At 42.4% G+C, this 72,089-nt stretch overlaps 1 protein-coding gene and 2 long non-coding RNA genes across 4 annotated transcripts; 2 read left to right on the top strand and 1 right to left on the bottom strand.

Annotated features, from left to right (window-relative positions):
* Nucleotides 1–2,720: 2,720 nt before the first annotated feature.
* Nucleotides 2,721–6,918, top strand: LOC136712386 (uncharacterized). Its single transcript, XR_010804828.1, has 2 exons — nt 2,721–3,200; nt 6,334–6,918. It is a non-coding gene; the product is annotated as an uncharacterized LOC136712386 (long non-coding RNA).
* A 3,152-nt stretch (nt 6,919–10,070) lies between these two features.
* LOC136761214 (epidermal differentiation-specific protein) lies at nt 10,071–12,906 on the top strand. Its single transcript, XM_066716147.1, has one exon. The coding sequence runs from the start codon at nt 10,113–10,115 to the stop codon at nt 11,115–11,117; it is 1,005 nt and encodes a 334-aa protein (XP_066572244.1). The 5' UTR covers nt 10,071–10,112; the 3' UTR covers nt 11,118–12,906.
* A 35,806-nt stretch (nt 12,907–48,712) lies between these two features.
* On the bottom strand, nt 48,713–51,883 carry LOC136761198 (uncharacterized). 2 transcript variants are annotated; one of them, XR_010820333.1, is made up of 2 exons: nt 51,722–51,883; nt 48,713–50,749 (listed from the first exon to the last, which is right to left on the bottom strand). It is a non-coding gene; the product is annotated as an uncharacterized LOC136761198 (long non-coding RNA). The 2 variants fall into 2 exon arrangements; XR_010820331.1 differs by having other exon boundaries at nt 48,713–50,736.
* Between the last annotated feature and the right edge of the window lie 20,206 nt (nt 51,884–72,089).

Here is a 72,089-nt window from a genome sequence, read left to right as displayed (position 1 = left end):
GACGTGAAATAAAAAGGGTAAGTTTATCTCGTACAGAATATTAAAACTAATTATTCAAAACGGATTTCAATACATAGAGGTACAATCAGACAATCACCACCAGGGGGTGACAAACACTCACTTCACCCTGACCCGAGATAAACATAAATCCCCAAAAGTGTATGAATAAATGAACTACAAGAAAATCGCTGCACACATACGTTCCAAAAACAACCAATAATTAGAAAGTGAAACAAAGAAAAATAAAATCATGAAAATACTGTAGCGCTCTGGGACTGGGGGGGTCATTTGAGGGGGGGGGGGGGGGTGCTGCCTGTTATGCCCAGGCAACTTGTTTAGTTACCAGGGGTCAGGGGTCAGGGGTCAGGGGTCAGGGGTTGGCCCCGCGCGGGAACACGCGGAGAGCTGTGATTGGGTGAGCCAGTCACGGGGTGCAAGGGAATAAATAGGGGTTCGCAGGTGGCAGTTGAGTTGCAGTTGGTGTTGGAGTTGAGTAGGAGTTGAGTGTTTAGAGTTTGAGAGAGTTATAGTCAGCCAGCGAAGTCGCTCCAGCCTGAAAAATCCTGTTCTGTAATAAAGCTTTGGTTTGGTTTGCAACCTGCGCCTCCTCCATTATTGCTGCATGGAGTGGTGGAACCGCAACGGGAGCCAGGAAAAGCGGTGCTCGTTACAATATAAAACCCCTAACCCAATCACTGGTCCACTATAACTAGAGCTGGCTACGTTCTCCCGCCCGCACCTCCCGATTACATACAGCCACAATAACAACAAATTACATAAATTAAAACACAACGCGTAGAAAACAGCAGTGGACTCTCCTTCTCAAAGATGTAAAAAAAAACACACTTAAAATATCATCATAGTGACCAGAACAATAGCTCAGGGAGTTCAATGATCCAGAAATCATTGAGGCAGTGAATGAAACCATTATCCAATTTACTAGCTTGATAGAAATGGAGCCCACCCCACTGTTCAATTTTTCAAGTCCCAATCCTTGTTTTCCAGCAATCCCCTTGTAGCAGAAGACCCTATACTTGGCTACAATGTAATCGAGGAAGTAATCAAGTGATAAGCTGAACAACAAAAGACAGTGCCTGATGAGAGCACAGCCAGTTTGGTGAGTGAAGCTTTCTGTATTGACCCTAGAGAAGCAAAAACTCTCATCCAATCAATACGCTCATGTCAGTCTGACAGTGAGTGCAGTGTAGTTAAGACAGGGAGACGTCCTACCTCCAGGGAAAACCACAACGGTTCGATGCTGTACACACCTGGGACAGAGACTGTGATGTTATTTGTCCCTGAAGAAAGACCACTATGTCCTGAAGGCTTACAGATTGAGGAAGTGTTGGTAACCGTCAGGAAAGGCAATTCCTTGCAAATTCCAGTTCCAGTGATTAATACTACCAAACACAACATCACACTGGACCAGCGAGCCACTCTGGGACAAGTCCAGCCTGTGGAGGTACTTCCAAGATCACTTGACCAGAATGGGACAAGTCTGCAAGCACAGTGTGGCCCCCCCACCAAAATTACGGAGCAGCAACTCAATGCGCAGATGCAGGACCCCCATCAAGCGTGGCACCCACTGATACAGTTGGACCACCTGAATGAGGAGCAGCAAGCTATGGTGAGTAGGATGTTCAGAAAGCAGTGCAATGCCTTTGCTCGAGATGATAAGGATGTGGGCTGTATCCCATCATTGAGGATGCACATCTCTTAAAGATCAAACCCCGGTCCAGAAGACTTATATTTTAGTCCAGAAGCCACTGGATAAGGAAGTCAAAGAGTACCTGCAGGACCTTCTAAATATAAGATGGTTTACAAAATCACCATTCTCCTCACCAATTGTCTGTGTGAGAAAGAAGGATGCCACCCTGCGAATCTGCTGTGAATACCGAGAGCTGAAGCAGAAGTCGATACCTGACAGACATCCCATTCCCAGGATCCAGGACATGTTAAACCCATAATTGGAGCACAAAGTTTCAGATGCTTTATTGCAAATGCGCAACACAGACTGATGTCATTAATCCTCAAACTGTGTTCTCGCTGTTGGGAGAGGAACACCAGAATCGTGCGTCTCCAGTCCCGCAGCTTCAGAAAATATCAGTGGTATGAACTTCTCTACACACAGGTGGCTCACAAATACAATTGTTGAAAAGAGTTGAAAATTTGCTCTTGCCGCTTTCACTGCAGTAGGTAAATTCACTCTTACAGTGCCTTTACCTAAAACACTGTGTTGTTTAGTAAACACACGTATAGTTTTTCTATGAATGAACATCATGGGCGGAGTTTGGAGTCCCAAGTTGTATACGTTTATTAATGTATTTTCAGTAGTTTACAATTAAGATTAAACATAAATTGCATTGTGTTCACCCAAGATTCCTAATGTGACGGGCAAAGCAAACCAGAACCCAACTGCGCTTCTGGTTTCAGGTTTCGTGGTATTTTCATCTAGTGACGCAACGTTATGCAACATTCCTGTCTTGGATACCATATTATGCTATTAAAGTTTTAACTTTGAGTTATACATTTGCTGGACATCTAAAGTCTATCAAATATTTATATTCTGATTTTTTTGTGTGAAAGTTACTTCATGCTGGCAAATGATTTAATGCAGGATATACATTGTGTTGGGCTAAAATTGCCCCCTATGTATTGTATATCACCACTGTATAACTGTTAGAAAATATAATAAACTTTCCAGTAAGTCACTAGTTAAAACTTGTTTTTATTAGGATTTCTCTGCTCAGACTTATCTGTGTGGCAGATGAAAACAATTTCTGCTGCCATGGAAATTCTTTGGGTAACGAACCAAAATTATCTATCAACACGTTCTTATTAGTACACTGTGTCCTTGGTGTACCATGTCAATGCCTCCCTTTCTGGACTAATTACAAATAATACCTTATTAAATATTGTTTCCCATGTCTCGGAGCTGCCCCGGGACATATGCCAAGAAAATATCACCCCACAAAACTCTTTTGAAATACTGCTTGTAGATGTATAAAAGGCTGTGTGAAACTTTCAATAAACGAAGATAAACGAACAGACTTCAGTGTCTGTGATTTTTTCTTCCCAAGCGCTCGTCTCCTGTTGAAAAGTCTCATCTGTTACTGGAAGCGCTGTCTGGGGTGCCTGATTCACTGGGATCCGAAGGGTTGCTTCAACTGAAGCTTTGTACCTTAACACATTGCATTATGGTAAGAACAGTATTTATATATTAAGACAATGTTTATGTATTTGTAACACTGGGGAGACATGATTCAAAAAGTGCTTGTTTTAGTTTATTTAAAAGTGTGCTATGCTAATGTAGGTAAGGTTAATTGTTTTGAAAAAGTGAATTCTGTTTTGGAGGAATGTGCTCAAGCAATCGAGAAACTAATTACTGATGCCACACAGGTAACCAAAAAGACACGGGCTGGTCAAAGGACTTCACTGTGCCACAAAAAGAGCAAAACATGAAGCCCCACCAAAACAGTACACTGGACAGGTTTCCTCCCACACCCAACTCTCCCTAATGGCTGGCCGAGGCCTCCTTATATAGCAGGTGGCTGGGGTTGATTGACCTTAATTGATCAATCACCCCAGCCACCTGCAGTCCATGAGCAGGCAGGGAGGGACAATTAACCCCCTCCCTGCCACATCACTTCATAAGAAATCCAGTGCCGACCTATTTCAAACCTTCCCTTCCTTTCTAAGGTTCTAGAGAAAGTAGTTGCAAACCAATTGCAAGCTTTTTTAACTGATAATTTCAATCAGGCTTCCGCTCTGGCCGCAGTACAGAAAAGTATTAAACGATGTGTTACAGTCCTCCGACTTAGTTATTATTTTACTAGACTAGACTAGACACAGTTGACCACCAAATCTTGATACACCACTTAGAAAACCCTATTGGCCTGTCCCACAATGTTCTATCATAGTATAAATCATATCTGTCAAACAGACAGGCGCTGGCTGGAGATGCTCTGAAAGGGGGGCCTTCGCTGGCAGTTGCACCTACCTGCATTTGTATGTGGTGCTGCAGGTCTCCTGTAAAGACAAATGGAGAAACTGTGATTTTGCTCTTGTGATTTGTTTGTATGGGTTTTATAAATGTATCTTTAGCTCCTGTTTGCTTATTTTCTTTATTTTTGGTAGGGTTTTTACTGTTATTGCCACTTTTATTAAAGGCAGTTTTAGCATAGGTTTTATATATTCCCCAGTGTATTGCATCCCCCTGCTAAAGTACAGTCTTTGTGCCCTGTCTTAGCATTTGTTGTAATAAACCTCATTGTTGAAACTTACCCGTCCGTGTGGTGGTGTCTTGGGGTCCCATCGAGCCTGCCCCGGAAGAGAGAGTGGGTGTAACGAGGTCCTCTCTTGTGAAACAGAAGCGTAGCGTCGCATAGCATGTCGCCCCTACTACCCACTAGAGGTGACATATTTGTCAGTAAATCCTAACCATACCATAGACATAGAAACACTATTCTGCTGTCTGTCTGAGATTAAAACATGGATGACAAGTAATTTCCTTATGCTTAATTCTGATAAAACAGTCCTAATTTTAGGGGACAAAAATCTGTTCCTCATACACTGACAAAATTGAATAATAACTTTAATTTCAAGGAGATAGCATGAAACCTGGATGTCATCTGTGACCTTAATCTATCCTTTGAATCACACATTCACAATGTGTCAATCTCTTTCCTGCAGCTTACAAACATTGCTAGACTTAGACAATTGCTCATTACATGACACTGAGAAATTGATACACGCATTTGTTAAATGTAGATTGGATTACTGTAATACCATTGTCAGGCAGCACAAACAGAGCTACAGTGCCATGAAAAAGTATTTTGCCCCCTTCCTGATTTCCTCCATTTTTGTGTATTTGTCATACTGAATGGTTTCAGAACTCCATACAAAATGTAATGCAAGACGAAGAGAACCCAAGTAAACACAAAGTTGAGTTTTTAAATGATGATTTGATTAAGGAAAAAAGTTATCCAACACCAACTGGCCCTGTGTGAAAAAGTAATTGCCCCCTGAACTGAATAACTGCTTGTGCCACCTTTAGCAGCAACAACTGAAACCAAAAGCTTCCTATAATTGGAGATCTGTCTTTCACATCGCTGTGGAGGAATTTTGGCCATCTCTTCTTTGCAGAATTGCTGTAATTCAGTGACATTGGAGGGTTTTGAGCATGAACTGCTCGTTTAAAGTCCTACCACAGCATCTCGATAGGGTTCAAGTCAGGACTTTGACTAGGCCACTCCAAAACCATAATTTTGTTTCATTTGAGCCATTCTGAGGTGGACTTATTGGATCATTGTCCTGCTGCATAACCCAATTACACTTCAGCTTCAGATCACGGACTCATGGCCCAACATTCTCCTTGAGAATTTTCTGGTAGAGAGCAGAATTCATGGGTCCTTCTATGATGGCAAGTCTTCCAGGCCCTAAGGCAGCAAAGCATCCCCACACCATCAAACTATCACCACCATGTTTGACTGTTGGTATGCTGTGTTGGCTTTACGCTAGACATAACGGGACCCGTGTCTTCCAAAAAGTTCCACTTTTGACTCATCTGTTCACAGAATATTATCCTAAAAGGCTTGGGGGTCATCAGTGTGCTTCTTTGCAATTGTGAGATGAACACTAGTATTTCTCTTAGTCAGCAGTGTTTGCGCCTTGCAATTCTCCCATTAATTCCATTTTTGGAATAGTGTGCTGCTTGTTGAGACCTTTGTAGCCGACTTCACATCGATGGTAAGGTCCTATATAAGTCTTGTTTAGATTCAACAGGGCTGGCAGTAATCAAGTCTGGGTGTGTCTGATCGAATTTAATCCAATGATAATTTAAATTTGGTTAATGGGTTGATTGAGTAACTAAGGCTGCAATTACTTTTTCACACAGCGCCAGTTTGTGTTGGATAACTTTTTTCCTTAAATAAAACAAATATCATTTAAAAACTGAATTTTGTGTACTTGGGTTCTCTTCGTCTTATATTACATTTTGTATGGAGATCTGAAACCATTCAGTTTGACAAATATGAAAAAATTGAGGAAATCAGGAAGGGCGCAAATACTTTTTCACGGCACTGTATTTTTGCACAGTTAGTCCAAAATGCTGCTGCAAGAATCCTAAATGAAACAGAAACACATGACCACATCATGTAAGAGATGCTCCCTCTGTCTCAGCCTTTAAATCACGGCTGAAGACTCATCTGTTTAGTCTCTGTTTTTCTAGCCCATAGTGCCGCCGGTGTGCCATGGACATGCAATGCACAACTGTCTTTGGAAATGTCCTGCATTGCATGAGCTGTACCTGAGCACAATTTTTTTGTCTTCCAGCAATAGCTCCCCTGAGGAGCTGACGAGGCACCTCGTCCCCACCGTGGAAGCCCGACGAGACACAACCCACCCCAGAAGTACCCCACCATGGAGGGCTAACAGGGCACCCACACCCCAAGGTCTGACAAGTCATCGCCACCCAAGAGCTGATGATGTTCCAATCCCCCACCCCCAAGGGCCGATGAGAGGCCCCCGCCAGAGGGAAGACCACAGCCAGCAGCACCATTTAAGAGCTTTCTGATCTCCTTGCTGCTGTGACAACTACACCTGGATGAAAAGCAACCATTAGGCCTTGGCCCTAAGCCGTGGAGCCCCAGAGATTTATTTTCTCCTACATGCCATCCATAGGAGTTCTTGTTTTTCACTTCTCCATGCTTATTGGTTTATTTAATATTGGTTTACTTTATTTTAGGTCATTTCAACTGTGTAAGGTCTTATTTTTATTTATTTTATTGTATTTTTTATTTTGCTGTACGTATGTTGGATGTTTAACACGCTGTAAAGCACTCTGTGGCTACCCTGGGAAATGCGATATACAACTAAAAATTGATTGAATTGAGTATAGATAAACATTAGGTAAGAAGATCCTGTGTTTTATTTTATTTTATCTGGTAATTGTGTCATCCTCACTCCTCCATTCCACTGTTCGGCACCAGAGGTAATCATCCCCCGAGTTCTAAACCATCCTTTCCATTCATCAGCGTCAATCAATCCATTAACAGTCCACAGCGCCATGTGCACATGCAAGTTTCAGTCTCCAACCCTATTGGCCCCGCACCTCACATCCATGTTCCCTGCTTCACTCAGCTCTCTATTTAAACCCCTGAGTCCCTACAATCAATACTAAGTTTTGCTCTTCTTTGTGTTGATCCCAGCTTTCGCTACCTGTGCCTAGTTAATGACTCCTGCTTTTTCTTCTTGACCACTGCCTCCCAGATTCTCCCTACGGATTTGTTTGTACCACCGCCCGACCTACCACCTGCCTTCCTGACTATTCTTTTGCCTGCTCCTTCGGATCCCATTTGCCTGCTCTTGACCCTTGCCCGTCTCAACTCTTCTCCGTCTCTCTGCTCCACCACCTTGGGCAGGGGTTACACTTGCAGTCTATGAACTTCATCAGCCAAGACCAGGCCAAACAACAAACCCTCTTAAACTACACACTCTCTCCTTGTTAAACACCAAACAACGTTACCTATGTTTGCTAGCACACAGATTATTTATACCAGGTATTCTACAAAAGCACCCTCTCTACTCAGTGTCTTCTTCCCAACAACCCACCTCTCACCCTGCCATCCCCTCCCTTCTGATTCCCCCTCCTCCAATCAGTGTCTTCCCGTTGGCCTCACCTCTGACCCCCTGAAATGTGCCAAACCCATCCCCCCCGGAGCAGGGAAACCCTGGAATACACACACACAATTTTACAGGCCACCCACCCCTCTTAATGGCTTGGGCAGTCTCACAGCACAAAAATGACCGGCAACTATTTACAGTCCCTGAAATCAATACAGCGATACAGAAGTACAGTTCCAGGATCACTACAATATATTCAGAAAGAGAATCTATGGATTCCTATTAGTGTTCAAGTATAAGTCTGACCCTAAAAGTAACCTGTCAGTAGTTATTAGCTGTCAAATGTTTTGGGGTCCTTGGGGGCCACAACAGAATATGCACAACCAATCAACACCAAAAGTAACAGCATACATTTTCAGATATAGTAAAAAAAGTGCAAAGTGTCATTTTGATGGCTGAGGAACTGTAGGAGGGGATGCGTTTACAAAATTGGTCAGAAACGAGAAGATAATAAATAATAAAGAAACTGAGAGAACAAAGCTCCAGCACAGCACAGCCCCCCTCTCCTGACCGACACTGCCTTGTAGTAGAGATGGGTTAACAGAAAGGGGGAGAGGTTGCTAGCACACCTCCCTCACCTCGAGTTTATCAGTTTGTACCCTTCAAGTGTGTAGAAAATGGTTGTACGTGGAATGCACTGTTCAGCAAGTCTGTGAGAAATCTCTTGACACATCTGTGCTGTGTGAAACCGCAAGAGTCACACACCACATACAGATGAGGTGTGAGAACAGAAGCATTCATCTGGTAGAGGAATCATACAGCTTACTCACTTTGAAAGTCACGTACACCACCACAACCACTTCTGTTACCAGCATTTTCAGGTATGATTAATGCAGTTAATGGAAATCTAATTAAAACATAGTCCTGTTGAGTACAAATTCTTATCTTATCTTATCTTCTGCTACCAGTTTGTCAATGCTGCTAGTACAATATATTGTAACAGTCTGGAGAGCTACCAACCCTTCTGGGTCTAAAACAAGGAGTCAGACACCCTTTTTAGTATTTAGTATTTCTCACTTGCACCTTTAACTTTTACAAATGCAGCGCTAGCAGTGGAAAGAACTGAATAAAGCCCCATTCACACTGAAATGCCGGAAAATTGCCTGTAATTGCCGGCAACGTTTCCCTGCTTTTTCCGCTTTGCCCCCCATTCACACTGGGTTTGAATGCTGGAAAATTGCCGGCAAGGATGCATTCACACAGAAAACAGAGATTGCAGCAAAAGCGCCGTGGCCCTGGGGCCGAGAGGCTACAGAAGCCCATTTAAAGATATGGCAGCAGCAGGAAAATTCTCCGAGATGGATATTTAGAAGACGTCACACTACTGTTATTGTATATTTTTATATAGGCGTAACAATCCCCATTCGGCAGCGCAACGCTGGTTATAATATTCACACATATAGCAGCCTATCTGTATAACTGCATGCAGTGTTTAATAGACAGCTGATGCGTCACTATTCACACTGTTGTCATACGATTATGAAAATGAATTGCTTTGCTCCGCAGATCTGCGCACATTCTGCACAACGTGAACGCACCTGTATTGTTTGGTTGTATCAGAAGTAGTCAAATGTGTTAGATTATATGTAGTAACTTTATTGCCGTCATTATTATTATTTATTTGTTGGCAGACGCCCTTATCCAGGGCGACTTACAAATAAGTGCAAAGTGCAAAACTACACAACATTTCAAAGCATAATGCAAATTTACACACGTGTATAGGAAATAGACAGTAAACAATACAATGTAGTCATACGTATTTGTTATTGCATACGTTATGCTGCCATTTCTTATATGTATTAATCATGCAAAATGTAAATATCCGGTGTTTTATTAACACAAAAGGAGCCGAGCTCACTTGATTATTGCAATATGATCGGAGTCCTGAGAAAACAGTGAATCATGAAAACGAGCCCGAGTGACGAGCTGACAGTTTGTGCACAAGAGCGAGCAGCAGCGCCGACCGATCCCTTGCGTCACAGCAGCGAACCGAGCCCAGTGTGACGGGGAACACGTTTGCCTCTATAGAGATCATATCTTTTGTATTATTTATGGTACATAACTTCTGACGTGTGTGACAATAGTTACCTGTTGGTTCATCAATAACACTCAGAATTGCTGAGACTATATTATTTTCATTTCATTTCTGTTTAAGTGTGAATTGGGTTTATTATATGTCTTTCATCACTATTTATTATGGATTCCAACACTAAGTTTAAAATATTAATTATGTTTTTCTGTCAGTGAATCCTGAAGCTGAATCCTGTCCAATAGCTGAATCTTATTATATTATCTATGAAATCACCCCTCCCAGCCCAGCCCCCTCCCTCGCAGGGACTGTATATCAGGAGCCTCTGTTTCTCTCTCGGCTCACAGACTCTGTCAGCTTCTCCTGCACAGTCCTCTCAGACACAGTCCTCACAGACACCATGAGCAAGATCATCGTCTATGAGCATCCTGACTTCCAGGGGGTCAGCAGAGAGTTCACCTCTGACGTCCCCAACCTGAGGGACGTCCACTTTGACGACTGCATCTCCTCCCTGAAGGTGACTGGGCAGCCCTGGGTGCTGCACAGGGACCCCGACCATCAAGGGCGGCAGTGGGTCTTTGAGGAAGGAGACTACGCCAGTGTGGAAGAGCATGACACCATCTCTTCCCTGCAGCTGGTGACCGAGGACCTGTCAGACCCTCAGATCATGCTGTATGAGCACTCAAACTACCAGGGCAGAAGCATTGTCCTCACCTGCGAGACCAACCTGTGCCACGGCTCCTTCAATGACATAGCGTCCTCCCACAGAGTACAGAGAGGAGCCTGGGTCCTGTATGAACATCCAGACAGAGGAGGGGTGCAGATGGTGGCCAGAGCTGGTCATGACGTGCCTGATTATGGTTGGTTCCATGACCGGCTCTCCCACCTGCGCCCTCTGAAGCCGGGGAAGCCAACAGTGACAGCGGAGATCCTGTGGGACAAGAAGGAGGAGCAGGTGAAGTCCGTCAACATCGACTCCATGTGCTGCCTGAACCACGGTGACCACGAGCAGAGCTTCTCCACAGAGCTGAGCCGAGAGTATGAGGGCATGGTCACTGATACTTTCAACTTCAGCAACTCTACAGAGATAAGTGCAGGAGTGAGTTTCTCTGTAGACGTGTTCAAGGTGAAGACCGAATTCAACATTTCTGTGAGCAACACCTTCACTGTGGAAAAGGGAGTAAGCATCACCAAGACCGAGAGGAAGAAGGTCCAGGTCAGCATGCCAACCAAAGTCCCTCCTCACACCAAGCTCACTGTGAAGGTGGTGAGGGAGGAGGTGGATGTGAAGGTGCCAGTCCAGCTGACTGTCACTCAGGGGGGGCACAGTAAGACAGAGTACGGGGAGTACAGGTGCCAGGCCGGGCTCTCTCTCTCCACTGAGTACAGGGAAGAGAAGCTGTAGATCAGAGCAGAAAGGCAGGATGAGGAGGGAGAGGGATAAACCACTCCAACACCATAGTGAGAGTCCTGCCATTATAGTAGAAACAATGATTTTGATTGATTGCTTGGTGAACCATTTTTCCAAGCCAAGATAGATGAGCAGACTGTTGTTACACTGTTTTATTATCAACAGGTTTTCAACAAAGCAGCTGCAAATAATTTGCCCAATGATAAACCTAAACTGGCACTTGTGTAAAAAGTAGTCTGAAGTTACACTTGAGTAGAAGTAAAACGTCTCCCATTCAAACTGTACTTCAATAAAAGTACAAAAAAATAAACTACTTTCAAGTGTACAAGTACCAAAAGTTAATGTCAGTATTGTGATTTTAGCAATAAAGTGAATGTGCATGTGTTTGTGTATGAACCTCATAAAGGGACACAAAATAGATTAATTTGATGTTTTAATCAAAACAATTATTTAAACAATCAAGGTATTATTTACTGTTCCTCTATTTTATCTTGAAGAAAACCACGTCCAAGAAAAATAAATGTTATTGAGGCACAGATCTGGAATTGCCTTTCATTTGTATTCAGTATAAACAAAGGGTAATGTTAGCCTATAATCATAGACGTCTAGACAAACCAGATTATTGACGGAGGTAATCGAATAAAATTAGTAATTTATAATAGTGTCACGAGAGGTGCCTTTAATTTATTGTATTGCTTATTTTGTTTTCACTGTTTGATTATATTTACTTTATGTGTGTTGAACTTTTCACTTATTTTTCCATTCATCAGTGACTTGATTCACTGATTGTTTGCTTATTGACGTGTGTTTTATTTTGACTTGTACGAGTTTCTTTGCCCCTCACGGGGCGCACCGGTGCTGTGACAGTGTCCTGCCTCGTCCAGCCCGGAGCCTCACACCCGTTCCCACTCAGCAGCTCAGTCACTCCCTGGCTATACAGAGCTGACTGAGGCACAGAAAGAAGAGGTGGCTGTGGACAGTAGTGCACAGCACAGGACAGGCAAGGCAAGGCAAGGCAAGACTGCGGGACCCTTTATTTTGTGTCTCCTCTCCCCCCCGGGTTTGGTCATCGGCTGCGCAGTGGAGCGATGTCCAGTTGATGTCCGGCCGTGGGATGGATTGCGGCGATTGCGCTGATGCGCTGCCAGCCTGTACGGACATTGAAAGAGAGACTGTGGATACTGCGCACCGAGGATTGCTTCGACGGTGACTGTGACATTGTATTATTTTCAATCTTTCCATTGTGTACATTTGAAGGGCTATTAGTTCGAGGGTTTTAATATGGTGTAAGCATGGGTATTTGTGTTTGGTTTTAGCATATCTACATTGCCCCCATTTATTAAAGGCAATTTAATTTCACAACTGCAGTGTTAATGTAGTCGTATTTGATTTAGTCAGGTCGACTAAAATATCTATAGCTAGGTTTCTATCCACTTATTGAACATGTTTTTTTAATTATTATTATTATTATTATTATTTTTATTTCTTGGCAGACGCCCTTATCCAGGGCGACTTACAACATAAGTGCAAAAATACAGAGAAGTACAAGGCATCAATCATTACAAATTCAACTTCGCTAAAACATAGCAATTCAAAATAATACATTTTACAAATCGCTTTGAACGACAATTCTTAATTTCGCATAAAAAGTATGTGCATTTTACAAGCCAATGTGCGTTTCCATCAAAACTGAGTTGTAGCGAACATTACAATTTTGACAATTTCCTGCAAAAGCACTTTGTCGCGTGTATTCTGTATTGTCGAATAAATGATCGGAAATGTTGAGTGTTTCATCGTTTAAACGTATCGACATACTTCGACCTGTAGCTGCTCCTGATGGCTGGCCCGCTTCCCAAGGCACACAAAATGTGGAATGTATTCATATTGGGCAAGTTGTCATCATTTAGTTGTCAGTTCAGTTGATCGCCACGGTTCGTGTCATCTTCCGAAGACGACAGTGCAGTACTTCGGCTGATCATGATGCAGGAAACGGACACTTCAGAAAGCCCAAGCCTACCTTGGAAAGTTGGTGCCGAGTGACTGGACGCGTTGTTGGGCTGAGAATGCCGAGCCAGCGTCCCCCACAGCCTTTGCGCTCTAAGGGTTGGCCAGTTGCGAGTACAGCGGGGCGGGAGAGACAGTCGCAGTCTGCAAGACCACCGTCCACCGTGGCGTATCTGCGTGTGCACTGCCATAAGGGAGAGGATGATGAGGAGCTACACCAAGTTGCCTGGAGTAGCAGAGGCGCAGGACATGCATTACCAACCACAGGTATTTATAAGTCGTTGTATTCTATCATTTTAATACAACACAAATTATTCCAACAGCTTCTTAAAACCCCCACTTCACATTTAGGAATTTGGCAAGGATTGTTAATAATGCATAAAATAATGTCTCTTCTCCAACTGTCAAAATTAAATGATGAAATACGAAATCGTGAAATAAATAATGAAATGCATACATTTATTGTGATAATATTAAATTATGGCCTTTTTCATTTCATAATTACATTTTCCCGAATTACTTTTTTCTCAATGGCGCTTTTCATTTAATAATGACACATTTCCTAATTACGTATTTCATAATGACTTTTTCACAATGGCGTTTTTCAGCATAATGAACCATTTCATAATGAGAAGGGTTTGTATGTAGCATTATAATGGTCAAAATTAAATCTTTAATTCATAAATAAATTCATAAATTAATTTGTCAATTCGTAAATTAATAAATCAATTAATTAATTTATTGCGCTGTTTGTTATAATATGTGGGTATACACAGTAAAGTACCCTCTTAACGCAGCCAACCGTCCTAATTAGGTGTAGTCCATATGACTGAAGTATTGGAATTCATTAAACATAAATGTATAAATTGAGAAAAAAATGTGTGTATGGGGTTACAGCACTATATCACATACGCTTTTTGGACATTAATTTAGGAGACTTTAAAGCGCTTATCAAAACGGACTCAGTGAAACATTGTCTGCACTACCCGCAGCCCCGCCCACAATCACTGCGCCACGATCGGACCCGCCTCCAGAAGGACAAAACGCGCCCCCTCGGGTGATTGACAAGCATTAAAAAGAAGTTCGTTTGCCAAGTGAAATTGAAAGATCATTTGCCAAATGAAACTGAAAGATCAATTGGCAAATGAAATTGAAAGATGACTTGGCAAACAGCGCAATAAATTAATGCATTGATTTATTAATTGATTAATTAAGTTACGAATTGACGAATTAATGTATGAATTAAAGATTTTGACCCTTATAATGCTCCAATAGGTTTGTCAATCAAAGCAAATGGGCTGACTTTATTCTGTCATTGGTTTAATGCTGTCGAGCTAAATTGTTAAGCAAAAGTAATAGATCCGGATCCGGCTTGTTCCGGCACAAATTAAGCCCTAGCTCAGTGGTTCCCAAACCGGTCCTGGGGGACCCCCTACCCTGCTGGTTTTTGTTCCAACCGAGCTCTCAATTACTTAATTGAACCTTAATTGAAGTAATAATTTCCTAAATCAGAGACTTTTAATTATTTTAAACAGTAGGGGTTTTAAGTTAAGTATAGAATTATATTAAAAAACGTATTGAAGAAACAACTATTTTCTTACACAATTTAAAAAGTAAAATCTAAGCAGATTGTTACTTCAATTAAGGTTCAATTAAGTAATTGAGAGCTCGGTTGGAACAAAAACCAGCAGGGTAGGGGGTCCCCCAGGACCGGTTTGGGAACCACTGCTCTAGCTACAGCAACAGGGAAAGACAAAAAGTAACACAAATACACATTGGTACTGAGCTCAGCCAATCCGCTTGAGTCCTTGCCAGCGCTTTCATGATGGCAAGGCCAAGGTAATCGATGTTAAAGGTATCCAATCGGTGGCTAGATACTGCCCACTTGCTTTGATTGACACAAACCCTTCTCATTATGAAATGTGTAATTATGCTGAAAAACGCTGTTGTGAAAAAAGTCATTATGAAATACGTCATTTTGAAAAACGTCATTATGAAATGTGTCATTATGAAATTAAAAGGGCCTTTGAAAAAAAAGTAATTCGGGAAAATGTAATTATGAATTGAAAAACGTCATTATTTAATATTATAATATTATATATATATATATATATATATATATATATATATATATATATATATATATATATTTCATAATAATTTGGTATATTTTATTTATGTATATATTTAATTCACAATAAATGTATGTATTTAATTATTTATTTCGTGATTTCATTATTTCATGATTTCGTATATATCATCAATTCATTTTGACTGTTTTGGTCCACCCACATTTCTGGGGGGAATGGACCTCACCTTCCGATCTAACAGGTCCCAGACGTGCTCAATGGGATTGACCATGGCAGAACACTGACATTCCTCTCTTGCAGGAAATCACATCCAGTGAAGGTGTGTTTATGCCCATAGGCGACTGTGTTGCCGGTGATGTCTGGTAAGGACCTGCCTTACAACAGGCTTACAAGCCCTCAGTCCAGCCTCTCTCAGCCTATTGCGGACAGTCTGAGCACTGATGGAGGGATTGTGCATTCCTGGTGTAACTCGGGCAGTTGTTACAAATTGTCTCTTCAGCCACATCGCTGGGGAGTTTGTTCAGATTGTGACGGCTCTCTGTGTGAAGAAGTGTCTCCTGTTTTCTGTCTTGAATGCCTTGAAGCCCAATTTCCATTTGTGTCCCCGGGTGCGTGTGTCCCTGCTGATCTGGAAAAGCTCCTCTTGTTTGATGTGGTCGATGCCTTTCATGATTTCGAAGACTTGGATCAAGTCCCCACATAGTCTCCTCTGTTCCAGGGTGAAAAGGTTCAGGTCCTCAGTCTCTCAGTAGGACATTCCCTTCAGACCTGGAATAAGTCTGGTTGCTCTCCTCTGAACTGCCTCTAGAGCAGCGATATCTTTCTTGAAGTGTGGAGCCCAGAACTGTCCACAGTATCCAGATGAGCTCTAACTAGTGCATTGTACAGTCTGAACATCACTGCCCTTGTTCTCAATTCTACACTTTTGACAATATACCCTAGCATTGTGTTTGCCTTTTTTATTGCTTCCCCACATTGTTTGGATGGAGAAAGTGAGGAGTCCACGTAGACTCCTAGGTCTTTCTCATGCGTTACTTCATCTAGTTCTGTTCCTCCCATAGTGTAATTATAGTGGACATTTTTATTACCTGCATGTAATACCTTGCACTTGTCCACATTGAATTTCATCTGCCAGGTGTCGGCCCTCAACTGAATATTATCTAAGTCCCTCTGAATAGCCTGTGCTGCCGAGATTGTATCTGCTGAGCCACCTATTTTAGTATCATCTGCAAATTTGACAAGTTTGCTAACTATCCCAGGTCCAGATCATTAATATAGATTAGAAAAAGCAAAGGCCCTAATAGAGACTTTTCTGCCTGGTCTAAACCTATGTTGACTATCTCCAAGAATATGGTTTTCCTTTTTTGATCACAGGGAACATTCCACAAATTTCTGTTTGGTGGAAATAATGGAATATTTCAACAATAAATCATATTGTCCTCTGTTCTACAAGCCAGAATGGCTAAAACAACCATACCAAGTATTTGCATAAGTAACTTTCATTTTATAAAGCTACCTAGCATATAAATACTTATGTGAGGCCACAAATGATAAAATAATAAAGATTATCAAAAATGCAATTATTAAAAAAACATTATTATTTGAAAAACAAAGTATGAAAATATGTGTGGTCAAGCTTTCTGACAATTTGAACTTGTAGGTAAAGGGGTTTTAAAAACTGGGAAAAAGTACTATGTAAATACAACATAAATTGAAAGAGATATAACAATCATAACAGAGGGAGTAACAATCATAAAATATAGCAAAACGAACTCTACAACAACATATAAAAGTATTCAAACATATTTGACAGTAATTCTAATGCTTATTTGGAGTGCCATTTACTGAAACAGTTCCTCCCATGACCAGAGGGGCACTGCACAGGTCCTGCATCTGCAAGGTGTTTGGGAATGTTTGTCCTTCTGTTTGGAAAATGCACAATACTTCCTTCCTTGTGTTGCCTGTAATGTAAAATACTAAAACAATAAAACAGTATTTTCACTTTCATCAAAATCTGTCAGCATCAGGGAAGTGCTGAACCTCATAACTTAAATTCAGTTATGTTGTCTGTATAGTGAATTGTTCACCTGCCAGTTCATGAACAAGTGTTTTTCTAAAAATCCTTTTGGGAATGCCCAAGAAATCTGAAATCTGAATGGCTGTAGTCCTTCATGGGGTCTATTTATTATATGGACTCCTGGAGTGCAATGGGGCAAAAATCTCGGTTGAGTTAGAGCGTCTCTCTCTAGCTGTGCCTGTCCCCGCTGCTGTGCAGCCATCGCCCCAGGCAGCGCTCAGTGCGCAAGTCAGCCTGAGGAGCCTGCGGGATCTGATTTGTGCACATAGCTCTCTGGCTCTGAGTTGTCCTTCTCTTCAGAGAAGCAGCTGTGGTTCCCATTCTTCCCTGCAATAATATATGAAGTTATTTTCTCTGTGTCATTATATAACGAAATATAAATAATATGCCCACAATGTATTTCACCAATGTGATATGCAAGCTTGGTAATAATAATGCTAATACATGGCGCAATAATAATAATAATAATAATAATAATAATAATAATAATAATAATAATAATAATAATAATAATTCACTACATACGTGCTAAATAGTAGGCCTACTACTTATTATACTAATAATAATAACTTATTTTTATTACTACTGTGGTTCTTTTTATAGTTAAAAAAATGTATAAATGTAATTACCAATCCAGGTGCGCATCCATTCCTTTTCCAGTAGCCTGCTCTTCTTCAGAGGAAAGTATATTCTCTGAATGGTCAAAATCCTCAAATAATACTTGTTCAGAAGTAGAAGATTGTGATGGAGTTGCTCCATACTTCTCTTGTGCCTATGTAGCAGGCTTGATTTGTATACAAACTCAAGCGGAGCGCACAGCCTTCTCCATCTTGCGCACCTCCCCAGTGTTTACACAGCTGCAGCGTCCGCATCTGTCCAGCTGCTGCAGCGGGCATAGACTCATCAAATTGCTCAAAGACTCATCTACCAAACAAGACAAGATCTGTCGATTTTAAATTTTATACAAAAATCCAAATATTATACAAAAGTCCAATACTGATTGTCTGAAAATGGTACTGATATCTTTCATGTATTGTAAAAAAAATATATATACTGAATGTACACTTGCATTTATGTTGCTAAAACCCATTGTAGTGTATGAAGGATGTGAAATTGTGAGGAACCTATACCTGTTGCTAGTACTATTACAAGATATAACTTATTTTTCTTCTCTGCTAACTTAAGTTTAGGAATTGAAACACATGAAAGCACCTGAACACTTAAATAATAATCAAGTTACAAACGTAAAATGATTAAAAACAAAACATTACCACAAACAATTTGGGTAAAAAAAAAGATATGTGCTTCAAACTGCCACCGAATATAAGCAAGATAAAGTAAAATGCATAAAAAAGGGAATTTTGAAGAACCAGTTGTAATAAAGTGTTGTCCATGTGTGATGTACTGGTATGAGGCGCCGTTAGGGGCATTATCACTGAAAAACACTTGCGCTCTCTACACTGAAAACATCAAACCTTGTGCTCTCTACACTGAAATTGCTTGCACCGTGTACACTGTGTCTGACGTGTATCACGTCGAAGCGGAAGCTGCCACGGGTCCGCGCTGATCATCTGTGTCAGCGTTGCGAACCACAATTGTCTCGGCCACCGGGGGGTGATCAGGAGAACTCAAGCTCCGTCCTGGTAAATCCTCTCCAAGGAGAACCACAGAGGACAGTGAGTCGTTGCCTGAGTAGCAAAAAGATCGACCTGAGCTCATCCCAGCCTCTCCCAGAATTCAGTCTCCACTCTGAGCTGTATCGACCTCCGCTGGAGAGGACATCCGCCGCTGTATTGGACACGCCGGCAGGTGTATTGCCCGTATGGAGCGGAGATTGCCTTGCGCCCACAGGAGAAGTCTGCATGCCACACGATGTAGTCTGGGGGAGCGTAAACCCCCCTGGTGGTTGATGTAATAAAAATAAAAATAAAAATAATTTCAAAATACCAGCTGATGTTAGTGCATACATACAGTTTCCCCACCACAAAGATTGCGCCAGTTTTAATCGGAGCTTCAGCCCAAAAGACAGAACTTGTCAAGCCATGTTCTTTGAAGTCATTAAAAGTCAGTTCATCTAGCATCTGGGAGGCTGAATTTCAGCCAGGGATCACTCAGCCCGTTACAGCGTGTATTGATTTATTTCAATTTGTTTAATTCAGCAACACTAGGCAGATATGACTCAAATTCCAGTCCTGCTCTCTCCTTCCTCTCAGCATGCACCTGCTTGCCATTGCCTCCCTAATCCCTCCAACCTCATCTCTCTGCCTCTCCCCTCCTCTTCCCTCCCCTCTCTGGAGGCCTGTGGAACTGCCACTCACCTTCCAAAAAGCCTGACTTCATCTCGGCCTTCGCCTCCCACCAATCTCTGGATATTCTTGCTCTCACCGAGACATGGATCTCCCCTGAGAACTTAAGCACCTCTGCTGCCCTATCCTCTCTGTTTGTCCTGTCCCACTCCCCTTGTCTTACCGGGCGGGGAGGAAAAACAGGGCTGTTACTTCCTGGATGAACTCGACTTTCTTCTCTCCTCCCTCCCCTCACTGTCCTCACCTACCATCCTCCTTGGAGACTTCCAACATCCACCTCTCCAACCCCTCCCACTCTGCTGGATTTCCTCCCCTCCTCCACTCTTTTAACTTCTCTCTCTGCCCGTCTCCCCCCACTCACAGGGCAGATCACCAGCTACACCTCATCTTCTCTACAGGCTTCTCCCTTTCAACACTCTCCGTGACACCCCTGGACATCTCAGACCACCTCTTAATCTCTTTGTCTCTTTCTCTTCCCTTCCTCCCCACCCCACCCACTCCCTCTGTCACCTTCCGCCATAATCTCTGTTTCCCCCTCCACCCTTGCCTCCACTGCCCTCACTCTCTTATCTTCCATTGATTGTATTTCCCATCTGTCAACTGTGCTACCTCCTCTTTGTTCTCCTTCCTCACCTCCTCCCTTGATTCTCTCTGTCCTCTCACGTCTCGTCCTGACCGTCCGTCCCCTCCTCAGCCTTGGATCGCTTCTGTTCTCCACTCAACCCGATCCAGTCTGCGCAAAGCTGAACAGTAGTGGAAAAGGTCCAAACTCCCAGCTGCTCTCGAACTCTACCGCTTTCTACTGTCCACATTCTCCTCCTCACTCACCTCAGCCAAGAAGTCTTACTTCCAGTCACTCTTTGAATCCACTGTCCACAACCCCCGCAAACTCTTCTCTACCTTCTCCTCCCTCTTCGCCCCCCCCTCCTCCTCCCTCATCTCTCACTGCTGATGATTTCACCTCCTTCTTCTCCTCCAAGGTCACAGACATCCGCAAGCACTTCAACAGTCCCCCCTCCTCTCCCATCACAACCAAGTTTCCTGGACCCTCTCCCTTCTCGCCTCCTCCAAGCGACCGCTCCTGATCTTCTCCCCTTCATCTCCTCCCTCCTCAGCTCCTCACTCCTCTCTGGCTGTTTCCCCTCTGCATTTAAACAAGCTGCTGTCATCCCACTGCTCAAGAGACCAACCCTTGATGCCACCTCTCCTTAGAACTACCGCCCTGTCTCCCTACTCCCCTTCCTCTCCAAGACTCTCGAGTGGGTGGTCCACCGTCAGCTCTCTGACTTTCTGTCCCAACACTCACTCCTTGATCCTCTGCAATCCGGCTTCCACACAGCTCACTCCACTGAGACGGCTCTCCTGGCTGTCACTGACTCCCTCAGCTGTGCTCGGGCACCTCCCTCTCCTCAGTCCTCATCCTCCTTGACCTCTCCGCAGCATTTGACACCGTCGATCACTCCATCCTCCTCTGAGATTGTACTTATACATTTTGTCATACTTCTTGCTTTTGCATTACTAGTACTTGTTTATTTTGATTTCCCCTATGCTCCCTCTTCCTTAGCTCTTAACTGTGACTTAACATATTGTCTGCACTTATCAACTTTTACAGTCTAGGATGTAACACCTTATATATTGTTTACTGTATATCTCATATACACTTGTGTAAATTGGAGTTTGTAATATGCATTATGCCCTGAACTGCACTGTATTATTGCACTTTGTATTGCTCTTATATTTTGTAAGTCGCCCTTGACAAGGGCGTCTGCTAATAAATAAATAAATTAATAATAATAATAATAATAATAATAATAATAATAATATAAGTACATGTAAAATACCATTCTGGAACTACATTTAAATAATGAAATTCCAGAGAAACATGATTATTAAATAACAGAATACAGAGAATGAAAATATAACTAAGATAAATTAATAACATTAACAAAATATACTGTATATTCTGTTTAAAGTTAAAATAATTATGTAATGTGTACACACAAGGTTATTGTGCAAGAATTCAAAAACAGTTAAATACAACTAAACTACAACCTCACACACCGTTGCCAGAATGCGAGGTGTCAGCTGGGACAACACTAATTCAGCCCTGGTGGGTCAATGGTCACTCCTGAGCCCGAGGTCAATGCTGTGGGGACTCTCTCACCTGTGAAGATGCTCTTGGAAGCGGGCCGCTCTGGACTCCACTGCCTGTCACTGTGGTGACATTGAAGATGTGCTCGGTCCCTGGCTTCAGGCCTGAGATGACAGTGCAGTGGTCAGCGCTCGTATATCAGAGAACAGGAGCAGACAGACTAATTCCTCATCGAGTGCACACGGCTCAGTAATGTTTTTACATTGCATCCCAAACCATGAGTTATTCTTCACATGTTCAATTGTCAATTAATCAGACTGAAGTCCATGCCAGTGTGTACGGGGTTAATGGTGATTTGCTAATGGATTTTGAATGTACAGGTAAATGTGTTGTTTTCAGTCAGTGTAATAGTATACACATGGAAATCGTGCCTTTTTTAAAGGTAATTTCCATGGGATCATTTGATATTCAAGCAGCCTTCTTAGAATGGGGAAGAAACAAATAATTAAAAATATAATTATTCAAATTATAAGAAAATATATTAATTTGCCATTAATGTATTTTAATCGCTTATCAATCGATTTCAATTAATCAATTTTTATTTGTATAGTGCCCTTCACAGGGTAGCCACAGAGCACTTTACAGACTGGTAAACATACAACAAACGTATAGCAAAATAAAAAACATAAATACAATAAAATCAAATATAGACCTGTAAACATTTAACATGATCTTGAATAAAGTGAGTGAACATTTAAGTAAATAAACCATTTAGGCACAGAGGAGAGAAAAACAAACACTCCTATGGATGGCATGTAGGAGAAAATTAATCTCTGGGGGTCCACGGCTTAGGGCCCAGGCCTAATGGCTGCCTCCCCTCCAGGCAGTATAGTTATTACAGCAGCAAGGAGATCAGAAAGCTCTTTATCGGTGCTGCTGGCTGTGCTCTTCCTCTGGAGGAGGCCTCTCGCCGGCCATCGGGGGTGGAGGGTTTGGACCATCAACAGACTTTGGGTGGCGATGGCTCGTCAAACCTTGGGTGTGGATGCCCCGTTGACCCTCCGTGGTGAGGTGCTTCTGGGATGGGTTGTGCCTCATCAGACTTCCATGGTGGGGGACGAGGTGCCTCGTTGGACCCTCAGAGGAGGCTGTTGCTGGAAGACAGGAGGGCAGTCGTGCTCAGATACTGGTCATGCAGTGCAGGACATTTCCAAAGACAGTTGTGCATTGCATGTCCATGGCACACCGGCGGCACTATGGGCTAGAAAAACAGAGACTAAACAGAAGAGTCTTCAGCCGTGATTTAAAGGCTAAGACAGAGGGGGCATCTCTTACATTGGCTGGAAGATCGTTCCGCAGCTTCGAGGCCCTATAACTGAATGCTCGACCACCTGTGGTTTTCTTGTGTATTTTAGGGAGCGCTAAGTAACCGGCTTCCTGGGATCTCAATGGGTGACCTGGAGTGTATTCAATATGGAGATCTTTTAAGTAGGGAGGTGCCAGTCCCTTTAGTGCTTTAAATGTTAATAAGAGCACTTTAAAGTCTATCCTGTAGTGCACGGGCAGCCAGTGAAGAGAAGCCAATACTGGAGTGATGTGTTCATGTTTTTATGTTTTTGTTAGGATTCTTGCAGCAGCATTTTGGACTGAAGTGCAGAAATAGCTCTGTTTGTGCTGCCTGACAGAATGGCATTACAGTAATCCAATCTAGATGTAACAAATGCGTGAATCAATTTCTCAGTGTCCTGTAACGAGAGGAATTGTCTTAGTCTAGCGATGTTTCTAAGCTGGAGGAAGGAAGGTTCTCGTTAATCTGTACATATTGGAGTCTGATAGGCCAATACGGTTTTCTAAGCGGTGTAACAAGATTTTGTGGTCGACTGTGTCAAAAGCTGCACTTAAGTCTAATAAAATAATAACACTTGGCGTGCCCTACATCGGAGGACTGAAACACGTCATTCAATACTTTTAACAGGTCCGTTTCTGTACTATGGCCAGAACGGAAGCCTGATTGAAGTTCGTCATAAAGATGATTATCGGTTAAAAAAGCTTGCAGTTGGTTTGCAAACTACTTTCTCAAGAACCTTAGAAAGGAAGGGGAGGTTTGAGAGGTCGATAGTGTTTAAGTTGGTTAGGCTCGGCACTGGATTTCCTAAGAAGTGGTTTAATTACAGCTATTTTAAATGAATCAGGAACAGATCCTGAGGATAAAGAGACATTCATAATATTGTGTATTCTGTGTTTAGTGGGTATAGGGTCTAGTGCGCAAGTTGTAGTTTTCATTTTAGTAATTAAGGAGACCAATTCCTGGTGATTTACTACGTTAAACGAGTCCAAGGTAGGCAGGGGCTGTGAAGGACTGCATGTGTCGGCTATAGTATCTGTGTATGTTTCCTGTTCTATTTGTTTTCTAATGCTGTTAACTTTACTATTGAAATGATCCATGAAGTCACTACTGGTGAAATTGGGGGGGATGACCTCTGAAGGCTTTACCTGCTGGTTAGTAAGTGTCGCTATTGTATTAAAAAGAAAACGTGGGTTATTCTTGTGCGTCGCTATTAAATTGGAGTAGTAGGCAGACCTAGCAGAGGACAGGGCTGCTTGTATCTTATTACACTGTCATTCCATGCCATGTGAAGACCTCTAGTTTTGTTTCTCTCCATTTACGCTCACATCTACGGCATTGTGTATTAAGTGAGTGAGTGTGTTCGTTAAACCATGGTGAGTTTTGTTGGTTTAATTTGTCGTGTCCGTAATGGGGCTACTGTATCTAAAGCAGTGCTTAGTGTATTGTTGAAATTATTTAATAATTCATCTGCAGATCCTGTTTTGATTAAGCTAGCATTTGGCAACAGAGCAGTGAATTTATGAATAGCAGTGGGATTTAGGCAGCGAGTTTCTATATTCCTCTCCTGTGTGTCTGATTCTACTCCAGGCAGCTCAAATGTAATAAGGCAGTGGTCAGAAATCATCTGGTTTTGGGGTGATATTATTAGGTTGTGAATCTGTACCACACGGGTAATAACTAGATCTCGTGTGTGGTTGTGACGATGTGTGGGTCCTGACACATGCTGAGTGAAGCCTACAGACTCCAATAGGGACAAGAAACTAACAGTGAGGGGGTCGTCTTTAATGTCAATATGTATGTTAAAGTCCCCCAAAATAATGAGTTTATCATAGTGTATGGTCAGATAAGAGATCGCTAAATTCGGTCATAAAAAAGGAATAGGGGCCTGGTGGCCTATAAACAGCTATAAGCTGAAGAGGTGGATTAAGCCTAAGTTCTACCTGGTGAATTTCAAAGGATGTGAAGCTGTCTAATGGCTCAGTAGAGGCACAGGTCTGTGTGGTAGATGGTGGCCAGCCCCCCCATGGCCTGTTGCACGGGCCTTCTGGCAGTAAGAGAAGTCATCAGGGGAGGCTTCTACTAATGGAATAGTGTCGTCTGGTCTTAACCAGGTCTCAGTCAAGGTGAGCACATCTATGTGTGTGTCAGTTATGGTGTCATTTATTAAGGCTGCTTTGCTAGGTAGTGAGCGGATGTTTAAGACAGCAAGCTTATACATGGGAGGAGTAATGTGAGCAGGGAATTTCTGTCTAACTTTTATTAGATTGTTGAAACGATGGCCCCGAGAGGAAGGAATACATCCAAGCCTATGACAAATTAATGTTTTAATAGGATAACTATTAATTTCGTTTGTATAAGATTTAATCTCAGGACTATGTAGTTTATTGGATGCCCCCAGGCAGGGATCTAGGATCGGGGTCAGGTTATGCTGGGAGTTACAGGCAGACTGCAGTGTAGGACTGCGAGCCTGCAGCCTGACCGGTGCTCTGAGGAGTCACGCTTTTAAACAACTAGCTATATTATCAGATAACATTAGCGCTCCTCTCCAGCTCGGATGGAGCCCATCTCTTCTGTATAAGCCAGGCCTTTCCCAAAAACAATCCCAATTGTTCACAAAAACGAAATTATTTGATGCACACCAGCTTGTCATGTAGTGCTCCTTGAAAACTGTGAGTGCAGAACAGATGCACAGATCAACAAATCCCAAATCTCAAATGCTAAAAGTGAAAACTGCTGTAAGTGCTCTAAGTGTACTGCACAGCTGATCAGAATAATGCTAAATCAAGAACACACAAAAGCTGTATGACACTGCATATATTTCACAAATTAGATAAATAATAATTTATATTTCTTTAAAAACAACATTCTGTCCTCATTCTAACAAATCTGTTTCTTTGGACACAAGAATCTCCCAGTGCTCTCCATCATAACTGAGTTTTTCAATATGCATTTCAATATGTCATTTTCAGAATGTATTCCTCTCTATCTGTTTGAGAGCCACAAACAGCACTTTTCTTGACATTGCATTCACTGTGGCTCCAGTCCCACATTCAGCAGCAGATGCAGTTCTGTGTGGAGTCTCGGTCTCTCTCCTGACTGACTGGGTTTCTTCTCAGGATCACACAGCACTCAGGTTTGCAAAATTTAAATATACATTTTGCCTCTGATGAAGGTAATTTAAACCTTTACCAGGGAAATTATAATTAAATGGGGAACTATTTCCATGTGTACCATTACATTGACTGTACCCAAAACATTTACATACGCATTTAAAACCCATTAAACAAAATACCATTAACCCTGTATGTGTAGAACACAATGTAATCTTATTTATTGATCAATAAATGTGGTTGGAATGCAATGTTGAAGCTAAGAACATGTAAAATGTAAAAGCCTGACTTAACTGAGTGTGCTCTGAGGAAACCGTCTCTGTGCTTCTGTGCTCTGATATCTGAAACTGCGCTGTGTAGCCCTGTTGATCCTCCTTGCACAGGCGCTACAGATGTGCCTTCCCTGCAGTGACTGCGCCTCCTGCTCCGAGACCCCGGTGAAGAAGACCATCGCCTCAGTGGGACACCTCACCCCACAGCCGTCTCCCCGGCCTCTTTGAGCAGCAGCTCTCTGCAGCCCCGTAGCCACTGCTAATGGTGATGATAATGACTTTATTTCATAAAGAGCCTGCAGAGCAATATCTCAAAGCTCTGTACAAGTTTGAACACAAATATACAGGGAAAGACACAAGACAATGCATACATAAACATTCAAACCAGACTTGTGTTTAGTGACAAATAAAACTCTCATAGGTAAATCTGTAGATAGCTTTAAACGTTTACCTATAATCCCCTGGGATTTACCCCTAATCCCATAATAATGCATCTGTATTAGGAGACGGGTCCACTGTACTGTGTGTGTGTGTGTGTTGTTTTGTTTTTTGGAATATATATTTCAATAATTACAGGGAAAAGCAAAGTGTGAAATGACTATGCAAGGTTTCCAGGTAGATCAGTAATGATCAGGGGGCAGCTGTCCTGCCTCTTACATCATTAACCAAATGGAGGATTTAAATGACCCGCTCCCTGCATGTCCAGCAGTGAATCACTCAGACAGGGCTGTGTGAGGAGCTGATCCTGCCGTCCACAAAACACAAGGGACACGAGCCATGGAGAGGACTGCTGTGATTCTTCAAGGCAAGTACACACTTAAAAGAGAACTAACCACTGCCTTTGTATGTCAATGTGTTCTCTCAGGTTAACCAAACCCAGGGATTTCAAGGCTTAATATTTATGGTCAGTTTCTAAGACTCCTTGCTCGGGTGAAAATTATAATAATGTGTTTTCTTAAACAAACTGTGTAATGCAGACGAGGGCAGAGCTGTGATGCAGGCGGTGCTGCTGCCTCCCAGCTGCAGTCTGTCCGTCTGCCTGTGTACTGTTTGCATGCTCCTGTTCTTGTGAGGGATTTCTCCAGATAGTCTGGATTTCTCCCACTTGGCTGTCGCCTGCTCACTGCACTTCCCGTGTTCACCACTTGAGGTCATCCTCATCACCTGAATACTAGTCAGTCTCCCTCTCCAAATTACCCATAATTCGATTAACATTCCACATCACCATGTGCACTTGTCCCAACATCCCTTGGCACTCATTGGTTCTACCTCTCTTTACCGGCTCTGCTGACTTCACTCTGCCCTGCACTTAAACCCCTGTTTGCCCTTCAGTTACTGCTAAGTCTAAGTCTCATGTTCATCACTGAGTAATTTCTAAGCATTCCCACATTGCCTGTCTCTTAGTGTCCTTGATCTCTTGCTTGCTCCTTTCAACCTCCCTTTCTGGATTTCCCTGTTTTGCCTGTCTGCCCGATCAATTTACCTCTTGACTGTCCTCAACTACAATTATTGGATCTCCCCTTTGTACCTTTACCCGTCTTCTGGTTGAGTATGCACCTGAATCCACCCCTGTTAGTCTCTGACACATTACACTGCTGTGTACATTGGCTGCTGTAAACGTTGTCCTTTCTCTGTTTCCATTTTCCTCATCGCGCCTGACACCCTTTGTTTCTAGTGCAGAATGACTGAAGTTTGCTTGTTGCATGGCTTGGTTTGAAGTCAAGTTACAGTTTGCAAAGATTAGATTGTAATGACTGGTGTGATACTGAGAACAGACTGCACTTTTTGTATTTAAAAAAAAAAAGTTAAATTACCATGTAGCAATAATTGTTTTAATTTTCAATAATTCAAATATTTTCACATTACATTTTACTTTATACTTATTTAATTCATATGCCTTTTTATATGTTGTGTGTTTGCGCAGTATTGCCATAGAAGTAAAAAAAACAAAACATTTGCACAATTTAAAAAAAAAGCATTTCAGGTGTACATATACTATGTCCAACCTCACCCTTTCAGGTTTTATTAGGTTAAAAGCAATCTTTTGTCATTTATTATAATTATTGTTTTTCTTCTTATTATTTTTATTCGAGGTGCTCATGAAATTTAATTAATTTTTAGTTTTCTTGTTTTTTGTTTATCATGATATCATATCGTTCTCATCCAGATGGTGGAAAATGTCGTGATAATAATTTCAGTTCATATTGCCTGAAGACTCTGTATAGGAAGTTGAAGAAAGTGTTTTGTGATAATTATTTAATGTTTTGTATTGGTACGAGCATTGGTACCAGATTCGATTTAGCAGGACAAGTAAAGGGTTAACAAGGTTGGTTTGTTAGAATCTCCTGTCAGTAATGAAAGATTACACAGTGCCGAAATAGCCTACAGATGTCTGCTGTGAATGTGTTTATGACTTAATCGTTTCTCAAGATAGGCAGGAATGTTTCTGTTAACGAGCGATTGACACTAGGTAAATGACCACCGTGGGATCGCATCTTCCTAGTGCACATCAAAGACGGACATCTGCTTTTTGTATCCATCACCTCTTCACGGGAGGACAGATCGTAAAACGGACCCGGACCTGTATCTTCCGATTGGATGAACGGCCATAAGATGTTATGTCATTTTCCCTATAAAAGTTGTACTCATGTCTGTAAACATTAAGTCTCACTGAAGGAATTATTTCTGACAGTGGAGCTTCCGAGCGGCTCGATTAAAGTTCTGTTTGCTTTATCTCCGCGACTTCTCCACTGATTTCCGAGACGGTTCTACATTGCCCACCCCTAATATCACACTGAAAACAATATTAATATACAGCTCTGGAAAAATATAAGAGACCACTTCAAGTTCACAAATCAATATAAAGTGGTCTCTTAATTTTGTATATATACACCGATCAGCCATAACATTATGACCACCTGCCTAATCTTGTGTAGGTCCCCCTTTTGCTGCCAAAACAGCCCTGACCCGTCAAGGCATGGACTCCACTAGACCTCTGAAGGTGTGCTGTGGTATCTGGCACCAAGACGTTAGCAGCAGATCCTTTAAGTCCTGTAAGTTGCAAGGTGGGGCCTCCATGGATCGGACTTGTTTGTCCAGCACATCCCACAGATGCTCGATTGGACTGAGATCTGGGGAATTTGGAGGCCAAGTCAACACCTTGAACTCGTGATTCATCAGAGCAGGCCACCTTCTTCCATTGCTCCATGGTCCAGTTCTGATGCTCACATGCCCATTGTAGGCACTTTCGGCAGTGGACAGGGGTCAGCCTGGGCACCCTGACTGGTCTGCGGCTACGCAGCCCCATACGCAACAAACTGCGATGCACTGTGTGTTCTGACACCTTTTTATCAGGACCAGCATTAACGTTTTCAACAATTTGAGCTACAGTAGCTCGTCTGTTGGGACAGCCTTCGCTCCCCACGTGTATCAATGAGCCTTGGCCATTGACCCTGTCATCGGTTCACCGCTTTTCCTTCCTTGGACCACTTTTGATAGGCACTGACCACTGCAGACCGGGAACACCCCACAAGAGCTGCAGTTTTGGAGATGTTCTGACCCAGTCGTCTAGCCATCACAATTTGGCCCTTGTCAAAGTCGCTCAGATCCTTACGCTGCCCATTTTTCCTGCTTCTAACACATCAACTTTGAGGACAAAATGTTCACTTGCTGCCTAATATATCCTACCCACTGACAGGTGCCATGATAATGAGATTATCAGTGACGTCCCTTAATTCAGGGTGAAGTTTGTATGTGAATTAAAAGCTCTTGGGCAACTTGTTGTCACCAGCACTGAACCCTGAGAGTGTGTCCTTCTCCTTTCTCTTGCCACGTGAAACTCTTTCCCCCTTTTCCTCCTGCAGAGCAGATCTATCAACACAGCCCAGCTCTGCAGCTGCTCTTCAGGTCTAACTCTCAATCACTTGGCCAGGGTCACTCTATACCCTTCCCAGAAACACCAGCCAAACTGAATATTGTGGAGCAGCACTTAGCTGAACTCAGTATGAACACTCAATGCTGTGTAACTGTTGTGACACATAATGTTCCTCTTCCAGCTGTGGTTGCAGTTACCATGAGTAAGACCTCTTATTACCTGAATGACACCTCACCGAAAACGTGGAGTGAGGCGCAGAAGTATTGCCAGACCTGCTACACAGACCTGGTCACTGTGACGGCTGCGAATGAGGCCGCCGTATATCCTTTCGGGTCATTTTGGATCGGGCTGAACAAGATCAATAGTTCAGAGTGGAGGTGGTCGAACGGAGTTACCAGAACTGGGGCGGTTTAAAGCCCGTGGGGCCCAATGGGAGTGCGGGCTGTGCTGTGGTAGAGTCTTCATTGTGGAGGAATGCTTCCTGTACTGAGTTACACAACTTTGTCTGCTATGAAGGTAAGTGTGAGGCGCTGCTCTCTAAGGCTGGAAGGCTGTATATCTAGCATTATACACATCTGTAAAGTGGACAATAGATTTGAATGGAACTTTTCTCTTTCTTTAATTCCTCAGACACACAAGTGCTTCAACCATATATTAAAGACATCACTGCAGTGTCCTTCACTATATATTGGAAAACACTTCTGGGAACTGTTGACCACTACAGAGTACAGTGCACTGGAGCCAAAAGTCTGACGGTCACCACTAAAAACCTGAGTATTACTCTGGACTCACTTAACCCTGGTTCTCAGTATATTATAATTGTCATCCCTGTGAAATGTGGAAGAGATCTTTTGCCACAATCCACATATAAATACACAACAGGTGAATGACCACTCGCCCAAGAAGAAAGGGGACTCAGTAATGGGATGGTAGTAGTGACACAGATTGTGAAAATTGATTATCTTTTACAAATATTCTGCTTTAGATTATTGTAATTATTTTGTGATTATTCCTCCTTAGATTGCACTAAAGCTCTCTGTAATGGTGACACTTACAATTGCACCTTTAAAAATCACAGTATGTATTAAACTGTCACAAGGGATAACCTTCACAGAGCTGCAGGAGGAACAGAATTGTGTAAAGAGGCCATCACCCAAAACAAGAATGTGGGATCATATCGTGTTTTCAGTCTGTCTCCGCCATATACCATTATACATAAAAGAGACCCAAATTCATTCATTCATTCAACAAATTGGTGTTCTTATTTGCAGGTAGATTTAGTATGTTTAGCTGGCAGCTTCATCCAGTTTCACTCACAGTACATTGTTTTCCAGTGTGGAAATGGTGTGTATCAATGTGATTTACAAGCATTGAAAATGACTTCTACTACTGCCAGTGGATGGAGAGGGTTGGTCTTGTTTGTATACAACATTTAACATAATATTCTAAGCTATTAATACTAGTTTAGTATAAGTGGAAATATTGTATGGTAAATTTACCACAGTAAACTGAAATAAGAATGTGCAGAGGTAAACCAATAACAGGCTCTCTCTTCTCTTGAGCAGTGCCATATGCTGGACCAATCACTGTGACTTCTGTGGAAACTGACTCTGTATCTTTACAATGGGGACTCCCAGTAGGAATAGGTGATACCCCACACACCTACAGAGTAGAGTACTATATCATCGGATCAACTAACAAGACCTCCGTCACTTCAACGTCCAATGCTGCAGTCCTCACTAATCTCACAGCAGGGACTCAATACCAGGTCAATGTCATAACCATGATTAATCAATCGGAAAGCTATGGTACCTCTACCACCATCTTGACAGGTGAGAGAATTCAGGGTGCCGCCACATCGCTGTTTCTCATTCATAAACTCAGACTGTGAATATATGTGCGCCAGACCATTGCAGGGCAGCACACACCCGCACACATTGCAATCTACAGTAATTAAGCTAAGCAGCATGTCTTGAGGATATAGGAGAACCCACAGAAAATACACGTTTATGCCAGAATCAAACGTGGGTCCCAGAAGCTCTGAGGTATCAAAACATCAACCACTGCACCAGTGTGCCACCCCTATTTAAAATACATCCCATATATTAGAAATACACAGAGTAGAACATTTTGGTGAATTAATTATATAAGGATCATAGATTTCTGCCATATCTCAAAATATTTGTAAAAAAGTCCATGGGTGAACAATCGGTGAAGCCCGTGTTTGGACTCCTATGCCCGTAGCATTTAACATGTGACAGAGTCTTAATTGTTTGCCTCCCTTGGAGATCAATTGCACATAGGCGAGCCCTGTACAGCTCACTTCTTTGGAGTCTGGGAACAATCCTGATGTTTTTCGTCATCTCCGTCAGAGGATGGGCCAAAGTGGCGAAGTTGGCGATGAAGTTGGCATCTATTTTATGTGGAGCGCACAAACACAAACTCAGTTATACTGCATTATTATTATTATTATTATTATTATTATTATTATTATTATTATTATTATTAATTAATTCACATAGTTATTATGTATTGATCATTTGTATAAACTGAAGCGACCTTGTAGAGCCCCCAGCTGTTTGCAATACCTTGTTTGCATAATTTTTTAATTTGGCTGATTGGCCATTTACTTCTTGTAGGAAGTAGAACCAAACTGAGCTTGAATCGGAAATTTTTTCTTGAACTCCTCGTATTTGGCAATAGTGCTCAATTATATAGTAGGTTTTGTCAACAGGTTACTGAAAGTATTCAAGAGCTCGCTGTTGTGCTGTGCACGCAAGTATGATTTTTTTTTTTCTTTGTCATCCCTGGTTTTATACCTATGGCAAACCTGGGCTTGCGGGGTTGAGAAATTGTCCGGGTTGCCCAGGTTTTCGGTGCCCCAGGTCCCCGGGCTGAAAACACTAGCTGGGAGGTCCGGTCCCATGGTAATCTTTAACAACTGTCAATCAATCATTATCAAAGACAGCTCCTGCCTGTCTGGGAAAACAAGTCCACAAACAGACACTAAGCAAACTGGCAACTGTGGGCTATTTATCTGTTTGGGTGATCCTTTTATCATAATAAACAGATGTCAAAGTGAAGAAAGGAATTTCTAGAGGTTATGCCCTGAACAACTGCCTTAGTGGCTTTCGCTAGCTCAATAAATCTATTTTGCTTAGTCTGCGTACTATTATTATATAAAACATTATACCGGCTCTTCATCAAGGTATGCAGCCACATATTTCTGGTTTGGACGAAGAATAATGTTCATAATTCTTTGAAATGTAGCAGGGGTGCTGTGAAGACCAAAAGGCAACGTGTGATATTGAAATAACCTTAGATCTGTAGAGAAGGCAATCTTCTCTCTGGCGCTGGGCTCGAGGACAACTTGCCAGTAGCCTTTTGTGAAGTCCAAGGTGCTGATGAACCAGGCTTTTCCTAACCGGTTAATTAGCTTGTCTACTTGGGGCATTGGGAAGGTGTCAAAGTCCGATATCATACTGGGTGTTGTAACTTTATTTAGTACTGCAAGACTACAGTTCCCAGGAGTCATTGCTGTAACAGAAAGAGGATATGAGACACGGGAAGAAGGAAGAACTATGGGGGAAAATACAAAGGAAGAAAGCAACATGTTTAGTGATCCAGCTCTGTTTTCAATTACCACATTTAGTTTCTTGATTTCCTTTAAATACAGTTCAGTGTGCAACACAATAAGGTTTTGTTTTCGTTCAGAACCTGAAAGTTGTGACAGGCTACTTTTTTGACTGAAGCTACGCTACATTTTGGTGCTGAAACCCAGGATTAGTGAAGAGGAGGGGCTGAGAGGAAGGATCGTCTGAAACGGAAAAGAGGTACAATCCGAACTTCTACGACAAAACTGCTGAACCTTATAGAAGGGGAGCTGGGCTCCGAAAATCCAGACAGAGACACTCCGGGAGCTGCTGACACTCTTGTCAACCAAGGAGGAAAGTCTTATCGACCTGGACAAGGGCATTGAAGATGAAACGCCGCTGGACGAATTAGAAGCAGAGATTGAAAACACGCAGGAGTATCAGGACCGTGTCATCCTGTGGAAGAGCCGCGCTATGAGAGTCATACAGCGGGAGCGGGATGCTGTTAGTAGCGCAGCTAGTGGTAGCAGCAGTGATAGAGTAGTGAGTCAACACAGTTAAACTCCCGAAACTGATTATTGGTAGGTTTACAGGCGATTTCAGTGGGTGGAATGAATTCTGGAACCAGTATGAGACAGCTATTCATAACAATGACAGCCTATCCAAGACGGAAAAGTTTAATTACCTGAAATCGTACTTGAGTGGATCCGCTGCCACTGTGGTCGCCGGGCTTGCGTTGTCAGATGCAAATTATGACATGGCAGTAGAAATCCTCCAAGGCAGATTTGAACACAAGGATCTTATAATCAATGCTCACATGAATAAGTTTTAAACTTCCGAGAAGGCAGCCTTACATCAGCTGTATGATGAGTGCGAAATCCAGATGTGGTTTCAAGCACGTATGGCAGCTTGCTGTGTCCTATATTACTGCAGATGATCCCTGATGACATCATTCTTGAGTTTAGTCGCGAGAAAGAAATCGATGATGAATGGAAGGTCCCCAGAGCTCATGACTTTTCTAAAGAAGCTTTGCGTTTGACTAAAGTAAACAGCTCAGATTAATCTGAAACCTCTCCAGAAACAAGGTGCACATTTTGAGTCAAGGGCAAAGAGACCTTGTGTTCCATCTGCAGCTGCATTACACACAGCCAGCCCAAAACCAAGTGACAACTGCATATTCTGTGAAAGGCCAGACCACAAGCCAGAAAGCTCCCTGTGATAAGAGAAGAGACGATCAATCTACACACATTTGGCTCTGATGCTCCAGTACTGACTAAACGCAAGACCATTAAATTGATCCTTAAGAACATCCGTGATGGACATCAAAGAGTAGAAATAGAGGTGCTGGAGACACCACAGGTCTGCACGGCCATGATGAAAGTACCAAGTGAGCACTTAACCCAAGCACTAGAAAGGAAGGGGCTGCAGCTAGCAGACTTCCCTGAAAGAAGTAAACAAGATTCTGAACTGGCAGTGCTCATCGGGGGAGATTATTACTGGCAGGTCGTGTCAGGCAGGGTGGAGAGGCTGGCAGGAGCTCTAGTTGCTCGAGATGGACTGTGCAAGGACCAGTTCGAATCTCCCGCATGATGACCCAGAGTGTTGGAATGATGTATTGCAGCCTCAATGAAGAAACTCTTGTTTCAAAACAACTGCATGCATTTTGGGATCTGGAGTCGCTTGGAATAGCTGGAGAGCGAGATCTGAGGTCAGATGCTGAAACACACAAACAGAACTTTGAGAAAACAGTGAGATATAAGGAAGGCAGATATGAAGTTGAACTGCCATGGTGACAGGAGAGACCAACCTACCCGACAATTACAGAGTTGCAAGGAAAAGGCTTGACAGTCTACAGAGAAAGTTTAGGATGGACGCAACGCTGTATGACAGGTACAATGGAGTCATTCAAGAATATCTTGAACAAGGCATCGTGGAGGAAGTAGCTGCAGAGGACACATTCAATGAAGCCAACGGGAATGTGACTTATTACTTACCTCATCACACAGTCCCGAGAGAAGAGAAAGCTACAACCAAACTGAGAATTGTGTTTGATGCCTGGTCACATGAGGACAGATGTTCCTTGTTAAATGATTGTTTGCTAACAGGGCCTAATTTGAATCCTGAGTTATTAGATGTTTTGATCAAATTTCGACAGCATAGAATTGCTTTCACGGCAGACATCACAAAGGCTTTTCTGCAGATATCACTGACTAAAAGGGATCAGTGGACAGAGGATCCTCCAACCGAGCATGATGAAAAAAGGCTGCGTGTTCTCCGAATGAAAAGAGTCCGGTATGGAGCTTCACCAAGCCCCTTTCTGTTGGCAGCCACAATTCGACATCATGTGAAGCAATATGAAGAGGCACATCCACAAGTTGTTGAGATGATGAGGGAGTCACTATATGTCGATGATTTAATTGCAAGCTCAGGAAGCATGGAAGAAGCTATCTACATTACTACTACAGCTAAAGAAATACTGCTCACGGTCAGCATGACCCTTTGCAAGTGGATGACAAATTCATCAGAACTAAGAGTGCAATGGAAGCAGAATGCCATTGATTCGACCACAGAGTTGAAAACTCATGGAGCTGTGCTGAAGGTGTTAGGGTTAGTGTGGAGGCCGGAAACTGACAATTTTGCCTTTGACCTACGACCCCTCCTCGACTTCATGAAGGGACGAAGGAACACCAAGAGAAGTGTCCTGCAATCTGCCGCATGAATTTTCGATCCGATTGGGTTTTTGACCCCCTTTACCATTCGTGTAAAATGTCTCTTCCAAGAAAAGTGGGAAAGAGGATTGGATTGGGACGAAGAAATACCAACAGATTTATCTACGAGATGGCAACAGTGGTGTCTAGAGCTGCCACAGCTGCACAATCTGACCATACCAAGATGGTATTGTGCAGGGACTAGTTTGGAGGGCAGTCCAGCCTGGCAGTTGCACGTGTTCTGTGATGCCAGCGAAAGAGCATACACTGCAGTGGTCTATTTGCAGGGTGAAGCTAGCAATAGGGAATTGATCACCAGCTTTGTGGCATCAAAGACCAGAGTGGCCCCTCTGAAGAAAATCACACTTCCTCGCCTTGAACTGCTGGGAGCACTGATTGGAGCCAGACTGAACAGCTCTTTGTCCAAAACGCTACGGATGGAGCAGAAACAAGTGCACATGTGGACAGACTCCATGATTGTTCTGCAATGGATATGCAGTACAGCGCAGAAATGGAAGCCATTTGTGGCTAAGAGAGTGATGGAGATCCAGTCATTAACTGAGACAGCATCCTGGTCACATTGCAGTGGGAAGCATAATCCTGCAGACCTACCCACCAGCTTGAAAGACAGCATGCTTTGGTGGAAGGGACCAGCATGTTTGACTTCTTTGGATGAAGGCATGAAACCTCTTCAAGACACCATGCCCCCTGCTGAAATAATGAATGAAGACTTTTAAGAGAGCTGATCTAGATCTGAAACAGCTATGGAAATCAATGAAGGATCACAATCTTCAGAGTTTCTTTTCTGAGAAGGGCATTGCTTGGAAATTCATTGTGGAGTGTGCAGCATGGTGGGGTGGATTCTGGGAGAGACTAGTCAGATCAGTCAAGACGTGTCTGAAGAAAATTCTGGGGAAGGCATCCTTGAACTTCGAAGAGCTGAGCACAATTCTGACTGAAGTTGAAGCAATTCTGAATTCCAGACCATTGACCTTTGTTCACAATGAGGTTGATGAACCACATCCACTGACACCTGCACATTTCCTCATCGGGCAGTGACTCACCTCATTACCATCTTGGAGTCTCCCACCAGCCGATCAGCCACCCAACTCCAAAAAGGAAGACATGTGCCGGAGGTGGAAATACAGACAAAGACTTGTGGACAGCTTTTGGACCCGCTGGAGAAAGGAGTATTTGTTGGATCTAAAGTCAGCACACAGTAGCAGCACAGCAAAACCTACCATCTTGAAGGTGGGAGATGTGGCTCTCATCAGTGAGGACGAACTGCCGAGGCAGATGTGGAAAACTGGAAGAGTCATGGACCTGTTTCATGGGCGTGATGGCCAAGTCAGATACTGTACCCTTCGTTTACCCTCGGGTACTTTGTTGAGACCCCCGATTCAGTTTTTGTACCCTCTGGAAATTAACTAGGGATGAACTAGGTTCATCGGGCCGGAGCGTGTTGTAACTTTATTTAGTACTGCAAGACTACAGTTCCCAGGAGTCTTTGCTGTAACAGAAAGAGGATATGAGACACGGGAAGAAGGAAGAACTATGGGGGAAAATACAAAGGACGAAAGCAAAGTGTTTAGTGATCCAGCTCTGTTTTCTATTACCGCATTTTAGTTTCTTGATTTCCTTTAAATGCACACTGAACTGTAATACAATAAAGTTTTGTTTTCGTTCAGAACCTAAAAGTTGTGACCGGCTATTTTTTTTTACTGAAGCTACGCTACACTGGGCTTTCTGTAGTCATTACAGAACCGCAGGGAGCCGTCTGGCTTCAGAATGAGGACAGTTTAGCCGTAAGGGTGACAATTCAGGACTGCAGTGTACGACTTCTCGGGGGCTTTCCTTTGACATGCAATGAGGCTCTCTTGGGCAATCCATTTCTTCAACGGGTTAATATGTTATAACTGTACCAATTTTCTCCTGTCTGGCTGTGCCACCTTGAAAATTACATCGCCCACTTTCTCTAGGATTCTATAGGGACCTCTCCAGCTGGAGAGGAATTTATTCTTGGTCGTGGGTAAGAGAACGAGGACTTGGTTGCCAGACTGAAAGCACGGGGTTGGGCACTGCAGTTGTATGAGCACTCTTGTGCCTGTTGCGCTTGTTGTATATGTGTCCAAACCATAGGCATTATGCAATCTATCCCTTGTGGTCTTCAGCCATATATTAATTCAAAAGGGGAGAAAAAGGTAGTAGCTTATGGTAACTCTCAAATAGCAAATAGGGAAGTAGTGGGTCCCAGTTCCTTCCATCTTTTAGGAGTGATAAATGTAGCCTTGGTCCATCAGGATCTTCTTTGTGATGTTATGGAGAATAACATGAACACCTGCTTAGTGATGCCTTTGGACGCCATGGTTTGCAGTGGTATGGCTTCCAGATAGTGGTAGCATAATCAACAATGACAAGGATGTATTGATGTTCCCTCGTTGATTTCACTAGAGTTCCAACTAAATCCATGACGATGCAGTCGAAAGGTATTTCAATGATAGGCAATGGAACGAGGGGATTACGATAAGCGGGCTTCGGCGAATCTTTTTGACAGGCATCTCACTGTCTAGAATAGTCCTTCACTGCTTTGTGGATGCCGGGCCAGTAGAACCTCTGTACTCTCTTGTTTTCTCTCCCCACAGATGTGCACCTAGCAGGTGGGTGTGTGCCAGTTGCATCACGGTGTGATGAAATGGTTGGGCAACCAAAAAGCATTCAAGGATTTCCTCCTGTTGTTTATGTGGTACAATACTCAGTTTATCATTGCAAAGTGTGGGTAGGTGAGTAGGGTGTTTTGCACGAGGTATCCCTCTGTCGGCAACACTCTGTTTGTCTTGCAGTTGTGCCATGCCAAAACATACCATGAGAAGTTGTGGAGGTGGCTGCGTCATGACCGGGGACAATTCTCTCTCAGGGGCTGGTGCTTCTCCTTTAGAATTTGTTTGAAATATATTTATATTTTTCATTACAGGAGTGATGTACTGTGTCAAAGAAAATGGCCAAGAAGAGAAACCATGGCAATGTAAAATCTGCAATGTGCGCAATTGATCCTGGACAGAAACTTTTTGTAGTAAAAAATCTGTTGTTAGTTTAAAATAGTTTTGTTTTCTATATATATTTTCCATTTGTTCTATTCACATTTTTAGAAAGCCTATTCGTTACACACAAAAAAAATGTTATTTGAACGCTATGGTCATGTTCTGTTTGTGTCCAGAACTTTCTCAGTTTTATTCCATGTGTTCTATTTTTCCCCTTGTGTTGTATTGAAGTTCAACTATGAATTATAATTATAACTTCAACATTTAATAAATGTCATTGTATTGTGAAAACGTTTTTGTGTGATTTGTGTTATCTCTGAAATACTAATGGAGTATATACACTCATCTAAAGGATTATTAGGAACACCTGTTCAATTTCTCATTAATGCAATTATCTAACCAACCAATCACATGGCAGTTGCTTCAATGCATTTAGGGGTGTGGTCCTGGTCAAGACAATCTCCTGAACTCCAAACTGAATGTCTGAATGGGAAAGAAAGGTGATTTAAGCAATTTTGAGCGTGGCATGGTTGTTGGTGCCAGACGGGCCGGTCTGAGTATTTCACAATCTGCTCAGTTACTGGGATTTTCACGCACAACCATTTCTAGGGTTTACAAAGAATGGTGTGAAAAGGGAAAAACATCCAGTATGCGGCAGTCCTGTGGGCGAAAATGCCTTGTTGATGCTAGAGGTCAGAGGAGAATGGGCCGACTGATTCAAGCTGATAGAAGAGCAACTTTGACTGAAATAAGCACTCGTTACAACCGAGGTATGCAGCAAAGCATCTGTGAAGCCACAACACGTACAACCTTGAGGCGGATGGGCTACAACAGCAGAAGACCCCACCGGGTACCACTCATCTCCACTACAAATAGGAAAAAGAGGCTACAATTTGCACAAGCTCACCAAAATTGGACAGTTGAAGACTGGAAAAATGTTGCCTGGTCTGATGAGTCTCGATTTCTGTTGAGACATTCAGATGGTAGAGTCAGAATTTGGCGTAAACAGAATGAGAACATGGATCCATCATGCCTTGTTACCACTGTGCAGGCTGGTGGTGGTGGTGTAATGGTGTGGGGGATGTTTTCTTGGCACACTTTAGGCCCCTTAGTGCCAGTTGGGCATCGTTTAAATGCCACGGCCTACCTGAGCATTGTTTCTGACCATGTCCATCCCTTTATGACCACCATGTACCCATCCTCTGATGGCTACTTCCAGCAGGATAATGCACCATGTCACAAAGGTCGAATCATTTCAAATTGGTTTCTTGAACATGACAATGAGTTCACTGTACTAAACTGGCCCCCACAGTCACCAGATCTCAACCCAATAGAGCATCTTTGGGATGTGGTGGAACGGGAGCTTCGTGCCCTGGATGTGCATCCCACAAATCTCCATCAACTGCAAGATGCTATCCTATCAATATGGGCCAACATTTCTAAAGAATGCTTTCAGCACCTTGTTGAATCAATGCCACGTAGAATTAAGGCAGTTCTGAAGGCGAAAGGGGGTCAAACACAGTATTAGTATGGTGTTCCTAATAATCCTTTAGGTGAGTGTATAATCTAATGTCTATTAACTTGTGTCAATTTCAGACTAAACAGTTAAACAGGAATGAGAAGATATTTCTCGGCGTTGACAGATTTTATTTCTAAAATTATCTACAAAACAGTTTAATGCAACACACATTTATATTTAAGAAAACTAAATGATATTACACATTCTAGAGTTATGAATCACAGATTAACATTTCTAATTGATTTCTCAAATGTCATGAATCATGAACTCCAAACTGTTAAACTTATCTGAACTTCGTCGCAGAGAGGCCTCTCTGGCTTCGGGCTCAGATAACAGCACACGGCACGAGGTCCGTGTGGTTTGGAACAAAGGCAGTCCGGTTCGGCTTTGTCCAAGAACTTCCACTCAGTCGATGCACCTGGAAGTTGGGGTTTCGCGAAAGTAGAGTCGTTTCCAAACAGATTTTCCACTGGTTTGAAGGCTCCAAGGTTGTGCACAAAATCTTCTTGGCAAGCAGGGTTTCCACCGTAGTTACTTGAAGGCAAAGTCTTTGAGGAAAGCAGGGCCCTGTTTGGTTCCAAGGGTCAAGTTTCTTAAGACTCAAATAGCTATTTAAATGACTGAACACTTTCATATACAGTCGACTTAGTCAATTGTCCAGCTGTAAAACTCCACTGATCAGGTGGGCACAGGCGGGCAGCGCAGTCTGTAAAGTTCTTTATTTAATAAAGTCCTTTAAAATAATTCTTCGTACGGCTCAATCTCCTTCTCCCAGTTTAACTCTTCTGTTGCTGGCAAAGACTTAGTTGGTTTCTGGTTCCGGTTCGGGCAACAGAGCTACAGGTTGAGCTGTGGCAGCGAGTTGCTGGTTCAGGTGAGAGAGAGAGAAAGAGGCCGTGCGCTGTTCTTTATAGTCTGTCAGATCAATAGGTGATTGGTTCTTGAGTTTTTGAGATTGGATTTCGGTTTCAGCCCCCAGTGTCCTATCGGAGGGGGGCTTGATTTATGACTGATGTCAATCCATGCCATCTTTTGGAAATGCCGGTTGGCCCGGGTTCGTAGCTCTATGTCGGGATTTCAGCTCTCGTCCACTTCAAAGAGTTTTTTTTTTTATTACCTATAGGCCCCTTTCTCCAGACATCTCATAACAGGATTCCAAACTATTTGGCTTATTCTCAGTGCCATCCTCCCCAAAACTGTCACTTTGATGTAAACCAGTTCCAAGCTGATGAGTTAAAGGAAATCTGATAACTTTGGGGGGGAGAGGTCTTCTTTAGATCAGTGCTTCAGCTCAGAGCTAAAATGCTCTTATCCAAATACACCCAACATAACGCTACAACCCCCTGAAACAAACTCCACTATGTGGTCCTGAGGATCTAGTTCACTCGTTAACTCACCAAGGTAGTCCCCGAGGGGCGGGACCCAATCCCCCGGCCTGGTGACAAAGATTACAGAGTCAGTAATATGATATTGCGTGCATTCCTGCAGTTGATCCATTAAGTTGTACAGTTAAAGCCGGGCATAAGCAGTGGTAAAAAACATTATAAACACATTAACATTCCCCTGCTTGGTGGGGAAAGCTTTAGGTGTCCGCCACTGGACCTGGGCCACTCGGTCATTTAAGAATTGAAAGTGTAATACATCATGTTCTTTGGAAAACAAATTCTATAAACTGTTCAGGGGTTTTAATCAATGTGGTGTTTAGACTGTTATTTATTTCGCCAAACTTACCCCACAGACTGTTTAAAATCAGTTTGGACATTTGTCTCTTAGCCGGGTTTACAGTTACGTTCACCGGTTCTAGCTGGATCCCTTCCTTTTCAAAATATTGCTGAACATAACGCTCTTTGTCCGTGTCATCAGCACACCAAGAGGGGTAGCCAGAGGCCTCCTGTTTCCCTTTCAGGTGGGTAATAATGTAATCGGCAAAAAGAGTATCAGATTTTTCCAATAAATGCCAAACCTCATACACCTTCCCGACTCTGTAACCTTTCTCCACCGCCTTGTCAAGCTCAATGCTACACCAGACGCCTGTCAGTACTCTCTCTTCATCATCGTGCGGACACGTTCTACACACCTATAAGGCAACACGGGCAAGAATAGACCACGGAGAGGGTACATCGAGAAAGTCGCGATAAATTATGGTTGGGTGACCCACAGGGTAAATTTTGGTCTTGTTGACAAAACGGTACAGACTAGTGAAGTCATAGTAATCTACTCTACCCCTCTCCTTTACCTCATAATGTAGACAGATGGCATTGGTACGATCCCCAAATAACACATCCTGGGGTTCGAGATGGTCTCGAAAGTCAAAGGTTTCCATGTACCCCCATATCCCCTCACCCTGCTGTTTCAGGGCAGTCCACTCGTGTTCCCAAATTACCACCACGTTCAACCCATAGGTCATTTTTAAAGTTGCACTGTCACGCATTGCAAAGGGTTGAGCCCCGAGGTCTTGATAACCTCGGCTTGGAAACGCAGGCTTTTTTAAGGATCACCACATTGTTTTTACAATAGGCGGCCATCTCCTCTCTGAAATCAAAAACACCTCCCTTAACTGTATTGTACCATTTAAATAATTCTGCCCTCTCATGAGACATCATAGTCTCAACCCTGTAATAAGAGGTGGGTGGGTAGGGCCCCCGATAATTTTGAGTGGCCTTCGTGTTGAAAAAAATGACAGAACCAGTCTTTCTTCTGCGCCTCAAAACCCAGAGCTTTATGCAAAGCGCACAATTTCATGGGGAGGAAATTTAACGAGTCTATGTAGCCAATGCGAGTCAGAGCTCCCCGTCCGGGATTCAAACCGCGCACCACCGGCGTCCCTCCAAGTGCTCTGCACCGCAGTGGCTCCAGCCAGTGAATAAAACACTGGTGCTTGGCTTCCAGGGTTAAATCAACATTACAGAGCCGACATCTTGGCTCCAGACATTTGTGGACTTTACCCTCATGAAAACGGTACTGAATGCAACACTGTGGGCAATATTTAGTTTTCTCGCAGTATCTCAGTTTTTTACCCCCCTCAACACTCGCCCTCTGTACCTTATGCTCTGAAACGCATAACGCCGAGAGACAAATCCTTAAACAATCTTTAAAGCAGATGGTGGGTGCCACCCCCTTACAACACTGTGGATTGAAACAGACATTACAGGAAGGAACTCTATAGGAGACAACAGTGGGTGCTTTTTATTTTGATCATAGACAATTTGTAACAGGTCAGGGTTCAATGGCAAGTCTGACAAATCAGGAGGGACCAGGGGGGTTTAATTCTATTAAGGGTAAGGGCCGGTTATTTAAATCATTTACAATTTGCAATAGTCGACAGGGTCGGGTACATTCTCTCTGGAAGGTCTTTTTGGGTCCCGAGCTTGGTCATTATCATTTGGGTCATGAGTTCTTTTACCATGTCCAGACATTTTTTTATTTATTCATTCATTTATTTTTCCAACATCCCTCACTTTCGAGCTGTTTTGCGGGTATTAAAACATTAAATACGGTATAAGGCATTAGTAATAATATTAATAATATTGTTTTGTCCCTCTATCACCAGGTTTTTCCAAGTCTTTTTTTTGTGATCAAATGTTTTTGTTGGGGTAACTCAATACAACACAATGACAGCAATAATATAATCTTTCACCCTTGTTCTAAACATTCTAAACTCCCCAACTCGAGAAAGAGCTACAAAATTAAACGCAAACAGTGCTACAAAATCAACATGGTAAATCAAATGAGTGCTTCAGCAGAGTCCACAGCCACCCTCCAAGCCCGCACAGTCTCGCCCCCGGCCCCATGGATCCACGCAGTGGAAAGCTCCAGATTAATAATATCATGAAAAGAGTGGACCCAATGAGACCAAGGGAGAGAGTGAGGAGGTCGCCAGCGAAGAGCCAGCATTCCTTTTACGTCAGCAAGCACATGAATTCCTCTATCTCTCCAATGAGGAAATGAAAAAGGGTGGCTATCAGTCAGAAGTGAGTAATTGTGAAAAATGGGAGAATAAGAGTGCCATTTGGGTCCAAGTTTAGTGTATTTCTCAGTTAATATCCATACTGTGATTAGGTAAGAGATTATAGGGCCAAAGTGTAATTTACAATGCCTAAGGAGAGCCTCAGAGTGAATCAGATCCTGGAGTCTATGTGGGAATACTATACTTTCCTCAATTGGTCGCCACGATACAAGAGCGCTGGGATGCAGCCAACTAGCAATCGGTTGCAAAACAAAAGACCAGAAATAATACCTAAAGTTGGGCAAAGATAAGCCTCCTATGGACTTTTCACGTTGTAAAGTACATAGTTTGATGTGGGGACGTTTCCCCTTCCAGACAAATCTAGAGATTAAAGTGTGTAATTTATCCCAATATTTAATTGGAGGGGAAAGTGGAATCATCAAAATAAAAAAGTTAATGCGTGGAAGCACATTCATTTTTATGATGGATATACGAGCTTGCAACGAATTAGGATGATGTGCCCATTTATTTAAATCAGTCTCTATTTGTTTAAGGATATTAGTGAAGTTATTCATAGTGATAGAGTGTAGGGGGGGAAAAATGTCAACACTTAGATATTTAAACTGCTTAACCATTGGTATATTTGAAGGCAAAACAGAATCCTTCGTCAGACCATTCAAGGGCATTAAAGCAGATTTTGACCAATTTATTTTATAGCCTGATAGCGAACTAAAGTCATTACAAATTGTCAGTAAGTGGAGGATTGATTGAGGGGCATTCTCTACAAATAACAATACATCAGCACACAGCGAGATATGGTGCCGAGTGTTGTTAACACTGATGGGAGTTAAGGATGTTGACTGATGAACAGCTTGAGCAAGTGGCTCAAGTGACAAAGCAAACAAGAGTGGAGAGAGTGGACACCCCTGTCGGGTACCTCTTGCTAGTTGGGAGGAGCACTTATTGCCAGGCAGCGAGAACTATTGCAGAAGGGTTATGCTGGGGTCACACTACACGATTTCTACAATCCGACCCGATTTTGTGAACAGTGGGCAACTCACACTTAACGACTATTTTGCACCGAATTTATGTCTTTTGCATCGTGAAGGAGCACACACTAGCCGAGCGCTTAAGTACAGGGACACACACTTCACGACTGATCTGATATCCTTGTCGTGTGATCTGTGTCACAGCCTCCACATTCCTACATCTCACAGAAACACGCGTGATCCACACAGAGAAAAGGTCAACAAACACGGACATGGACATGGACATTTAAAGGTCACGTTCGTGAAGTGCAGATGTTATGCACAGATCTGCGCTGCTCCACCAATGGGATCAGTGGATTTCTGCAGATCTGTGCAAAACTGAGGAAATCTGCACAACAAGAACACAAACTGCTGTTGCTGTCGGACAAACACAAAAAGAGGAGCAAAAAGAGGATGTGTGTGAAGACATGGCTGTGAGAGCTGCAGCTGAGCAACACACAGGCTATATCCATCCCACAGTATGAGCATCACATTGTAGGGGTCGATATTTAGCACAGACCTGGGTCAATTACAGATACTAATTGGTATTTGAAAATATAATTTTCCCTGTATTAGTGTATTTTTAAATAACCTGCGCCAAAACAACCATTGGTATTTGAAGTATTTTAATAAATACGTATGAAAAACGTATTCTCCTGTCATGTTTATTCTTCTGTTTCTTTTCTCTTCTTCAGTCAGCTCGGCTCTCATTGGCTGCTGATCACATCACTCTCCATGATCGTCGCAGATCGAGTCGTAAATATTAAACATGGTTAATAAACTCGTAGCGGCTCCGACCAGCTTATGATCGGATCGGAGGCCAGAGACGCATCAGCCCGTCTCTCACTGCACGACCATCGGCAGCAGGACGCGCCCGACCAGCTGCCTGTCATGACGATCAGCGCCGATCTGTCATGAGGGCCAATCGGGCTTAAAATCGCGTAGTGTGACCCCAGCATTAGCGTATAAAACTTTAACCATATTAAAGTCCCAGCCCCATATGTTCCAAGACCATCCAGAGGTATCCCCATTCCAGACGATCAAAAGCTTTTTCTGAATCCAGGGAGAAGACAGCACATGGGGAGTCAATATCTTTGACTGCGTGAATTACATGGAGAAGGCGACGGACATTGTCGGATGCTAGCCGGGTCTTAATGAAGCCTGTTTGGTCATGATGTACAAGTCTAGTCATATGTTTCAATATGACACGATAAGACCTTGGCAAACAGTTTTACATCAGAGTTTATTAGAGACAGGGGGTGATAGCTTGTACAATTAGTGGGATCTTTGCCTTTTGGACTTGGAACACGGCAAAAAGAGCCCCTATCAATAGTAGTTTGAATCATTTGCAAAACAGAGGTCTCAATTTATTACAGAAACTTAAAATAGTTCAGGGGGAATCCCATCATACCCAGGGGATTTATCTTTAGACAAATTTTGTAATGTCTCTTTAAGTTCAATAAGTGACAAGGGAGCACCAAGCGCAGCGGCATCCTCTGCGGAAAGATATGGGAGCTTGAGCTCTTGTAGAAAACGCATACATTTCTCCCTGTGAAAGGGGACATCAGAACTGTATAAAGTGGTATAAAAAGTGTGAAATTCTGAGTTAATTTGTAGGGCAAACTTTCCTGGCTTTAATAGACAGTATATCTGCAAACTGATCATTGCTAGTCTGAGAGCCAAAAGATGGCTGAGTTTGGCACCATTAAAATAATTGTTCTGCCTTGCCCTGTGGATCAGAAATTCTCCTCTCTGTCTAAGCAATACATGAAGTTCACGTCTAATAATGTCAAGATGCTGTGCAGTGAATTCAGAGAAAGAGTTTTGTTGGCTATGCTGCAGCAATGGTAATCTGGTCTCAAGCTCTTTCATTTTACTAAATTTGGATTTATTCAGATTAGATGCAAATAAAGTTGAAGTGTCCTTGATGAAGCCTTTGACTGCGTCCCATAAAACACAGGGGTCCCCCACAGAGCCACGATTAAAACCAAGAAGCTCATCTAGCTTAGTTTGAAATGAAGCACGGAAATTCTCTTTTTGCAATAATGTGGTATTGAAGTGCCATCTTGAAGCACTATTCAGAGTATCAGCTGAAAACATTTTACGAATAATGCATGAATGATCAGAGATCACATTTGGCAGTATCCCAATGCTGTGTACCTCAGAAAATAAAGTTTTAGAAACTAAAATGTAGTCAATCCTAGAATATGATTTATGCCTTGCCGAAAAGAAGGTCAACCAGTCCAAGATCTGAGACAAAACACTGAAAATCCCCTGTGGCGAGAGACTGTGAACCAGCCCCCTGCAGGTTGGAGCGGTCGATAGAGTTCATAACAGCATTCATTTCAGCATCTATAATAATGCTAAAATCTGCCAGATCTAGCAATAATTTGGTGACAGAATTAAAGAATTCAGGGTAAAATATTGTAGGGGCATAGATTGACAAAAACTTTTTTTGCCCTAGACAACAGTCTTCACATACGACACTCTGCCATCTTGTGCTCCATGAGATTCCAACACCGTTACCTGCAGGTTGCGTCTCACTATTATCACAGAGCCTTTACTTAGAGTCAGCACATGCAGATGCTACAACATAATATTTATTGGCAAATCGGTGTACGTCAGATTGTCTAAGATGGCTCTCCTGTATAAATGTGCTTTCTGCGAAGTAAGTCCAGACATCTAGCTCGCTTCACCCACCCCTACCAGCATAAGAGACAACAAATTGTAACACAATCACACATCAGGTGCTGAAATGAGAGGGGTCCAGTACGCCCCACCAACTATATTAGCATCTCTAATCCACCCTCTCCCACATACATAACCCCCTCCCCTTGACCAATGTGAAAACTATACAACAGGAGAGAGAGGTAAACTGAGGTTTACACCTCAACACCATGTCTACTCTGCTGTACCAACCCTTACCTTAAAATGTAAGCAACTTTTTAACATAGGTTGCTATAATAAATGTAACGCACTGAAAAGAAAAAAAACATAAGAAATAAAAACAAATAAGACAAAATTAAAAAGACAGACATACAGCATCAGCACAGTATATAATAGTAGAAGAAACCTTTTCAGCAGTGCTCAGTCTGCAGTGTACCCCAGTCAGTGCAAACCCATTTCCCCCTTCCTCTCCTCTCATCCACAATCACAGAGAGAGAGAGAGAGACAGACAGACAAGAGACAACGGAAGATGGCAAGTCCTTCAGACCATGTATGCAAAAATAAAACAAAAAAATAAACGCTATTATAATGTAGTGAAAACAAACAAAGCCTTTATTCCTCCTCCCCTCCCAGTAAACGCACAAATGAACGCACCAGTTTGACTAGACGCGCTAACGCAATGCATTCCAGTGAATGTAGTGCCGGAGTCACTGGGAACAGTACAGCCCAAAGGTTTTTGCATATCAGGGTGGACAAACACCGCAGTATGGTGCACATAGCCAGACCACACCAGCAATGGTTTTAACAAAAAAAAAAAAAAAAAAAAATGCAATAGTCTGCTAATAAGCCAGTAATTAATTTATGTAACTGCAATTAGTCGGTGCCATTCAGTTCAGGGAGTATCTCTTTTGAATAAAAGTTCCTTGCTGCCTCTGGAGTATCGAAGATGATGTCCTTTCCCTTAAATGAGATGCGAATCCCCTCCGGAATTCCCACGACGCGTAGATTATTTCTCCTGCTCTAGTTCTCCAGGTCATCTATTTTGCCATGGAGCTTGTCATTTTCCGCACCAAGCAGATTGCAGACCGATTCAAGGCCAGTAAGGTGGCTGTCAAATGTGTTCATAGAGCCCTCCATCTCCCGAACTTTATCAGAACACTCGGACACCGCGGCTTTAATGGGAGCAATTATCGATTAAATTTCGGAACAAAGCATAGCAATCTTGTGCCGAACAACTCCCTTGACGATCCTGCGGAAATCATCAAGCATAATGGAGCTGCAGCCGGGCTCCCCTCTGCTCTCCCTTACTTCGGCGGTCAGCCCAGAAGCAGGTGTAGTCGGATCCGATGCCATAATTTGTTTGCCTGACGGTTTTGGTGGCATTGCAAAGTGATAATTACCAATAGCAGCAAAAATAACAAATTAAATAGAAGATTAAAAAGTCATACTGATTAAAACAAACAAAAAAAACCTACTTATTTAAAAGGAAGGATAATGAAGGATTGCTAAAGCTTTAATGAAAAATTCAGGAACTACTGCATAACACGTCTACTCCATAGTACACCCCCTGGTGGCTCCCCGCTACCACAAGTCTGATTTTTTTTTTTTTTTTTTTTTTTAAAACAGCATTTAGCAATTTACACGGAACTTCTGGGATTAGCTCCGGGGGCTGTTCTACTGGCTCGGCTTCAAAGGGTGGTCGATCCAGTAAATCCCGGCCGATCACTGCATACTGCCCGACGGCTGAAGGGGTCGAACGTAGACTCACGACTGTGAAACCAGCCCGGCATGGAGGGGTGAATCAGCTCCGGCTAGTGGTGGTCCAAGCTGGTGCCAGGGGGTCTCCAGGACCAGCGAGGGGGTTCATCTCGGCGGTCTCGTCAGTGAAGACATGCGTTCCCACTTAGAAGAATCATCTGGAAAAGCTCATCCACCGAATTACTATTCGAAGAGTCTCAGGGGGGGGGGGGGGGGGGGACACGACAAAAAAAGTCGTTAAGCCTTAAGGTTAAAGAACTTAAAGCAACCAGAGCATAGCAGTCAAACCCTTTTGCTTTTTAGACATTTGAAAATAGCCTTAGGAACTATCCCTACACACTTATTTATGTACAATATATTTAGAAGAACTTAATAAAATACAGCTATCTAAAACATTATAATATAAAAGAGCATATGCTGTAAATAAGTCAAACTGTTCTTTAAAAACTTAATAAAACGCCTAAAATACAAAAATACCTACATTTCGCTTTTAAACTAACCTTCCAAGTGTAAACACTGCCTGATCCCAGGGCTTCCAGCTTCATGAACGTTTTCACAATATTTTTAAATAGTCAATAAAATGAACACAATCAAGCCTTTATAACAAACTTTAAAGCCTCTAGACATTTTAAGCAGAAGTATAATCGCTGTAGACAAACCAAACTACTTACTAAACCCTTTCTGTCAACCCAAGCTTAACTTCACAACCAGACGGGCGGGCAATCGGCCATTTCTAAACACGTTTCCCAGGAACCGCTGCTTCACACGAAACGGTCTCACAGCCCCGACATTACCCACCAGACAAAGCGCTTTAAAACATTAAAGTTTGAAAGACCTCACAGAATAATATTTTCTTATGTTTTTCGACCGGACTAGCTTTTTGCGCGGCTGTGAAGGTATAAGACAAGTTAAACATTAAGCCAAGCCGCTTTATAAGAAGCTTTAACCTAGTTTACGGGCTACAGATACATCCTCACAGCTAGCGGCTCCCCAGGCTGCTGCTCTTTCAGGCTCCTGTTCCTGAAGGTAAAACGATGTGGAGGGCCTTTCGTGGTCTCGGACCACGTTTCTTAAAACTGTCAAAAAGGAAAAGGTTTTAAAATTAACAAAACTGAACTCATACATCTTACAGACCCGCAATACAAAAAACCTGCGATTTAGTGCTTACCCGGCTGGCAGACCGCCCGTCTAGCAGCGAGCGCTTCATCCACCATCCTTTCGGTAGCGTCCGGGTAATGAGACCTTCATTAACATACGTCTTCAACACACAGCAAAAAGCGGACGTGCGTCAGTCACAGCTGCTCCACGTCATCCCCTCGGCGTTGGGAATGAACTCCTGTTGACGGTCTGTAAAATAAGGCCACAGAGCTTAAAACAGATATTTACAAAACACGCAAACAATTCGTGCTGCGACAATGCGATGAATCTGAACTTACCGAGAAACTCGTTTAAATCGAAATCGCGGATGCCGTTTCCTGCCATCGTAGATCTTCAGTAAACCGCGGTCTTCACCTCAATTGAAAGCGGATTATGAGGCTGCCAAGCGGAAGCCCCTTGCCCTCATACTTATACCCATGAGCGGACACCGGGGGCTGCGAGTCTTTGTTCTGGGCCAGACTTTGAGCCGCCACGGTACAAATGAACACAGTAAAATAAAATAAAATCGCTCCGCGGCAAATACAGATTTGATACAGGGCTCTGCGAAAGAGACACGGGAAGAAGGCTCAGGATTGCAGTGACTACTGACAAAACTTAGCCCGAAGTGAGGGGATTATATAGGGCCCAGGAAACCAGGTGGGAAGGTGCAGGACGCATAGGAACATAGGGAGAGTGAACAAGTGCACACGGGAGACCGGAATGTTAATTGACTGATTGGCAGTTGCTGGGAGAAGGGAGAGGGAAAGACGGGGTGATAGCGGCCTCTAGTGGAGAGAGAGGGTGAGTACTGGGGAACCGTGACACTTACTTAAAGACAGTTACTAGAATGTATTTAAGTAAAAATGTATGAACACATTATGAAATAAATAAAATATAGCAACATCTTAAGTTTAACTCTGACGAGCTTTAAACATAGCAGATGGGTTTTTTACAAAAACAATGACCCCATACAGACTTAACACATGCTTTCTTATTTTATTTTTAATTAAACTTATTCCTATTATTAAGCAAACAACCTATCCACACATGTTTCCAGAGATTGAGAGAGACAGCATGGCTAGGGTAATCACACTATGAGGAGGGGGGTCTGAAACTTTTATTGGTCGGGCCTGAGTTACATCACAGACAATAGACATTGTTGATCTTATAAAGGAAATCTGATTTCCTAAACCATTACATGTATATTTAAAAAACAAACAAACAACAGACGGTTTGTCTGCAGACTCACTAATTAAGAGATTGGGTGCCCCACAGAACCCCCCCACCACTACAGGGGGATCTGACCCATTCACCCTGTACAGTTGATAAACAAGATCAAAGAACTACACACATAACCAGTGGGGAGATGGGGGGCAGAAGCCACTCAACACTACAGCAGGCTCTGAACTCTGGCCCTATTCACACTCTCCAGCAAGAACAAATACCTACAGACCTAATCAGTGTGGGGCGAGGGAGGGGGGATAGAGGGGCTATGGGGGCCTTGTGATTCAGGGTGAAATGGGTGTACACTTTTTTACGGATATGACGTAGCAATATTAATAAGGTGACGTCACACGTCATAAAAAATTAGGCCTCCCCCATAGAACCCTACTATCTACTGAGGATAAATGTATTTATTTAACATGCCCTTGTAAGGCCCTTGACATGGAAGCTCTCCACCTGACCAGAGTTCAGGTTTCTGAATGTTTGTGGTTGTCTTCCTGGGGGAGGTGTGGGATGCAGAAACCAAATGGCTTCCTTTGATGTACTGCAAAAGGTCCGATTCCACGGTCATCATTAACAACTGTCAATCAATCATTAACAAAACAGTTCCTGCCAATCTGGGAAAGCAATTAAGTCCACAAACAAATTCTTAACAAACAGCTCTGTGCTCTCTCTCTTTCTCCTCTTTGATCCTTTTATTATTGACAGGAATGACTAGAGGGTATGCCCTGAACAACTGCCTTAGTGGCTGTTGCTAGCTTACTACATCTACTTTGCTCGGTCTGCATACTATAATTAATATAAAACATAATACAGTCTCTTCAGGCTGTTTTATAAAAACTTCAATATGCCACTCTGTATCCTTGCTCAGAATACTATTTTTTGTTTTGAAGAGGAAAGGGTCTAACAAAAACAACAATAATAATAATGTTTAGTCACATCTACATGTATTTCTGCAGCTCCATACAGTTGCCCCCTTTCCCTTCTCCCCACACTAAGCAAAACAATGATACAAAATGGTTTAATAGAAGTATGCAAAAAAATACCAAGAGAAAGAAAATGTTGTATAGCACATACAAAAGGGATGGAGATGAAACAAAACACAAAGAATATGTTGAGCTGCAAAGAGATCTTAAGAAAGGGATCAGGAAAGCAAAGAGGGAAATAGAAAGAAACACAGCTCTTGGAGCTAAAACCAATGCAAAGAGCTTTTTTCAATATTACAACAACAAGAGGTCAATAAAGGAGGAAGTGAAACAGATAAAAGGCAAAACTTGAAGTATCTTGGAAAATGAACAAGATGTGGCAAATGTTCTAAATTAATATTTCACTGGAAGACAGCAAATGTCATACCAATCCAGAGGGAAACAGAGGGTGTCGATTAGAGGAGTCACTTCTAACTGGAGTGAGGTTGTTAGTGGAGTTCCACAGGGATCAGTACTAGGGCCTGTGCTTTTTCTAATCTATATTAATGATCTGGACTCTGGGATAGTTAGCAAACTTGTCAAATTTGCAGATGATACTAAAATAGGTGGCTCAGCAGATACAATCTCGGCAGCACAGGCTATTCAGAGGGACTTAGATAATATTCAGTTGTGGGCGACACCTGGCAGATGAAATTCAATGTGGACAAGTGCAAGGTATTACATGCAGGTAACAGAAATGTCCACTATAATTACACTATGAGAGGAACAGAACTAGATGAAGTAACGCATGAGAAAGACCTAGGAGTCTATGTGGACACTTTCTCCATCCAAAAAGTGTGGGGAAGCAATACAAAATTCAAACACAATGCTAGGGTATATTGTCAAAAGTGTAGAATTTAAAACAAGGGAAGTTCAAGAAAGATATCGCTAGGGGAAGTTCAGAGGAGAGCAACCAGACTTATTCCAGGTTGAAATGTCCTACTGAGAGACTGAGGTAACTGAACCTTTTCACCCTGGAACAGAGGGCTGTCACTGGGCTGTCACCCAAAATATACTGGTGTAGTCCCCTACCATTGGTTAGAGACATAGGACTGTGTGTGTATAAAACTCTTTAAGGAAGTTGAGACTAAGACCTGCGTGTCACCAGTTGACCTTCCTTACACAAGCGCTTGCTGAATAAAGACTCTGTTTGATTCAACCAACTCGACAGTCTTATTTCTGAAAATAATTAAAGTAATTAAAGGGGATTCTTCAAGGCAGTTCAGAGGAGAGCAATCAGACTTATTCCAGGTCTGAAGGGAAAGTCCTACTGAGAGACTGAGGGAACTGAACCTTTTCACCCTGGAACAGAGGAGACTACGTGGGGACTTGATTCAAGTCTTCAAAATCATGAAAGGCATAGACCACATGAAACTAGAGGAGCTTTTCCAGATCAGCAGGGACACACGCACCCGGGGACACACATGGAAATTGGGCTTCAAGGCATTCAAGACAGAAAACAGGAGACACTTCTTCACACAGAGAGGCGTCACAATCTGAACAAACTCCCCAGCGATGTGGCTGAAGAGACAATTTGGGAGCATTCAAAAACAGACTGGATAGGATCCTTGGATCACTCAGTTATTAATGGACACCAAACGAGCACGAAGGGTCGAATAGCCTCCTATCATTTGTAAGCTTTCTTATGTTCTTATGTTCTTATGTTCTTAATCTTATTTACAGTGAGGACAGAGAGAATAAATAATAATAATAATAATAATAATAATAATAATAATAATAATAATAATAATAATAAAGAAATAAAGATCATTCCATCTTTGCAGATCCTACTGTACTTTTTCTAACAGATGTAAGTAATTAGCCTGATAAACTTTTTCAATAGTATTAGTTATCTGAATACCCAAATATTTACCATTTGGCGACCACACAAAAGATCAAACAAACTGTTGGGTTTTGATGTTAGTGTTATTGTTTAGAGTCATCACCTCCCTTTTATCATAGTTTAATTTTAGCTAGATACTGCACTATATTTAGCCAAGCTTTGAAATACATGAATGAAGTATCTGGGTCAGTCACATACTGTTAAAGTACAACTTGACTGCCAGTCAAAACCCTTCAGGTACATGTGGATCACTTCCCAAGTTTATCACAGCAACCGTAGGAACCCTTCAGTGCACTACGAGCCCGGGAAGTAAAGTCACCGACACAATGCCAGATCGTTTGTCTTCAGTTTATTTTTGCAACAACACACACTTTTATACATGTCAGAAGTCTGATTGCCAAGAGTTCTGGGGCAGGTACATACAGATATTACAAACATATTACAGATCTAGTTGCTAGGCAGACATGAAATGTGTTCGATCTCATAAGTCATAACATTCATAACACACTCAAGAGTTTTAGTTGACACAGCTGCACGGTTTGCCTAGTAGTAGATGACGTGGGACTGAAGAGCAGCATGTATATTGTTTATGTTATTAGCTCTGAGCTGTTCCTCAAAATATAATATAAATATAGGGAGTTTTGCGGTTTGACATTTCCAAGATAGAGTCAAGAAGGCCTTGAGTTCAATTGTCTAGACCTTCACAGAAATAGTTATGCACGAGTATGTTATTTATGATATTATTTCTGCAACAATGACAAATTTCAGCCCACCTTGCCACGGCAACATTTCCAGTGAGATATTTTAACAATGTTAACTCTACAACTTCTGTTAAAGGCTAATCCTACAATAAGAATACAATACAATGAGTTACATGGTTACAGTAGGTTAAATAATCAGTATGCCCACCAAACTTAATTATCCCCAACAGTTAGTATATGAATATGTTATATAAAAATCCTTACACATACAAAAGGAGATTGTCTGCATATAAAGAGAGCTTATATTCTATACTGCCATAAATTATTCCTTTAATTTGTGAGTTAGATCGATTTGCAACAGCCAATGGCTCAATGGCCAGCGCAAAGAAGAGTGGGGAGAGGGGCATTCTTGCCTGCCCCCACCTAAAAGAAAAGGTTCTGAGATAAATCCTGAAGAGCTGGTATAATGTTTTATATTAATACTTGAAATACTAATATGTCAACAGAGCCAATTGTTTCAATTGTCAATCAAGCAAATGTTAGCAAGGCTGTTTTTACGAGTGCTAATGCTGCAGAAATCCCTCCCACCGTTTGCTTCATGGATTTCTGTGGCTTATCTTAAGGCTGGAGAGGTCACTTCATAGTGATTGATTGACATTTGTTAATGATGACCGTGGGATCGGCCCTTTCGCAGTACATCAAAGGAAGCCATCTGGTTTCCACATCCCACACCTCCCTCCAGGAAGACAACCATAGACATTCCAAAGGTCAGTGACCTGACCTCAAGCTACACTTTGTCACGCACCGTGGGGCACAGAAACAGGGGAACCCAGGTGCAGTGCTGAGAGGGATGGTCAGACAGGCGTGGGTTGGTACCGGCGGGACAGGGCAATCAAGGCAAGGCAAAGACGTGGTCGTGTTCACAGGCAAGGATCATGCGATCAGGCAAACAGAGTAATGAGGAAAGTCCAAAGTCGTGGTCGGTAGGTCAGGCAAGGAATCCAGGGAACAAGGCAATAACAAGACACAGGGAATAATGCTCGGAGATGTAGTGCAAAACTGACAAAACTTCTCAAAGAAACCCAGGATTGCTCCTCCGGACCACCAGGTACTGCAGCCTCCCCCATGATGCGACGGGAGCGCAGCAGGGTGTGCACCGCATAAGCAGGACCCTCATCCAGATCCAGAGGAGGAGGAGGAGCAGGAGAAGGCGAGGGATCCAACACCACAGGTTTTAAGAGGGAGACGTGGAAAGTGTAGGCGATCCGGTAGTGTGGGGGCAACTGCAGGCAGTAGGGACCTATCTACTGCGGGCTGAGTTTTTTTGAAGGGAGCTTCAGTTTGATGTCCCTGGTGGAAACCCAGACCTCTTGTCCTGGCAGATATTGAAGATGCTGGGTGGTGATGACACATGCAGTGGTCTTCTGTTGGCAAATGACACGTTGTAGCCATGTGTGCGCCGCTTGCCAGACCGCAACGCTCTGGTGAAACCAGTCATCCAGAACCGGGACATTTGTGGATTCTTTGTCCTAGGGGAAGAGAGCAGGCTGGTATCCGAAGGTGCACTGGAAGGGAGTGAGGCTGGAGGAGGAGCTGGTGAGAGAGTTCTGCGCATACTCTGCCCAAGGTAAGAAGCTACTCCAGTCAGTCTGCGACGTGCTGCAGTAGGAGCGCAGAAACCTACTTTCCTGGTTCAGGCGCTCTGTCTGTCCATTTGATTGGGGATGACAGACGGACGTGAGGCTGACATTCATGTTGAGAAAGGCAGACCAGACACGGGAGGTGAATTGGGGACCTCTGGCAGCCCATAGACGCAGAATACATGGGTAAAAAGCATTTCCACTGTCTCGAGAGCTGTGGGGAGTCCCTTCAGCGGAATGAGCCAGCAGCCTTTGGAAAACTGGTCGATTGCTACCAGGATGGTGGTGTAGCCCTGTGACTTGGGGAGATCCGTGATGAAATCCACAGCTATATGGGACCATGGATGGTGAGGAACAGGAAGTGGCTGAAGCAGACTGCAGGGAGGTGTCTGGAGGCTTTAGACTACGTGCAAATGGGGCAGGCACTGTCGAACCGTCCCAAAAAACCAGGCCGCCAGAATTTCCCCCGGACTAAGGCAACGGTGCGGTTGACACCTGGGTGACCGGAGGCAGGAGTGGAGTGGATCCACATCCGCAAGTGGTGGCGTACTGATGACGGGATGTATGTCTGGTTCCCTGGACAGGTGGAATGAGCCGGATCAGAGGCGAGTCCGCTCTGAATCTGGTCGCAGATGCTAGTAGTATAAATGCGACTTTCCATAAAAATGACAGGTCCTCAAAGTCCCAACTCCCGGTGCCCATAGAACAGAAGTCCCTCCTTACCCCTGGTTGCCCCTTGAACCGGAACCTGTCCTTCCCACCCTCCTCAGGGTTACCCTTTGACCCTCCCCCAGTCAGCCATCTTGGTAAGGGGGCAGCCATATTTTAAGGGGACAAAGTCATCTTGACAAACAGGCCCCCACTACCCCACCCTGTTGGTGTGGGGGTGTAATGTTTAAGAGGTTAAACTGTGTTTTTAGGTTATATGTTTAATGATTAGGTTTGGGATGATACTACAAAATAAAATACATTTAAATAAAAAGAAAGTTATAGGTATACCTTCCCACCATCCCCCGGGGTTACCCTTTGACCCTCCCCAGTCAACCATCTTGGTAGGGAACAATGCCATCTCGACTCCACTACCCCTGTTGGTTTTGGTTACAGAGTTTACACTATGTTTTTTAGGTTATATGTTTTATGATTTGGCTTAGGATGATACTGTGTTCACAAAATAAAATACATACAATTTAAAATTTAAAATAGAATAGCAAAATTAAATTTAAAAAATATATATTTACCCAGAGTGGGGTTCGAACCCACGCAGAGATACGTCCCTGTGTTTTTTAGGTTATATGTTTTATGATCCCAGGATCATATGCAGTCTATTTTAAATTGTTTCAAAATTTTCAGTTTCAACCACATCGTTGGTGAGTTTGTTTCAGATAGTGACAACTCTCTATGTGAAGAAGTGTCTCCTGTTTTCTGTCTTGAATGCCTTGAAGCCCAATTTCCATTTGTGTCCCCGGGTGCGTGTGTCCCTGCTGATCTGGAAAAGCTCCTCTGGTTTGATGTGGTCGATGCCATTCGTGATTTTGAAGACTTGAATCAAGTCCCCACGTAGTCTCCTCTGTTCCAGGGTGAAAAGGTTCAGTTAGTCAGTCTCTCAGTAGGACATTCCCTTCAGACCTGGAATAAGTCTGGTTGCTCTCCTCTGAACTAACTCTAGAGCAGCGATATCTTTCTTGAAGTGTGGAGCCCAGAACTGTCCACAGTATCCAGATGAGCTCTAACTAGTGCATTGTACAGTCTGAACATCACTGCCCTTGTTCTCAATTCTACACTTTTGACAATATTCCCTAACATCCTGTTTGCCTTTTTTTTTACTGCTTCCCCACATTGTTTGGATAGAGAAAGTGAGGAGTCCACGTCGATTTCTAGGTCTTTCTCATCTAGATCTGTACCTCCCATAGTGTAATTATAGTTGTCATTTTTGTTACCTGCATGTATTACCTTGCACTTGTCCACATTGAATTTCATCTGCCAGGTTTCGGCCCACAACTGAATATTATCTAAGTCCCTCTGAATAGCCTGTGCTGCCAAGATAGTATCTGCTGAGCCACCTATTTTAGTATCATCTGCAAATTTGACAAGTTTGCTAACTATCCCAGAGTCCAGATCATTAATATAGATTAGAAAAAGCACAGGCCCTAGTACTGATCCCTGTGGAACTCCACTAACAACCTCACTCCAGTTAGAAGCGACTCCTCTAATCGACACCCTCTGTTTCCTATACATCAACCAGTTCATAATCCATCTACTTACATTACCCTGAATGCCTACAGCTTCCAATTTAAGGATCAGTCTTTGGTGTGCAACCTTATCAAAAGCTTTTTGAAAATCTAAGTATATCATATCATATGCTTTCACCTGATCTACAGCTGCAGTTGCATGTTCAAAAAACTCTAATAAATTAGTAAGACATGATCTGCCTCGTCTAAACCCATGTTGACTATCCCCAAGAATATGGTTTTCATTAAGATGCTGCTCTTTTTTCTGTCTAATAATTTTTTCCAACATTTTACAGGTGATGCAGGTGAGACTGATTGGTCTGTAATTTCCTGGCTCAGTTTTGTCCCCTTTCTTGTGGATTGGTATGACATTTGCTGTCTTCCAGTCAGTGGGCACATCCCGTTCTAAGTGTCATTTGGAATATTTGAGTTTGCGGCCTATAAATAATTTCCCTAATTTCTTTAAGTACTGTTGGAAATATCCCATCTGGCCCAGGTGATTTGTTTGTTTTTGATTCTGCCAGTCCCTTTAGTACCTCCTCCTCATTTATCCTGATCTCTCTTAGGGTTTGACTGGACTGATTGTTAACCCGTGGCATGTCATCTGTTTTTCCTTTTGTAAAAACCTCTGTGAAATACTCATTTAGAACATTTGCCACATCTTGTTCGTTTTCTAAGATACTGCAATTTTTGCCCTTTATCTGTTTTACTTCCTCCCTTATTGTCCTCTTGCTGTTGTAATATTGAAAAAAGCTCTTTGCATTAGTTTTACCTATGTTTCTTTCTCTTTCCCACTTTGCTTTCCTGATCACTTTCTTAACATCTCTTTGCAGTTCTATATATTCTTTGTATTTTGTTTTGTCTCTATCTGTGATATCAGTTTGCCATTGGTTCTCTAACTAATGCCCTTCTGATTCTGTCTTCGTCATTCGAAAAGATCAAGTCAATGGATACGCATCCAGTTCAAGACATTGACCCTCACCTACCGCTGTCTCGACCACACTGCACCATGCTACCTTCAGTCACTCGTCTCTCCATACATCCTCTCCAGACCACTGAGCTCCTCCAGTGCCAGAAGGCTAACTCTGCCTCCTCTCCACTCTCCTTCCTCCAGAGCCGCTCCTTCTCATCCCTGGACCCTAAGTGGTGGAACGACCTGCCCACCGAAGTCAAAACAGCAGAGTCCTTGACCTCATTCCGGCGCTTAGTCAAGACGCATCTCTTCCGACAGCACTTGTAATATTAGTCCTCTATCCCTGCTAGATAGCACTTCAGCTTATTATGCTCCTCGCGTTCTTGATTGCTTTCCTCCTTGCTCCCTTTCCCGTAGCCCTCGTCTGTAACCCTACATCTTGACAGCACTTAGCTTTCACCGTCCAGGATGTAGGAAGTCTCTTACTGTACTTGTGTAAATTGTAATTGGAATTTGTAAAATTTATTTTGAATTTGCTGTATTTTAGCTAAGTTGAATTTGTAATGATTGATGCCTTGTACTTCTCTGTATTTTTGCACTTATGTTGTAAGTCGCCCTGGATAAGGGCGTCTGCCAAGAAATAAAAATAATAATAATAATAATAACAATATGCACTCTCTCTGGTTCACTGACAAATAGAGTTAGAAATCAGTCATTTACCATCTCAACCATTTCTATTTCTGCTTCTGTAGTCCCAACTGGGCTTTCCCAGTCTTTGTTTGGGAAATTGAAATCCCCTGTAAGAGAATTTTGAATGCTTGGTTTTTCAGTCAATCTAAATAAATAGCTGAACTGAAAACTCATAGTCAATTGGTTTCTCTTTTAAGATTATTTTTAGAGGGAAGATGCGGTCAAGTCACAGATGTGCAATAATCATTTATTTTGACAAAAATAGGAAACTAATATCATTCAATTATATTACTGAAAATAAGTAACATTAAGATTCTGCTGGATAATACCCATTTTCTTCTTTCTCCTCACATTACAGCTTATACACCAGTCTGGTCAGGCAGGAAGTGGTGTGTCTCTCTCTGTCTCTCCTCTCCAGCGCGGTCACTTCTGCCCCTGTTACACCTGTAACCAGAGTTGTGTTTCTTTTCCCAGTGAGGATTATAAGGGGGACAAGGTCCATAGTCAGGCTCAGTGTTTAAGAAAACATGAGGCCCCTCGACCTGGAATAGTTTTTCACAGGATTCTTTTTCAGTTTTCCCCTTATTATCAATTTTAACACATTTCCAAGCTCCTTGTTTCACTAATTCCTGTGCTCTGCAAATTTTAGGAAACAAATTCTGCCAATCCTCGGCTGCATCAGCTGAGATGCCCAGGATTGCTTTCAAATCAGGGTGTAATCCATGTAAAAAGGATTTCTTAAACTGTTCATCATATATATCATCGTCAATTGTATCCAGAAACAAATAGAGAGCTCATTTTCTCAGAGCATATGCCCTTACATGTTCACCTTTTCTCTGTGTTACAGAATAAAATTTAAAGTCAGAGAACATGCAGCTAAAACTATTGTTTTCCAATGCAGGTCGTTCAGTTGTGGGTGTAACTGAATGCAAGATAAAAGTCGAATTATTAATTCCTCTAAATCTGTCTCTAGAGTAATTGGACCCAAATCATCTCTGAAAGCTCTCAGTTCCAGAGCAGTCAGACGCTTATTTGTCTGAGGCTCATTACTGACTTGAGGATCATCAGAGCTGTCTGTGTTTCTGAATGACTTCGTCTTCTCGTACTTTCATGTATTGGACTCGGCCTTGTGTCGCTCGTCCTTAACATCCTGCGTTTCACTGCAGCCCGAGTGCGAACCACACAGATGGGAGCGGATTCAGGATTGAATTCACAGTCCCACGCCTCTCTCTCTAGCTCTTCCCAATATTCATCATCATCGGAGTCCAGTTCAGGACAACACGGACCTCCGACAGCTGCAGTGATAGCAGTTTTCATGCCTAGTTTGGTTTTTAAGCGCATTACTATCTGTTTACATGCGGTGTGATTACTTTGGGAATCATTGAACTGTTGCTGTAAAGTGCGGCTCTCTTTTCTCAGACTCTCATGGTCAGATCTGCGCTGCTCTTCATCGAAACACAGCATTACTGCTCACTGTCTGCATCTGAAGTCTCAACTCTGCATTTTGTAAAAGCAGGCAGATTTCTCATCGCTAACAGGTTTCAATTTAGTTTCTACCTCGGCAGAATGATCAGATAAGATCTTAACACACTGAGCTAACCCATACAGAGCAGATAATTTCAGTTGTGACTTCTTCACTTTTTCGTGTGTTAAGTCCGCTAAACAGGACTCTGTTCTGTAATGAAGTGCTCGGACTCTTCTTTATCGCGTTTTTAATTCAGTCTTTATGGACACACCGGCTTGCCTTCTGACACAGATTATCCATGTTTGCCTCTGTTTACAGAAGGTCACTTTTCAATCACTCGCCCACACTTTATGTGGTTTTCTTCCTTGGAGTTGAAATTACTACACACTCCTAAGGTTAATGATCAGTTCGTACAATCCTGGCTTTGCTGACGACACCGTTACGCGAGGTTCGTCTTTCAGGCAAAGTCGGATATACAGGCTATTCTGTCAATGCATGCACATTAATACTGCAGAGCAATCTGTGACTTGTAGCAAATATCCGTCATCTCCCCGTACTGGCCACCACTATGTAAGAGAATTTGGAGATGCTTGGTTTTTCAGTCAATCTAAATAAATAGTTGAACTGAAAACTCATAGGTCAATTGGTTTCTCTTTTAAGATTCTTTTTAGAGGGAAGATGCGGTAAAGTCACAGAAGTGCAATAATCATTTATTTGGACAACAATAGGAAACTAATATCATTCAATTATATTACTGAAAATAAGTAATAAGCTTCTGCTGGATTACAGTAAGAAACAGATAATACCCATTTTCTTCTTTCTCCTCACAGTACAGCTTATAGGCCAGTCTGGTCAGGCAGGAAGCGGTGTGTCGCTCTCTGTCTCCCTCCAGCTCTGTCTTGTGTCTCGTTGCAGGATGAAGAAGTTAAGAGAACTCAAATTCTCTTTGTTTTCCCTTTTATAAGGTTTCCTTCCAACCAATAGCATTTTGCCACCACCATGACTTGGGTGCCTTATGCTAAAGTAATTTAGAAGTGGGGGTCATTTCGAATTTGGCTAGGAGCCAATCAGAGGACAGGTCCCCTTTTGGTCTCTGGTCATAAAGATAGGGTTACCAGGGCTACCAAGGCTACCAGGGGCTACATGGAGGAGGTCTGTTTCCTCTACCAAACCAGATGGTATAGAATTTCCCATAGAAAAATATATTCTAACAAATAATATCTTACACATGTATCTGAGGGACTGGAGATCACATGCTTGTGTTCTAAGTTTTTTTAAGTGTGTACATAGCTGTGCCCAGTGGCGGTTCTAGGATTTTTCTGTAACAGGGGCCATTAAGGGGCAACATGTTACATTCAGGGGCCAAGTACAGGGTACATTCAAGCACACAAAATAATGTATTCAGTACGGTGCAAATACACTTCGGCAGTCATTCCTTTTTCAAATGCTCTAATAAAAAAATATGTGCCAGTAAAGTTCTTAATGATTTTTTTTCATTTATTTATACTGTGCATAAAGGACACAATGCATAAATCACACAATAAGGTAAAGTGCAGCAGAGCACAGCAAATTCAGAACAGAAAAAGAGGTATTTTAACATGTACGTATGTTACCATAACACGGTTTCCAAATACAATTCACAGTGTGGATATATTTACCTAAACATTTGTTTCTTATTTCTCATCTTTGTCACATTGTCAGAAAAACAAATTGCAATTTAAGCCCTTTTTTGATGAGATAAACAATATTGAACATGCAAAGCAGCATTAACATACTGTAGTAGGAGCAACAACTTGCACCTCCCAGCTTAAACATCTCTCTCTCTTTATCTTTCTCTCACTCAATTTCTTTCACTTGCTCATTCACAAATACACACACCTCAAAAAAGAAGAATTCTCCGATTGCTATGCTTGGAGCTGAAACGCCTGACAAATTCATCCAAATCTAATGACCTGGCCCGTCGGGATTCAACGCTTAGGACACCCAAGTGACTCAAACGGGCATCACCCATGGTTGTCCTCAAGTGGTTTTTAATAAGTGCTAGAGCTGAAAAACTTCTCTCACAAGAAGCACTGCTTACCGGTATTACTACAGCAATCTTGCAAAGCCTGAAAAGCTCATGGAACACCTCTTTGAAAGGCTCCAGAAAAGCAACAAACTCAAGGAGCGTGGTCAATCTCTTCATTCCACTTTTCTCTTTCCTATCCAGCACTCTCTTGATCTGATACATCTCATTTGACAAGTCCTCAACATTTTAGTCAAAAATCTTTGCAAAGGAAAAAACAGCCTCTTCCTGTAAAAAGGTAACACTTTGTGGGTGAAGTGCTGGAATTCCCTTCATAATTTTGCAGTTAGAGAACTGTCTTTGCAACTCACCAGCCATTGAATCAAGCACCGGGTAGTACACATGTCTCTTAAAGCTTTCCCCATCATCTTTATTGACTCTACACTCACCAGATGGTTCAGTTATTATGTAATCACGCAATCGTGTGTTCATCTTTGGCTGCCTCTTCTCAGTCTTTTCCAAGCCGAGATCACATTTTACAGCCATTTCCTCAACCTCTTTCCACATAGCCTCAAAATAGGCCTCACTCCTGTATTGCTCTAATGTGTCCAGCAATGATTCTACAAGAGTGACTGCTGCTGCTAGATCCAGTGAGGGGGACTGTAACATGTCCGACAAAAATTTGGACTGTCCCAGGACTTTGTTGAATGTCACTAGAACACCAATGAAACTAACATCAAGTTGAGCTAATAAACCACGAGCATCTGTTGCCCGATCACCGTCCTTTTCCTGCCCAATTTGCTGAAGAACACGGTACACTACTGGAAGTCTATCAAGCATATTGCGACAGGCTGAAAATCTGCAAGCCCACCTGGTGTCATTTAATGAAGGCATTTTACGGGGTTGACCACCATACATCTCTTTCTGTATGTCATGCCATTTTGTGTGCACGTAAGATCCTGATAGGAAATTATGTAATTTCTGCATGAGTGAAAAAAAGCAACCTGCCTCAGTCACCGATTTAACACTATCCACAATCACAAGATTTAAGCAGTGAGCCTTACAATGCACATAAAAGGCATATTTTGCTACCTCCTGAATTCTTGTGCAAACGCCAGAATGCTTGCCACTCATGATGGCAGCTCCATCGTAGCCCTGTCCAACGAGGTTGCTATGATACTCCAGCCCATGTTTTTCCAAGCATTTTATAATCAGTCTACTTAGACCTGCTGCATCAAGCTGTAAGGCATTCACAAAATTAAGAAAGCTCTCATTGATGGTACCATTATAATAATACCTCACAACAAAAGACATCTGCTCTTTCTTTTGCAGGTCTTTTGTTTCGTCTGCGATTATGCTGAAGACCTCGCTTTGTTGAACTTCCTTGATTATGTCAAGTTGAACCATCTCTGCAAGCGTTTCTAAAATTTCATTTTGAATGTTTTTACTGGTGTATTTTGCATTCCCATGTGCATTCATGCGTTTCTCAATTAATGAATCGTGCTGTGCAATTGCATCCAAGATGGCTAAGAAATTGCCGGGGTTATCCGAGCCTTCAGATTCCCTGTGTCCACGCTGAGAAATGTTTTGAACAGCTGTTAAGAGCAGCACCTGAGCAATGGTTTTGATATATATCTGGTTCTCTCTAACTCTTTTTTCCCTTTCTTTGTTTATTGATTCGATCATGGAGGTTTTTTTTTCAATGACTAATTTGTGCTGTGTCCAAGCAAACACAGCACTTCTGTGATGTTGTGATTTGCAATGATCTCTAAAGCCACCATTTCTGCACAGTGCTTTTTTCCAATTAGAGAACCCAGATTCTGACCTGAATATAGACATTGGGGCATTTGGGAGTGAAAAGTGGCGACAAGGGTAGCAAAAAACAGAGTCTCTAGAGACAGAATACTCCAGCCATGTAAAGTCTTTGTACCAGGTCTCAATGAATGCTCTCTTCCTGTTCCCGTGCTGTGCCTTAGGGAAAACCTTGAGGACAGGTTGCACTGGACCATCTGCTCTGGACTGGGAAATGTCTGGAGAGAAGCAAAAAATATATATTTTTTATAACTTCTTTCTGAATTTTCAAGTTTCATAATCATGTCGTCGCTTATAAACAGTAAATTATTGTTAATCAATGCGTAGTTTGTTAAATATCCATTGAGAACTTCAACAGGATGAAAATATAGGCACACCATCAGGTCCAGGTGGAGCAGCACAACTTCTCTGCACCGAGCCCTCTGCTAGGCACCGGGAAATGTCTACAAGAAGCAAATGAAAAACATAACCACAGAGTCAGTACCACATACATTGCCTGTAATGTTTCTCTCATCTTATTTAAAATATGCACACAGTAAGAAGATAGTAGCTCACCGTTGGAAGCAGCACTATCTGGGGACTCTGGTCTGGGTGGATCTGGAGATTGTGGGTTAAAGTCATCAGGTTCGCTCTCATTCTGGCTGTGATCATCTGAGCCTGTGCCTTCACATAGAGCTAAAACAGAAATATGTGTCACAAAAATAATCCATGCTTCTATTCAACATGCCATCTGACAACTATAAATTTAGTTCTGTTTAAGAAATAAAATAATAAAATGCAATCCATACAACATTAATCATGTTAACCTAGAAAGGGTAACAATGACAGCTAAAGTTGAACTGTATACGTTACTTGACATCAGCGAGACATCAGCATGCATTCTTCTGAAAATTAGGTTAATATGAGAAGTTATTGCTAACTTTTCTGGTACTAGCTGAGTAGCTGCTAGCAGAAACATCCATTTTGGCGTCATTATTTTCAGACCCTCAGCAAGCACTACATTTCTCCTCGTTGCAATTTCAATGAATACCATTTAATACATTGCATTGTGTCTATCATCTGGCTTTGCCTACATCATGTTTTCTCTGACCTGGTGAAGAGGGGTTTGGGCTACCCTGGTCCTCAGCTGCCTTCTGGTTGATTCTGTCCTCTGACCTCTCCTTGCTTAAACCCTCACTTTCAGTGGTATCATCGGTTAATTTTGTAAAAAACCTCTGAATGGCTCCCTGTGTCTGTCCCTTTTTTTTCATGCTCACTATATCTGCCAAACACGATAATTAACATTATCACAAAGGTATAATTACATACAAGGTGGTTAGTGCATGCAAAAACCCTAAAGTTAGCACCACAGACGTTTGATAAAGTTAACTATAGAATCTTTGCTAGCGCTATCTTAGCAAAAACATGTTAACATTGCTAACAAGTTTAGTGGCTTACAAGTTTATTGGTTTACTTCGACAGTGCTTCTTCCACAATTTAGTTAACAAACCTAAAATAAGTAAGAGCAGCAGCTAAATATCCTTTCATATTTTAATGACAACCAACACGAGGATTTGTGATTCACCAAGAATTGTTTTCAAGTTGGATAACTGTTCTCCCGCGTACTGGCATGACGTCAGAGAAGAATGTTCTGGTATCGCTCAAGCCAAAGCACTTCTTCTTCTTCCTTTTTGTGGCGATTCCCATCGATTTCGCGCATTAGTTTCAAGCACTGCTTCTTCTCCCAAGTTACATCGACACATTACTGCCGCAGTGCATTGTTTGGGGGTGGAATTGCATCTGTGATCGTTGTGAAGAATTCTCCGGTTGCTCTTCTCGTCGACGATTGATGGAACGGGGGCCAATCAGGGGCCAATCAGATTTCAGCAGGGGCCAGGGCCCCCGTGGCCCCGCCTCTAGAACTGCCCCTGCTGCCCACTGAAGTCAAAACAGCGAGTCCTTGACCTCATTCCGGCGCTTACTCAAGACGCATCTTTTCTGACAGCACTTTTAATATTAGTCCTCTATCCCTGCTAGATAGCACTTCACAGTTTTATTTGCATCTTGCGTTCTTGATTGTTTTCCTCCTTGCTCCCTTTCCCGTAGCCCTTGACTGTGACCCGACATCTTGACAGCACTTAGCTTTCACCGTCCAGGATGTAGGAAGTCTCTTACTGTACTTGTGTAAATTGTAAATTGGAATTTGTAAAATGTATTATATTTTGAATTGTTTTATGTAAATAAAAACTATGTTTTATGTAAATTGAATTTGTAATGATTGATGCCTTTTACTTAACTGTATTTTTGCACTTTGTATTGCACTTATGTTGTATGTCACCCTGGATAAGGGCGTCTGCCAAGAAAAAAATAAAATAATAATAATAATAATAATAATAATAATAATAATAATAATAATAATAATAATAATAATAATAATAATTTGCTAGTTTTGCATATTTAATGATTAACGAATTACTTGTAGTTTGAATGTCTTTGGTCTGATTTTGTAGCTTGATTGGTGAAGATCCTGTATTATAAAGTTGAAGAAAGTGTTTTGTTATAATTATATAATGTGTTATATTAATGTTGAAATTGGAAATATAATGTGTGCAGACTTAGCAAATTGGATTTATTAGTAATAGGCCGACGAGGCAGTTGTTGGGGATATGCCCTTTCTTAATTCCACTCACCCCTTCTGTTTTTCTATGATAAGAGAAACGGCCCACGAATGTATCACCCATGGGTTTGTACGTTTGTGGTGTAGCGTTATGTTGGGTGTATTTGGATAAGAGCATTTGGGCTCTGAGCTGAAGCACTGATCTAAAGAAGACCTCTCCCCCCCCAAAGTTATCAGATTTCCTTAGCTCATCAGCTTGGAACTGGTTTGCATCAAAGTGACAGTTTTGGGGAGGATGGCACCGAGAATAAGCCAAATAGTTTGGAATCCTGCTATGAGATGTCTGGAGAAAGGGGCCTGTAGGTGATAAAAAAAACTCTTTGAAATGGACGAGAGCCGAAATCCCGACACAGAGCTACGAACCCGGGCCAACCGGCATTTCCAAAAGATGGCATGGATTGACATCAGTCATAAATCAAGCCCCCCTCCAATAGGACACTGGGGGCTGAAACCGAAATCCAATCTCAAGAACTCAGGGACCAATCACCTATTGATCTGACAGACTATAAGGAACAGCGGACAGTCTTTCTCTCTCTCTCTCTCACCTGAACCAGTAACTCGCTGCCACAGCTCAACCTGTAGCTCTGTTGCCCGAACCGGAACCAGAAACCAACCAAGTCTTTGCCAGCAACAGAAGAGTTAAACTGGGAGAAGGAGATTGAGCCGTACGAAGAATTATTTTAAAGGACTTTATTAAATAAAGAACTTTACAGACTGTGCTGCCCGCCTGTGCCCACCTGATCAGTGGAGTTTTACAGCTGGACAATTGACTAAGTCGACTGTATACGAAAGTGTCAGTCATTTAAATAGCTATTTGAGTCTTAAGAAACTCGACCCTTGGAACAAACAGGGCCCTGCTTTCCTCAAACACTTCGTCTTCAAGTAACTAAGGTGGAACCCCTGCTTACAAAGAAGATTTTGTGCACAACCTTGGAGCCTTCAAACCAGTGGAAAATCTGTTTGGAAACGACTCTACTTTCGCGAAACCCCAACTTCCAGGTGCATCGACTGAGTGGAAGTTCTTGGACAAAGCCGAACCGGACTGCCTTTGTTCCAACCACACGGACCTCGTGCCGTGTGCTGTTATCTGAGCCCGAAGACAGAGAGGCCTCTCTGCGACGAAGTTCAGATAAGTTTAACAGTTTGGAGTTCATGATTCATGACATTTGAGAAATCAATTAGAAATGTTAATCTGTGATTCATAACTCTAGAATGTGTAATATCATTTAGTTTTCTTAAATATAAATGTGTGTTGCATTAAACTGTTTTGTAGATAATTTTAGAAATAAAATCTGTCAACGCCGAGAAATATCTTCTCATTCCTGTTTAACTGTTTAGTCTGAAATTGACACAAGTTAATAGACACCAGATTATAGGTGGCCCTGCCTATCCTTAATCATTGAATAATAATCAATTAAGGGAAATTGTGGTAACAAGTAATGATAGGATCTTTCTCTGCACCTAAACATAAATGAGACTGATATATATATAACGAGAAGTTACCTGACATAAATACTAACCTGCGTAGTTATTTAATGTCTGACTAACAATACTAATGAGAGACTCACCTTCGTCTTACTAACCGGTATTGTAGTCAATGTGTTTATAACCTTTCTTGTTTAACGATTTGTGTGTTATCATATGCGATCCCATGGTCTTTGATTTGGTCATGGAAGTGATTTGTCTTTGATTTGTTGATCTAGAGTTGAATTTTAATTAGTTTTTCCCTTTTGTATAATTAGTGTAGTGCTACATTTAGTCTTTGTTTTTGAATACATTTGACAATTTATATCTTTGGAATTGGTGTCTGCGTCCAATTATTACAGAAATTGAGTTCTACAAGATTCCAGGATTCGTGATAAGGTGATACTATAAATTCACTTCTTTAATTGAAATTTATAAGTGTACCTTACGCTACAGTGGATTTCCTGTTTCTCCTCTCAAAGCTAAAGATGTTACCTCATTGTTAAGAAAACCACAAGATCGTACAGTTTGTGTGCTGTAACAGGAACAGACATCTGCCTCCATGATGACCCCCTCCCTTGGGAAGGGCAGCGTACAGGTTTTGCGGAGCTTGCACCTTTTGAAGCTTTTTGATTGGATGAACGGTCACAACATTCTATGTAATTTTTACATAAAAAGCTACACTTATGTTTGAGTCTCACTGAGGGAACAGGCCTGATGTGACACCTCCAAGCTAGCTTGATTAAAGTTCTATTTCTGTAATCTCAACGACTTTTTCAGTTATTTCCAAGAA

The sequence above is a fragment of the Amia ocellicauda genome, chromosome 2, assembly GCF_036373705.1.
Source record: "Amia ocellicauda isolate fAmiCal2 chromosome 2, fAmiCal2.hap1, whole genome shotgun sequence".
In the NCBI taxonomy this organism is placed as follows: domain Eukaryota; kingdom Metazoa; phylum Chordata; class Actinopteri; order Amiiformes; family Amiidae; genus Amia; species Amia ocellicauda.
This window is presented reverse-complemented; position numbering and strand designations above follow the sequence as displayed.

Coding starts and splice junctions, on each gene's coding strand:
- LOC136761214 (XM_066716147.1), top strand. CDS start 10,113: ATGAGCAAGATCATCGTCTATGAGCATCCTGACTTCCAGGGGGTCAGC.